We start from the raw sequence: 72,089 nt of genomic DNA on the forward strand, positions 1-72,089 counted from the left end.
TTTTCAGGATTGCTTTGTCTATTTGGGGTCTTCTGTGGTTCCATAGAAGTTTTAGGATTGTTTGCTCTACCTCTGTGAAAATACTGCTGGTATATTGACGAGAATTGCAGTTAATGTATAGATTGCTTTGGGTAGGGTAGACATTTTAATAATGCTTATTCTTCTAGTCCATGAGCATAGAATATTTTCCCATTTCTTTGTTTCCTCTTCAATTTCTTTCAGAAGTGTTCTATAGTTTTAAGAGTACAGATCCCTTACTCCTTTGGCTAGGATTATTCCTAAGTATCTCCTTGTTTTTGGCTCAGTTGTAAATGGGACTGATACCTTGATTTCTTTTTCTGCTGTTTTGTTCTTGGTGTATAGAAGTGCTACATTTCAGGGGGCCTGGGTTGTTCAGTTGGCTAAGCATCTGACTCTTGATTTCAGCTCAGGCCATGATCTCAAGGACATGAGCATGAGACCTGCATCAGGCTCTGTGTGCAATGGGGAGTCTGTATGAAATTTTTCCCTCTGCCCTGCCCATGCTCTCTTAGTCTCTCTCCAAAATAAATAATTAAATAAATATTTTTTAAAAAGATATAAAACAGATTTCTGCACATTGATTTTGAATTCTTCAACTTTGATGAATTCATGTATGAATTCTAGCAATATTTTAGTAAAGTCTTTTGGGGTTTCTACATAGAGTATCATGTCATCTGCAAGTAATGAAAGTTGGATTTCTTTCTTGCCAATTTGGATGCCATTTATTTGTTTTTGTTGTCTGATTGCTGAGGCTAAAACTTGCAGTATTATGTTAAATAGTAATTGTGATGGTAGACTTTCCTGTCTCAGGATTTCCCCATTGAGGACGATATTGGTTTTGGCTCTTTCATATACTGCCTTTAGGATGTTGAGGTATGTTCCACTATCCTTACTTCTTTGAGGGTTTTTATCAAGAAAGGATGCTGTATTTGTCAAATGTTTTTTTTCTGCATCTATTAAGAGTATCATATAGTTCTGATCCTTTCTATTATTAATGTGGTGTATCACATTGACTGATTTGTGGATGTAGAACCATCCATGCAGTCCAGAAATATATCTCATTTTGTTGTGGTGAATAATGGTACTAATGTACTGTTGAATTTGATTTCTTGTTTGAGATATTTTGAATTTATGTCATCAGGGATAGGGGGTTGTAATTCTCCTCTTTGTTAAATTTAAACTTTTATTTGTTCAGTGTTCCAAGATTCATGGTTTATGAAACACACTTAGTGCTCCATGCAATACATGCCCTCCTTAATACCCATCACCAGGCTCACCCAAAGCCTTACCCCACCTCCCCTCCAAAACACTCAGTTTGTTTCTCAGAGTCCACTGTCTCTCATAGTTTGTCTCCACCTTCAATTTTCCCAAACATATTTCTCCTCCACTTCTTTTTTTTTTAAGATTTTATTTATTTATTTCACAGAGAGAGATCAGAGTAGGCAGAGAGGCAGGCAGAGAGAGAGAGAGAGGGAAGCAGGCTCCCTGCCAAGCAGAGAGCCCGATGCGGGACTCGATCCCAGGACCCCGAGATCATGACCTGAGCCAAAGGCAGCGGCTTAAACCACTGAGCCACCCAGGCGCCCCTCTCCTCTACTTCTAACAATGTCTTCCATGTTATTACTTATGCTCCACAAATTAGTGAAACCATATAATAATTGACTCTCTGCTTGACTTATTGCACTCAGCATAATCTCCTCCAGTCCCATCCATGACGACACAAAAGTTGGGTATTCATCCTTTCTGATGGAGGCATAATATTCCATTGTATACATGGACCATATCTTTTTTATCCATGTGTCTGTTGAAGGCCATCTTCGCTCTTCCCACATTTTGGAAATTGTGGCCATTCCTGGTATTAACATTGGAGTACAGATGGCACTTCTTTTCACTACATCTTAATCTTAGGGGTAAATAACCAGTAGTGCCATTGCAGGGTAATAGGGTAGCTCTATTTTGGATTTCATAAGGACTCTCTACACTGTTTTCCAAAGTGGCTGCAATAACCTGTATCCCACCAACAGTGTAAGAGGGTTCCCCTTTTTCCACATCCTCTCCAACACCTGTTGTTTCCTGCCATGTGAATTTAGGCCATTCTAACTGGTGTAATGAAGTATCTCAATGTAGTTTTTTTATTTGTTTATTTTCAGCATAACAGTGTTCATTGTTTTTGCACCAAACCCAGTGCTCCATGCACTATGTGCCCTCCCTATTACCCACCACCTGGTTCCTCAACCTCCCACGCACCCCCGCCCCTTAAAAACCCTCTGGTTGTTTTTCAGAGTCCATAGTCTCTCATGGTTCATCTCCCCTTCCAGTTTCCCTCAACTCCCTCTCTCTCCATCTCCCCATGTTCTCCGTGTTCTTTGTTATGCTCCACAAATAAGTGAGACCATATGATACTTGACTATCTCTGCTTGACTTATTTCGCTCAGCATAATCTCTTCCAGTCCCGTCCATGTTACTACAAAAGTTGGGTATTCATCCTTTCTGATGGAGGCATAATACTCCATTGTGTATATGGACCACATTTTCCTTATCCATTCATATGTTGAAGGGCAACATGGTTCTTTCCACAGATTGGTGAACATGGCCATTGCTGCAATAAACATTGGGGTACAGATGGCTCTTCTTTTCACTACACCTGTATCTTTGGGGTAAATACCCAGCAGTGCAACTGCAGGGTCATAGGGAAGCTCTATTCTTAATTTCTACAGGAGTCTCCACACTGTTCTCCAAAGTGGCTGCACTAACTTGCATTCCCACCAACAGTGTAAGAGGGTTCCTCTTTCTCCACAACCTCTCCAACACAGGTTGTTTCCTGTCTTGCTAATTTTGGCCATTCTAACTGGTTTCAGGTGGTATCTCAATGTAGTTTTAATTTGAATCTCCCTGATGGCTAGTGATGATGAACATTTTTTCATGTGTCTGATAGCCATTTGTATGTCTTCATTGGAGAAGTGTCTGTTCACATCTTCTGCCCATTTTTTGATATGATTATCTCTTTTGTGTGTGTTGAGTTTGAGGAGTTCTTTATAGATCCTGGATATAAACCTTTTGTCTGTACTGTCATTTGCAAATATCGTCTCCCATTCCGTGGGTTGCCTTTTTGTTTTGTTGACTGTTTCCTTTGCTGTACAGAAGCTTTTGATCTTGATGAAGTCCCAAAAGTTCATTTTCACTTTTGTTTCCTTGGCCTTTGGAGACATATTTTGAAAGATGTTGCTGTGGCTGATATCGAAGAGGTTACTGCCTATGTTCTCCTCTAGGCGTCTGATGGATTCCTGTCTCACGTTGAGGTCTTTCATCCATTTCGAGTTTATCTTTGTGTTCGGTGTAGGAGAATGGTTGAGTTTCATTCTTCTACATATCGCTGTCCAGTTTTCCCAGCACTATTTATTGAAGAGACTGTCTTTTCCATTGTATATTTTTTTTCTGTTTTGTCGAAGATTATTTGACCATAGAGTTGAGGGTCCATATCTGCCCTCTCCACTCTGTTTCACTGGTCTATGTGTCTGTTTTTATGCCAGTACCACGCTGTCTTGGTGATCACAGCTTTGTAGTAAAGCTTGAAATCGGGAAACATGATGCTGCCAGTTTTGTTTTTGTTTTTCAACATTTCCTTAGCAATTCGGGGTCTCTTCTGATTCCATACAAATTTCAGGATTATTTGCTCCAGCTCTTTGAAAAATACCAGTGGAATTTTGATCAGAATGGCATTAAAAGTATAGATTGCTCTAGGCAGTATAGACATTTTAACAATGTTTATTCTTCCAATCCAAGAACATAGAACGGTCTTCCATCTTTTTGTGTCTTCTTCAATTTCTTTCATGAGTGTTCTGTAATTCCTCGAGTACAGGTCCTTTACCTCTTTGGTTAGGTTTATTCGAGGTATCTTATGGTTCTTGGTGCTAGAGTAAATGGAATCGATTCTCTAATTTCCCTTTCTGTATTTTCGTTGTTAGTGTATAAGAAAGCCACTGATTTCTGTACATTGACTTTGTATCCTGCCACCTTACTGAATTGCTGTATGAGTTCTAGTAGTTTGGGGGTGGAGTCTTTGGGGTTTTCCATATAAAGAGTCATGTCATCTGCAAAGAGAGAGAGTTTGACTTCTTCCTTGCCAATTTGGATACCTTTTATTTCTCTTTGTTGTCTGATTGCCGTTGCTAGAACTTAATACTATGTTGAACAAGAGTGGTGAGAGTGGGCATCCTTGTCGTGTTCCCGATCTCAACGGGAAGGCTGCAAGCTTTTTCCCATTGAGGATGATATTTGCTGTGGGTTTTTCATAGATAGATTTTATGAAGTTCAGGAATGTTCCTTCTATCCCTATACTTTGAAGCGTTTTCATCAGGAACGGATGCTGGATTTTGTCAAATGCTTTTTCTGCATCCATTGGGAGGACCATGTGGTTCTTCTCTCTTCTCTTATTGATTTATTCTATCACATTGATTGATTTGCAAATGTTGAACCAACCTTGCAACCCAGGGATGAATCCCACCTGGTCATGGTGGATAATCTTTTTAATGTGCTGCTGGATCCTGTTTGATAGGATCTTGTTGAGAATCTTTGCATCCATATTCATCAGTGATATTGGTCTGAAATTCTCCTTTTTGGTAGGGTCTTTGCCTGGTTTGGGGATCAGGGTAATGCTGGCTTCATCAAAAGAGTCTGGAAGTTTTCCTTCTCCTTCAATTTTTTGGAACAGCTTCAGGAGAATTGGTGTTATTTCTTCTTTGAAAGTTTGGTAGAATTCCCCAGGGAATCCGTCAGGTCCTGGGCTCTTGTTTTTGGGGAGGGTTTTGATCACTGCTTCAATCTCATTACTAAATATCGGTCTATTCAGGTTGTCCATTTCTTCCTGGTTCAATTTTGGGAGTTTGTATTTTTCCAGGAATGCATCCATTTCATCTAGGTTGCTTAGCTTATTGGCATATAACTGTTGGTGATAATTTCTGATGATTGTTTCTATTTCCTTGGTGTTAGTTGTGATCTCTCCCTTTTCTTTCATCATTTTATTAATTTGGGCTTCTCTCTTTTCTTTTGGATTAGTGTGACCAATGGCTTAAAGATCTTATTGATTCTTTCAAAAAACCAGCTTCTAGATTCATTGATACGTTCTATTGTGTCTCTGGTTTCTACCTATTTATCTCTGCTCTAATATTGATTATTGTCCTTCTTGTGTGTGGAGTTGGATTGATTTGTTGTTGATTCTCCAGTTCTTTAAGGTGTAGAGACAGCTGGTGTATTCTGGATTTTTCAGTTTTTTGAGGAAGGCTTGGATGGCTATATATTTCCCCCTCAGAACTGCCTTTTTTGTGTCCCATAGGTTTTGGACCATAGTGTCCTCATTCTCATTGGTTTCCATGAATTGTTTAAGTTCATCTTTGATCTCCTGGTTGATCCAAGCATTCTTAAGCAAGGTGGTCTTTAGCATCCAAGTGTTTGAGTTCCTTCCGAACTTTTCAATCTGATTGAGCTCCAGTTTCAAAGCATTGTGATCTGAGAATATGCAGGGAATAATGTCTGTCTTTTGGTATCGGTTGAGTCCTGCTTTGTGACCCAGTATGTGGTCTATTCTGGAGAAGGTTCCATGTGCGCTTGAGAAGAATGAGTATTCTGTTGTTTTAGGGTGGAATGTTCTATATATGTCAATGAGGTCCATCTGGTACAATATTTCATTCAATGCTCTTATTTCTTTATTAATTTTCTGCTTCAATGATCTGTCTATTTCTGAGAGAGGCATATTAAGATCTCCTATTATTATTGTATTCATATCAATATGACTCTTTATTTTGATTAATAGTTTTCTTATGTAATTGGGTGCTCCCATATTGGGGGCATAGATATTCACAATTGTTAGATCATCTTGGTAGATAGTCCCTTTAGGAATTATGTAGTGTCCTTCTGTATCTCTGACTACAGTCTTTAGTTTAAAATCTAATTGTTCTGATATGAGAATCGCTAACCCAGCTTTCTTTTGAGGTCTGTTGGCATGATAGATTCCTCTCCATCTCTTCACTTTCTTTCTGGATGTAACTTTAAGTTCCAAATGTGTCTCTTGTAGACAGTATATGGATGCGTCCTTTCATATTATCCAATCTGCAACCATATGCTATTTTATGGGAGCATGCATGCCATTCACGTTGAGAGTGATTATGAAATGATGCATTTTTATTGACATCATGTTGCCTCTGATGTCCTTGTTTCTATAGATTGTTTCTGTTAATTTCTGTTCTATATCACTCTTGGGTCTTTTTCTTTTATAAAACTCTCATTAATATTTATTGTAATGCTGGGTTGGTGGTCACATACTCTTTTAAGCCTTGTCAGTCTTGGAAGCTCTTTACTCCTCCATCCATTTTGAATGTCAACCTTGCTGGATAAAGTATTCTTGACTGCATGTTCTTCTCATTTAGTGTCCTCAATATGTCTTGCCAGTCCTTTCTAGCTTTCCAGGTTTCTGTGGACAGGTCAGATGTTATCCTGATGGACTTTCCTCTGTACATAAGGAATCTTTTCCCCCTAGCGGCCCTCAGAAGCTCTTGTCTAAATGATTCATGAATTGCACAATTAGGTGTCTGGAGGTCTTTCTAGATTCCTTGATCTTGGTGGGTGTTTTGCCTTGAGGAGACGAACGCTGGTTCCATTCCCCAGACTGGGAAAATTTTCCTCCAGAATTTGTTCAACTATATCTTCTTGTCTTCTATCTTTCTCCACCCCCCCCCCAGAGATCACAATAATTTTGATGTTGGTATGTTTCATGGTGTCATTTCTTTCCCCAATTCTGTTTTCATGGCTTCTTAGTTATTTGTTCTATGCCTTCTCCTGATGCTTTTTCTCTATCAGTTTGCCCTCTATATCACCAATTCTATCTTATGCCTTAGTTAGATTTATAGTTAGATTAGATTAGTATTTAGATTAGATTGGATCTCATTGATACCATTTTTAACTTCTGCCAGGTCAGCTCTCACTTTTGCCCTTAGAAATTCTATGTTGCACTAATGGTTTTCTCCAACCTAGCCATTGCCTGGGTAATTGTTACCCTGAATTCCCTTTCCAACATCCTGTTTATGTCCACATCCATTAGTTCTGATGGAGAAGGCACAGTCTCTGAATTTTTATTCTGTTCGGTTTTCCTCCTTCTGTCCATTTTGGTGAGAGGTGGTTGAGGGGATGTATAGCTGACTATAGCAACCATGATCTAGGCAAGGTGTACCCTGGAACATTTCGGAGCAATTGGCATTTCCACCAAAAAGAAAGAAAAGAGAAAAGAGAGATAGAGAGAGAAAGAAAACCCAGCCAAAATGAGCCCCCAAAATGGGATTTATAAGGTATATTTTTAAAAAGTACAACAAAAAAGTCCAACAAAAGTGACAAGAGAAAAAAAAAAAGAACCCAGCCAAAATTACCTCCAAGAATAATATTTGTATAATATCAGAGCAAAAACATATATACAGAAACACTGACAGAAGAAAAAGGTGAGGAAGGTTATTTTGGTTCTTCCTGAGTATATCTTGATATCTTTGTTACAGGAATCAACTTTCCAGATAGACAGGGAAATTAAAAGTGGTTTATATATAGGGGTAGTACTGAATAGGAAAAAAGGATTACCTTGAAGCTTATGTCTATATGTATATTTAAAAAGGAGAAAAAAGAAAAGAAAAAGAAAAACACAGGTTTATATATGTAAAAAGTTCAAGTTAAAATTTATTATGGAATATGTTGTATTAAACCTATAGTTGTATGGGGTGCCTGGGTAGCTCAGTGGTTAAGCTACTGCCTTCCACTCAGGTCATGATCTCAGGGTCCTGGGATTGAATCCTGCATGGGGCTCTCTGCTCAGCAGGGAGACTGCTTCCCTCCCTCCCTCTCTCTCTCTCTCTGTCTGCCTGCCTCTCTGTTTACTTGTGATCCCTCTCTATCAAATAAATAAATAAAATCTTAAAGAAAAACCTCTAGTTGTAATAGTAAGTAGGTTAAAAATTTTTTAAAAAATTAAAAGAACAAGAATCATGAGAATAAATTTTGTTTAAACTTGTATCTATGAAACATACAGGTTTTAAGGCAATATCGTGAGCTTAATACATTGTTTTCCTCTGATGTTGGGGTTTTACAGTTTTATTGGTACCCTGTGGTGGTTGTCCTCTTGTTCTTTTGGTTTGTCTTCTGGGGGAGGGTCCTGCCCCATTGTTTTTTAGTCAGTCTTCCAGGGTTGAGTTGTCCTGCCACCTATCAAGTTGCTGGGCTCTGTGGAAACCGGTTTTTCAGGCTTTTGTTCTCTGGATGTTTATTGTTCTTTGGCGGATTTTGGTGGCTTTTCAGAGGCAACCAGATCTCCGTCTCAGAGAGAAGCCTCAGTCTGCTCCTCTCTGGGTGGTCCAGAACACACAGACTCCCCCTCTGCAAACTCGGGTGAACAGCACAACCTCCCACTGGTGGTGTGCACCCCCAGCCACTCTCCCAATAGTCACCGGAGGACCCCATTTGTTTCTGCACCCCATACCATTAAAACTATGAATGATATTTGTCCAGGGAGCCCAATTCGGGTGGCTACCTTTTCTGGGATTGCTCTCTGGGGTCTAGGCCTATGCAGGGTGTGCTCAGAGCATGCTGTCGCAAAGGCTGCTTAAGGTTAACTCAACCTGAGATCGTGCAGGGTTCTTCCAGGCATGGGGTAGGAGTGACCAGACCCTCACTGGTGGCAGAAGGCCAGGGCCCTAAAGAGTATCAGCTGGAGCCCACATTAGATTCTCTCATGTACAGGGCCAGAGTGTGCCTAACCAAGTGGTGTTGTAACCAATATAATGCTGTGAGCTCAGGGTCCACAGAGGCTCCACTGCACTCTCTTTGGTTAGGCAGTCACTGGCGGTGGCTGTCCTGGGTCTGTGGGCTTACGCCCATGCCCGTGACCTCCTGATTACACGAGTTGTCCCTTAAGATCTTTTGCTCTTGGGGCACCTGGGTGGCTCAGTGGATTAAAGCCTCTGCCTTCCGCTCTGGTCATGATCCCAGGGTCCTGGGATTGAGCCCCACATCGGGTTCTCTGCTCCTCAGGGAGCCTGCTTCCTCCTCTCTCTCTGCCTGCCTCTCTGCCTAGTTGTGATTTCTCTCTGTCAAATAAATAAAATATTTTTTAAAAAAAAAGATCTTTTGCTCTTTTAGAGTGCTTTTAACCAGACTCTAAGTTAATGCTGGTCCCCAATCACAGGACACTTTCATATTGGTGTATTACTTGCCAATGGGTCACTTCTGGTGGCTCCCTTCCCCTTCTATTTATCCTCCAATACTAGTCCGAGCATTCCCACTCTGCTTTACCTCTCCACTGATGTCTTCTCCCCCCATAGAGATCCAGAAGTATATAATATTACATCTCAGGCTGATTTCCTGGGTGTTCAGAGTGCTCTGGTGGATATTTAGCTCTGTTTAGGTGACTGGTTGAAACAGGGTCTCCTACTTCTCTGCCATCTTGCCCCTCCTCCTGTAATTCCCCTCTTTAGTGGATTATTTGGTTTTGGAATCAAGGTAATTCTGGCTTCATTGAATGAGTTTGGAATATTTCCTTCTATTTCTTTTACTCTTTCTTTCTTTCTTTCTTTCTTTCTTTCTTTTTTGGAACAGTTTGAGAAGAGCAGATATTAATTCTTCTTTAAATATGTGATAGAATTCTCCTGGGAAGCCATCTGGCTCTGGACTCTTGTTTGTTGGGAGATTTTTTTTTATTATTGCTCATTCAATTTCTTTGTTGGTTATGGGTCTGTTCAAATTTCTATTTCCTACTGTTTCAGTTTTGGCATTTATATGTGCCTAGGAAATTATAAGTTTTGTCCAGATTGCCCAATTTGTTGGCATGTAATTTTTCATAATGTTCTAATTGTATTTCTTTGGTGTTGGTTGTGATCTCTGCTCTCTCATTTGTGATTTTATTTATTTGTTCCTTTCTCTTTTCTGTTTCATAAGTCTGGCTAGTGGTTTATCAATTTTAGTATGTCTTTCAAAGAACAAGCACCTAGTTTCATTGATCTGTTCCACTTTTTTTTGTTTCTATAATTTATTTCTGATCTAATATTTATTTTTTTCCCTTCTTCTGCTGAGATTAGGCTTCATTTGCTGTTCCTTTCCTAGCTCTTTTCAGCATAAGATTAGGCTTTGTATTTGAGAATTTTTTTACTGCTTCCTGAAGTAGGTCTGTATTGTTACATACTTCCCTTTTATGACCACTTTTGCTATATCTTAAGTGTTTTGGATGTTGTGTTTTCATTTTCATTTGGTTTCATGTATTTTTTAATTTCTTCTTTAATTTCCTTGTTATCCCTTTCTTTAGTAGGATGTTCCCCAATCTCCATGTATTTTTGGTCTTACCAAAATTTCTCTTCTGCTTGACCACAAGTTTCATAACATTATGATCTCAAAATACATATGGAATGATTTTAGTCTTTGTGTAGCACTTGAGGTCTGATTTGTGACCCAGTATTTAAGCTATTCTGGATAATGCTCCATGTGTACTTGAAAAGAATGTGTATTCTGCTGCTTTAGGATGAAATAATCTGAATATATCTGTCAAGTCCATTTGGCCCAGTTTGTCATTCAAAGCCCTTCTTTCCTTGTTGATTTCCTGCTTAGAGGATCTGTTCATTGTTGTGAGTATGGTGTTAATGTCCCTTACAATTATTGTATTACTATCAGTGAGTTTCGTTGTGTTTATTATTAACTTTATTATTTAATGTTTATTAATTTAGTGTTTATTATTGGTTGTTCTCAAGTTGGGGACATAAAGATTTTAAACTGTTAGATCTTGTTGGATAGACCCCTTTATTATTAGGTAGTGCCTTTCCTCATCCCTAGTTACAGTCTTTGCTTTAAAACCTAGTTTGTCTGTGCCACCAAGATGGTGGAGAAGTGGGGTACTCCTTTTCAATCAGTCCCCTTAATTTAGTTAGAAATCTACCAAGCCATTCTGAATACTCATGAAATCATCCTGAGATATAAGATTATACATGTCTGGATCTCTATGGGGGCAGAGGATCATCAATTTAGAGGTATAAAGGACAGATTTGGGATTTTCCAGACAGATATTGGAGGATAGACAGAAGTGGGAGAGAGCCAACAGAAGTTAGCCACTGGAAAGTAATACCCCAGTGAAAAACACCCTGTGCTTGGGGACCAGAGATAGCTTGGAGACTGGTATCTGTGAGATGGGAAGGGACTGATAAGAGCATACAAACAGAACAAAGGGGTGTAAGGGACAAATGCTGGGACTGGGAGGCCACAGGCATGGACCTAAGGTCACGGTCCCAGGATTGACCACAGCCATCACTTGCCCACACCTGAGAGGACCCAATGGGGACTGGAGTCTATGTTCCTGGGAGCAGCATCTTCCAGGGCCCAGGTTTGTCTGGATCAGGATTGCTTACAGTTTTGGTGGCATGGGGATACAGAGAAAAACGGGCCTGGGTTGAGCATTGAGAGGATTGCTGGGAGCACACACCATCTGTGGGAGGCTGTGGTTTTCAGTGGCCCATATGGAGGGGGCATCTGTGTGCTCTGAGGATTCAGAGAGGAGCAAAGTATGGCTTCTCTCTAAGGCGGTCATGGTGTGGACAGTTTAGTTGGCTCTGCCCCTGCAAAAAGGTGTGAAAAGCAGCCAGAAGACAAAAGCCTTCAGAGAACAAAAGCCAAAAAAAAACAAAAAACAAAACAAAAAAAAAAACAAAGCAGTTCCCATGGAGCCCAGCCCCTGGATAGGGGGTAGGAAAACTGCACTGACACAGGACTGACTGAAAAACAATGCAGCAGGCACCTCCCCCAGAAGACAAACTAAAAGAACAAAAGAACAACAACCAACCATAGGGTCCCCATAAAATTGTGAAACTCCAATACCACGGAAAAACAGTATATTAACCTCCTGGTGTTGCCTCATGGCCTGTATATTTATTAGATACAACTGTTCTCTCACTCTCTTTTTAATTCTTTCTCATGCTTCTTGTCTTTTTTTTTACCTACTTATCACTTCAACTAGATGTTTAGTACAACATATTCCACAATAACTTCTTAACTTGAACTTATTCATACATATACTTTTTTCTTTTTCTTTTTTATATATAGAGATATAAACTTCAATGTAATCCTTTTTTCCCCTATTCAATACTATCTATCTATCTATATATATGTGTGTGTGTTTGTATGTGTAAATTAAAATTTATTAAAATTTAATAAATTATTCATACATATACTTTTTGCACATATACTTTTTTATTCACATACACTTTTTCTTTTTTATATATAAAGATATAAGCTTCAGTGTAGTCCATTTACCCCTATTCAATATTAACTTTATATATATATGTGTGTGTAAATAAAAATTTATTAAAATTTAATAAAGTAAAACTGATATCAGTTTTACTTTATTAAATTAATATATTTAATTTATTTAACTTAATTATTTAATTTAATTTATTATATATATGTATATATATATATATATATATATATATATATATATCAGTTTTAATTTCTCTGTATCTCTGGAAGTAGAGTTCTCTAGGATAGAGAACAAAATACACCCAGGAAGAACTGAAATACATTTCCTCACCAACACAGATATTATAGCCAACTTCCCATCACCCTCCACTTTTATTTTGGGTTTGTTTTTGTTTTTGTTTTTTGTCAGTCTTTGTTTGTTTGCTTGGGCTTCATTTTTGTTGGTTTTTGTGTGTTTTTTTTTTTAATTTTGTTTTTGGTTTTTGGTGGTGACTTTCAATTGTTACAAAACTTCCCAGGGTGCACTTTGGCTGGATTGTGGTAGCTGTCTTTGGCTGTACATCTCCTCAACCACAACTCAATAGAATGACTAGAAGAAGGAACCCCCAACAAACAAAAAACACAGAGACAATGGCATCTCCTGCAGATCTAATGGAAATGGATATAAGCAAGATATCAGAAACAGACTTCAGGGTAACAGCTATGAAGACAATAGTCAGACTGTAGAAAACTTCTAATGGAAACAAATACACATTAACGGCAGAAGTGACAGCTAATCTGGCAGAACTTAAAAAATGCTATCAGTCCTATTCAATCTAATCTACATACTCTACCAGTTAGGGCAAATGAGACGCAGTAACAAATTAGTAATCTTGAAGACAAACTGATAGAAAATAGGTAGCAGGAGGTGACCTGCGACAAAAAGCTTAAAATCCATGAAAACAGAATTAGAGAAATAAATGATGCCATGAAACATTCCAGTGTCAGAATTGTTGGCATCTCTGAGAGGCTGGAGAGAGAGAGAGGACTAGAAGATATATTGGAGCAAATTGTAGCCAAGAATTTCCCTAATCTAGGGAATGAAATAAGCACTCAGGTGCTAGAGGCAGAGAGGACCCCTTCCAAGATCAAGGAGAACTGACCAATGCCTAGGCATGTAATAATAAAAATTGAAAATCTTAGAATCAAGGAAACCATTTTAAAGGCAGTTAGTGGGAAGAGATTCCTTACATAAAGAGGGAGAAACATTAGAATAATGTCACACCAATCCACACACACCTGGGAAGATAGAAACCTCTGGCAAGACATATTCAGGATACTAAATAAGAACACTATGCATCCAAGACTTCTTTATCTGGCAAAACAGACATTAAGAATGAATGGAAAGGGGGGAAGACAGAAGGTGGTGGAGAAATCGGAGACGCTGTTTCAACTGGTCCCATAAAGTGAGCTGACTACCTACCAAAGAACTCTGATTATCCAAGAAATCAGCCTGAGATTAGAATTATACACTTCTGGTTCTCTATGGGGGGAGAGATGCCAGTGGGCAGGTAAAGTGGAGTGGGACATCAGACTGATATCAGAAGATAAACAAAAGGGGGAGGGAGCCACCAGAAGTGAAAGTAATACCCCAATACAAGAGTGCCCTGTGATTGGGGACCAGCATTAACTTGGAGTCTGCTTGAAAAAATTCAAAAAGAGCAAACGATATTAAGGGGAAATTGATGGAATTGGGCTGTTAGGGACAGGGACTTAAGCCCACGGACCCAGGAGGGCCAAGACTGGTGAGGAACCAGAGTGCAGCGAAGAAGCCAGGTCTTGGTCCCTGAGCCACTGGCATGCCTGAGAGCATCTGTGTGATGATTCCCATGAGGGAGTCTGGTGTGGACACCAGCCAGTGCTCTCTAGAACCACAGCCTTTTGTGCTCTGTGTGTGCGTTGCATGACCAGGGTCTGAGTTGCACTACACACCCACCCCTGAGAGAGGTCCATGCAGTTGCCAGCTTGTGCTCTCTAGGACTGGGAGATTCTGAACACTCTCAGCCCGGGCCAGCATGAAAATCCCAGTGTGCAATCTCTGGTTCGAACCTCTCTGGCAGTCTGGGCCTACACAGATAGCCACAGCTACTATTTCTCATGGTTTTGAGTACAAGTGGGAGTTCCTGTGGCCCCAGAGAACGTGACTGGGGACATGTTCTGCCAGTGGCAAAGGGGGAATTTATGTGCTCTGGAGCACCCAAGAGGGGAACGGACTGAGGCTTCTCTCTGAGATGGAGGTCTGGGTGCAGTTTGCTTTCCTCTAAACCTCCAAAGAACCACCAAAAGCCACCAAGGGGAGAAAAAAACAAACAAACAAATAAAAAAAACCTCCAGAGAAAAAAGCCTGAAAAACAAGATTCCTCAGAGCCTAGCCGCTTGATAGGGGTTGGAGGACTCAACTCGAGCAAGACTCCCTGAAAAACCACACGGCAGATCCTTCCCCCAGAAAGCCAGCTAAAAAACAAAACAAAACAAACAAACAAACAAAAAAAGATAAGAGAACAACCACTACTACTTCATAGATACAACTTTTATTTTTAATTTGTTCCCACTCTTCTCGTTCTTTTCTGTTTTTATATGTAACTTTTTAAATATTTATCATAACAATGAGATGTTCAGTACATCAAAATCCATAATAACCTTTTAACCTGAATTTTTTGATACATATATGTGTTTTTCTTTTCCTTTCCTATATTTTTATTTTTTTAATTTAATTTAATTTTTAAAATAATCATATAGAGATAAGCTTCAAGGTAATCCCTTTTCCCCATCAGGGCTACCCCTACAGGTAAACCAGTTTTAATTCCCCTTTATCCCAGGAAAGTTGAGTCCTTTAACAAAGATATCAAGATACATCCAGGAAGAATCAAAATAACCTTCCTCAACCACACTGAGAATGTATGACAACCCTCCCATCTTTTTATTCTGTCAGTGTTTCTGTGTATTTGTTTTTGTTCTGATAGTATATAAATCCTACACTTGGGGTTTATTTTGACTGGGTTCTTTTATTTTTTTATTTTTTATTCTCTTCTACTTTTGTCAGTCTTTTTGTTTGTCTGTTTTTGCTTGTATACTTATAAATCTTACATTTGGAGCCCATTCGGGCTGGGCCTTCTCCTTTATTTTTCTTTCTTTTCTCTCTCTCTCTTTTCTTTTTCCTTCCCTTTTGGTGGGGACACTTGATTGCTCAGAAGCATTATAGAGTGCAACTTGACTGCACAACAGTTGATACATTCAGCTACACATCCATTCAGCCATCTCTCACCAAAATGACTAGGAGGAGGAATGCCCAACAGAAGAAGAATTCAGAGACTGGGCCCTCTCCATCAGAGCTGTTGGATATGGACATAAACAGTATGTTAGAAAGGGAATTCAGGCAAACAGTTATCCAGGCAATAGCTAGCTTGGAGAAAGCCTTTGATGACAAAATGGAATTGATTAGGGCAGGAGTGAAAGCCACCAGGGATGATGTTAGCAATGCTCTCAATGTGTTCCAATTTAATCTAAATTCTCTAAAAGCTAGGGTAACTGAGGCAGAAGATAGAATTAGTGACCTGGAGGACAAACAGCTAGTGAAAAAGGATCAGGATGAGGCCTGGAACAAACAGCTTAGAAGCTATGAAAACAGATTTAGGGAACTAAATGACACCATGAAATATTCCAACGTCAGAATTATGTAATCTCTGAGAGGGAGGAGAAGAAAGAAGACTAGAAGATATAGTTGAACAAATTCTCCATGAAAATTTCCCCATCTGGTGAATTGGACCAGTGTTCATGTACTAGAGGCAGAAATATCTTCCCCTAAGATCATAGAATCTAGTAAGATCTCAAGACACCAAATTGTGAATCTGATGAATCATAATATTAGACAGGAGCTCTTGAAAGCAGCTAGGCAGAAGAGATTCCTTAAGAACAGCAAAGCCCATCAGAATAATGTCAGACCTGTCCACAGAAACCTGGCAAGCCAGAAAGGGCTGGCAAGATGTATTCAGGGCACTATATGAGAAGAATATGCAGCCAAGAATACTTTATCCAGCCAGATTGACATTCAAAATGGATGGAGAGATAAAGATCTTCCATGACTGGTAAGGTTTAAGAGTATGTTACCACCAAGCTGGCACTGCAAGAAATATTAACAGGGGTTGTATAAAAGAGGAAAAAAAAAACAAGAATATCATTGAACAGAAATATATAGAGAAAACCTATAGAAACAAAGATTTCACAGGCAACACGATGTCAAAAAAAAAAAAAAAACGTATCTCTCAATAATCACTCTCAATGTGAATGGCCTAAATGCATCCATAAAATGGAACAGGGTTGCAGATGGGATAAAACGATAAGATCCATCTGCATATTGGCTACATGAGACCCATTTTCAACCTAAGGATACTTCAAGACTGAAAGTGAAGGGGTGGAGAAGCATCTTTCATGCCAATAGGCCTCAAAATAAGGCTGGGGTAGCAATTCTCATATCAGATAAATTAGATTTTAAACTAAAAACTGTAGTCAGAGATACAGGAGGACACTACATAATTCTTTTTTTTTCTAAGATTTTATTTATTTATTTGACAGAGAGATCACAAGTAGGCAGAGAGGCAGGCAGAGAGAGAGAGAGAAGAGAAGAGGAAGAAGACTCCCCACTGAGCAGTGAGCCTTATGTGGAGCTAGATCCCAGGATCCCAGAATCATGACCTGAGCCAAAGACAGAGGCTTTAACCCACTGAGCCACCCAGGCGCCCAACACTACATACTTCTTAAAGGGACTATCCATCAAGAAGATCTAATAATTGTAAATATTTATGCCCCCAATATGGGAGAAGCCAATTATATAAGAAAACTGTTAATCAAGACAAAGCGTCATAGTGATATGAATACACTAATAGTAGGAGATCTTAACACTCAGTAACAGACAGATCATCCAAGCGAAAATCAATAAAGAAACAAGAGCATTGAATGACACATTGGACCAGATAGACGTCATAGATATATACAGAACATAACACCCTAAAAAAACAGAATACTCGTTCTTCTCAAGTGTACACGGAACCTTCTCCCAAATAGAACACATACTCAGTCACCGATCAGGGTTCAACTGATACCAAAAGACTAACATTATTCCCTGAATATTCTAGATCACAAAGCTTTGAAACTGGAGCTCAACAACAAGGAAAACACCTGGAAGCTAAAGACCATATTGCTTTTGAATGCTTGCATCAATCAGGAAACCAAAGAAGAACTTAAATGATTCATGGAAAACAATGAGAATGAAGACAGTTTGGTCCAAAACCTATGTGATACATCAAAGGCGATCCTAAGAGGGAAATACATAGCCGTCCAAGTCTCCCTCAAAAAAATTGAAAAATCCAGAATACACCAGCTGTCTTTACACCTTAAAGAACTGGAGAATCAATGACAATTTAAGCCAACCCCATGCACAAGAAGGGAAATAAGATTAGAGCAGAGATGTATGAGATAGAAACAACACACACAAAACAGATAATCATATCGAAAAATGGGCAGAAGATATGAACAGACACTTCTCCAACGAAGACATACAAATGGCTATCAGACACATGAAAAAAGGTTCATCATCACTAGCCATCAGGGAGATTCAAATTAAAACCACATTGAGATACCACCTGACACCAGTTAGAATGGCCAAAATTAGCAAGACAGGAAACAACGTGTGTTGGAGAGGATGTGGAGAAAGAGGAACCCTCTTACACTGTTGGTGGGAATGCAAGTTAGTGCAGCCACTTTGGAGAACAGTGTGGAAACTCCTGAAGAAATTAAGAATAGAGCTTCCCTATGACCCTGCAATTGCACTGCTCGGTATTTACCCCAAAGATACAGATGTAGTGAAAAAGAAGAGCCATCTGTACCCCAATGTTTATTGCAGCAATGGCTACAGTCGCCAAACTGTGGAAAGAACCAAGATGCCCTTCAACAGATGAATGAATAAGGAAGATGTAGTACATATACACGATGGAGTATTATGCCTCCATCAGAAAGGATGAATACCCAACTTTTGTAGCAACATGGACGGGACTGGAGGAGATTATGCTGAGCGAAGTAAGTCAAGCAGAGAGAGTCAAGTATATGGTTTCACTTATTTGTGGAGCATAACAAATAGCACGGAGGACATGGGGAGATGGAGAGGAGAAGGAGTTGAAGGAAACTGGAAGGGGAGATGAACCATGAGAGACTATGGACTCTGAAAAACAACCAGAGGGTTTTGAAGGGGCGGGGAGGGGGGTGGGAGGTTGAGGAACCAGGTGGTGGGTAATAGTGAGGGCATGTACTGCATGGAGCACTGGGTGTTATGCCAGAACAATGAACACTGTTACGCTGTAAATAAACAAATAAAAAAAAAATTAAAAAAAAAAGAAACTAGAGATACAGAAGATTGTATCATGAAACTAGAAGCTGGATTTTTGAAAAAATTATAAGATTGATAAATCATTGGCCAAACTAATCCAAAAGAAAAGAGAGAAGCCCCAAATTAATAAAATTATGAATGAAAAGGGAGAGATCACAACTAACACCAAAGAAGTAGAAACAATCATCAGAAATTATTACCAACAGTTATATGCCAATCAGTTAAGCAACCGAGATGAAATGAATGCATTCCTGGAAAATTATAAACTTCCAAAATTGAACCAGGAAGAAATTGACAACATGAATAGACTGATATCTAGTAACAAGATTGAAGCAGTGATCAAAAACCTCCCAAAAAACGAGAGCCCAGGACCAGAGAAATTCCCTGGGGAATTCTACCAAACATTTAAAGAAGAAATAACACCTATTGTCCTGAAGCTCTTTCAAAAAATTGAAGGAGAAGGAAAACTTCCAGACTCTTTTTATGAAGCCAGGATTACCTTGATCCCCAAAGCAGGCAAAGACCACAGCAAAAAGGAGAATTTCAGACCAATATCCCTGATGAATAGAGATGCTAAGATTCTCAACAAGATCCTAGTTAATAGATCCAACAACACATGAAAAAAATTATCCACCATGACCAGGTGGGATTCATTCCTGGGTTACAAGAATGATTCAACATTTTCAAATCAATCAATGGGCTAGAACAAATCAATAAGAGAAGGGAGAAGAACCACGTGGTACTCTCAGTTGAGGCAGAAAAAGCATTTGACAAAACTCAGAATCTGTTCCTGATTAAAATGCTTCAAAGTATAGGGATAGAGGGAACATTCCTAAACTTCAGGAAATATATCTATGAAAAACCCACAGCAAATATCATCCTCAAAGGGAAAAATCTGATTGTCTCCTATTGAGATCAGGAACACAAAAAGGATGCTCAGTCTCACCACTCTTGTTTAACATAGTATTAGAAGTCCTAGCAACAGCAATCAGACAACAAAGTGAAATAAAAGTTATTCAGATTGGCAATGAAGAAGTCAAACTTTCTCTCTTCACAGATGACATGATTCTTTATATGGAAAACTCAAGACTCCAACCCCCAAACTACTAGAACTCATACAGCAATTCAGTAATGTGGCAGGATACAAAATCCATGTACAGAAATCCGTTGCTTTCTTATACAGTAACAATGAAAATACAGAAAGAGAAATTAGAGAATCAATTCCATTTACTATAGAACCAAGAATCATAAGATACCTGGGAATAAAGCTAAGCAAAGAGGTAAATGATCTGTACTTGAGGAACTATAGAATATTTATGAAAGAAACTGAAGAAGGCACAAAATGATTGAAGAGCATCCATGATCATGCACCAGAAAAGTAAAGATTGTTAAAATGTCGATACTGCCTAGAGCAATCTATACTTTCAATACCATTCCGATCAAAATTCCACCAGTATTTTTCAAAGAGCTGAATCAAACAATCCTACAATTTGTATGGAATCAGAAGAGACACCAAATTGCTAAGGAAATGTTGAAAAAGAAAAAAACAAAACTGGGGCATCACTTTGCCTGATTTCAATCTTCAGTACAAAATTGTGATCATCAAGACAGCATGGTACTGGCATAAAAACAGACACATAGACCAGTGGATCAGAGTAGAGAGCCCATATATGGATCCTCAACTCTATGGTCAAATAATATTTGACAAAACAGGAAAAAATATACAGTGGAAAAAAGACAGTATCTTCAATAAATGGTGCTGGGAAAATTGGAGAGCTATGTGTGTAAGAATGAAAATGGACCATTCTCTTACACCATACACAAAGATAACCTGAAATGGATAAAAAACCTCAATGTAAGGCAGGTATCCATCAGAATCATAGAGGAGAACATAGGCAGTAACTTCTTCGATATCGGCCACAACTTCTTTCACGATATGTCTCCAAAAGCCAAGGAAACAAAAGCAAAAATGAACTTTTGGGACTTCATCCAGATCAAAGCTTCTGCACAGCAAAGGAAACAGTCAACAAAACAAAAAGGCAACCCACAGAATGGGAAAATATATTTGCAAATTACACTACAGACAAAAGCCTGATATCAAGAACCTCTAAAGAGCTCCTCAAACACAACACACACAAAACAGATAATTATGTCAAAAAATGGGGAGAAGACATGAACAGACACTTTTCCAATGAAGACATGCAATCAGGTAACCAACACATGAAAAAATGTTCATCATCACTAGCCAATAGGGAGATTCAAATCAAAACCACATTGAGATACCACCTTACACAAGTTAGAATGGACAAAATTAACAATACAGTAAACAATATGTGTTGGAGAGGATGTGGAGAAAGGGGAACCCTCTTACACTGTTGGTGGGAATGCAAGTTGGTACAACCACTTTGGAAATCAGTGTGGAGATTCCTCAAGAAATTAAAAATAGAGCTTCCCTATGACCCTGCAATTGCACTACTGGGTATTTACCCCAAAGATACCGATGGAGTGAAAAGAAGGGTCATCTGTACCCCAATGTTCATAGCAACAATGGCCATGGTCGCTAAACTGTGGAAAGAACCAAGATGCCCTTCAACAGATGAATAGATAAGTAAGATGTGGTCCATATACCCGATGGAGTATATGCCTCCATCAGAAAGGATGAATACCCAACTTTTGTATCAACATGGACAGGACTAGAAGAGATTATGCTGAGTGAAATATATCAAGCAGAGAGTTGATTATCATATCATTTCACTTATGTGTGGTGCACACAAAAGAACACGGAGGACATGGGGAGATAGAGAGGAGAATGGAGTTGGGGGAAATTGGAAGGGGAGACAACCATGAGAGATTATGAACTCTGAAAAACAATCTGAGGGTTTTGAAGGGGCAGGGGGGTGTGAGGTTGGGTTAGTCTGGTGGTAGGTATTATGGAGAGTACGTATTGCATGGGACACTGGGCGTGGTACATAAACAATGAATTCTGGTACATTGAAAAGAAATTAAAAAAGAAAAAAAGCATGGATGGAGAGACAAGGACCTTCCCAGACCAGTAGAGACTGAAAGAACATGTGGCTATTAAGCTGGTCCTGCAAGCAATATCAAGGGCAGTTCTATAAAAGGAGAAAGATCCCAAGAGTTATGTAGAACATAAATATACAGAGACAATCTATAGAAAAAAGGACCTCATAGGCAATATGATCAAAATAAAATCATATCTTTCAATAATCACTTTCAATGTAAATGGCCTAAACACACCCATAAAATGATACAGGGTTGCAGATTGGATAAAGAGAGGACCCTATATGCTGTTTACAAAAGACTCAGTTTTAACCTAAACACACTTCTGGATTGAAATTGAAGGGGTAGAGAACCATCTTTCATGTCAATGGACTGCAAAAAAAAGCTGGGGTATCAATTCTCCAAAAGGACAATTTAGATTTTAAGCTAAAGACTGTAGTCAGAATACAGAAGGACACTATATCATTCTTAAAGGGTCTATCCAGCAAGAAGTTCTAACAATTATAAATATCTATGCCCCCAGCATGGGAGCAGCCAATTACATAAGCCAGCTGTTAACCAAAATAAAGAGATATATTGATAATAATAAATGAATGGTAGAAGACCTCAACACTCCATTCTCAGCAATGAAGAGAACATCTAAGCAGAATATCAACAAAGAATCAGAGTTTGAATGACACACTGGACCAGATATACATGTTCTCATAGATATAAAAAGAATACTCCACCTTAAAACAACAGAATACTCATTCTTCTCGAGTGCACATGGAAAGTTCTGGAACATTCCCAGAATAGACCACATACTGGGTCACAACCAAAACAAAAAGACTGAGATTATTCCCTGCATATTCTCAAACCACAATGCTTTGAAATTGGAACTCAATCACAAGAAAATTTTGGAAGAAATTCAAACACTTGGACCATCCTGCTTAAGAATGTTTAGATCAATCAGAAATCAAAGAAGAACTTAAGCAATTCATGGAAACCAGTGAGAATGAAAACACATCAGTCCAAAATCTATGGGCTATGATAATGGCAGTCCTAAGGGAAAATACATAACCATTGAAGCCTCACTCAAAAAAATTAGAAAAATCCTGAATACAAAAACTCTCTTTACACTTTAAGGATCAAAGGAAAGAGCAATAAATTAAACCTAACCTATGCATAAGAAGGAAAATAATTAAGATTAGAACAGAGATCAAGTAATTAGAAACTAGAAATGCAATAGAGCAGATCAATGAGACTAGAAGCTGGTTCTCTGAATGAATTCATAATAGTGATAAACCACTGGGGAAACATTTCCAAAAGAAAAATGAAAGGAACCAGATTAATAAAACTATGAATGAGAAGGTAGAAATCATGCTAATACCAAGGAAATAAATACAATTATCAGAAATTATTATCAACAGCTATATGACAATAAATTAAGCAACCTGGAAGAAATGGATGCATACCTGGAAACATAAACTTCCAAGACTGAAACATGAAGAAATTGACAGCCTGAGTAGAGAAATAACCATTAATGAGATTGAAACAGTGATCAAAAACCTCTTAAAGTCCAGGACCTGATGGATTCCCTGGGGAATTCTACCAAATACTCAAAGAAGAACCAATACTTATTAAACTGAGGCTGTTTCAAAAAATAGAATGAAAACTTCTAGACTCGTGCTATGAGGCCAGCATTACCTTGATCCCGAAACCAGGCAAAGACCCCATCATAAAGGAGAATTTCAGACCAGTATCCCTGATGAATATGGATACCAAGTTTCTCAACAAGCTCCTACCTAATAGGATCCAACAGTGCTTTAAAAAGATTATCCATCCTGACCTGGTGAGATGTATCCCATTCAACATTCCCAAATCAATCAATGTGATAGAACACATAAATAAGAGAAGAGAGAAGAACCACATGATACTGCAAATTGATACAGAAAAAGCATTTACAAAATGCAACACCCTTTCCCGATTAAAACTCCTCAGAATATAGAGAAGAGGGAACATTCTTCAATTTCATAAAGTCCATCTATGAAAGACCAAGAGTGGATATCATTCTCAATGGGGGAAAAATGAGAGTCTTTCTATTCAGATCAGGACCATGACAAGGATGCCCACTCTCACCACTATTGTTCAACATAGTAGTAGTAGTCCTAGCAATGGCAATGAGAATACAAAGAGAAATAAAATGTATTCAAATTGGCAAAGAAGTAGTGAAACTCTCTCTCTTCCCAGATGATATGATACTTTATGTGGGAAACCCAAAAGGCTCCATCCCTAAATTACTAGAACTCATACATCAATTCAGTAATGTGGCAGAATACAAAATCAATGCACAGAAATCAGTTACTTTCTTATACACGAACAATGTAACTATAGAAAGAGAAATTATAGAATCGATTCCATTTACAATAGCACCAAAAAACATAAGATACCTTGGAATAAACCTAACCAAAGAGGTAAAGGATCTATACTCTAGAAACTACAGAACACTTATGAAATAAATTGAAGACACAAAAAGATGGAAAAAAAATTCCATGCTCATAGATCAGAAGAATAAACATTGTTAACAAGTCTATGATTCCCAGAGAAATCTATACTTTCAAGGCCATCCTGATCAAAAGACCATCGGCATTTTTCAAAGTGCTGAAACAAAGAGTCCTAGAATTTGTATGGAACCAGAAAAGATCCTGAATCGCCAAGAAAATGTTGAAAAGAAAAAGAAAGCTGGGGGCATCACATTGCCTAATTTCAAGCTATATTATAAAGCTGTGATCACCAAGACAGCATGGTAATGGCACAAAAACAGACACATAAATCAATGGAACAAAATAAAGAGCCCAGATATGGACTCTGAATTCTATGGCTGACTAATCCTCACCAAAGCAGGAAAAAATATCCAAGGAAAAAAGTCAGTCCCTTCAATGAATGGTGGTGGAAAAATTGGACAGCTATATACAGACGAATGAAAATTGACTATTCTATTACACTATGCACAAAGATAAACTCGAAAGGGATGAAAGACTTCAATGTAAGACAGGAATCCATCAAAATCCTAGAGAAGAAGATAGGCAGTAACCTCTTTGACATTGGCCACAGCAACGTTTTTCAAGACAAGTCTCCAAAGGCAAGGAAAACAAAAAATAAAAATAAACTTTTGGGGCTTCATCAAGATAAAAAACTTCTTCACAGGAAAGGAACCAGTCAACAGAGCCAACCCAGAGAATGGGAGGAGACATTTTCAAATGAAACACAACAAAGGGCTGATAGTCAAGATCTATAGAGAACTTCTCAAACTCAACACCCAAAAACCAAATAATGAAGTCAGAAAATGGGCAGAAGACATGAACAGACACTTCTTCAAAGAAGACCTATGAATGGAGGAAGGAGTCGAGATGGCAGAGAAGTAGCAAGCTGAGACAACATCAGGTAGAAGGAGATCAGCTAGATATCTTATCAAACCATTCCAAACACCTACAAATCCAACAAGAGATTGAAGAGAAGAAGCGCACCAATACTAGAAACAGAAAATAGACCACTTTCTAAAAGGTAGGACCAGCACAGAAGTGAATCCAAAGTTACGGGAAGATAGATAATAGGGGGAGGGGCCAGCTCCTGGCAAGTGGCAGAGCAACGGAGCACAAAATCAGGACTTTAAAAAGTCTGTCCCACTGAGGGACATCGCAACAGAGGCTAAACTGGGGTGAAGTCACACAGGGACAGCATGGCCTCAGGTCCTGTGGGGTCACAGAAGGATCGGGGGTGGCTGAGTGTCACAGAGCTCGCAGGTATTAGAGTGGGGAAGCCATCTACAGAGACAGAGCCAAGGAGTGAGTTCTTAACTCGGGGTTACCTTGAACCATAATCCGTGGCACAGGCCACTGCTCTGTGAGTGGGGTCCCCACAAGATCCAGGGACCCCCCCCCCAGAAGAGCTCAGGTATCTGCAGGGTTCGGAGACTCCAGGTGGAGCTGTGTGCCAGAGACAGAGACACTTGGTCACAGGCTGGGTGAGCTTGGAGCGCAGCCGGAGGCCAGAGAGACAGGAGTGATTGACTGCTTTTATCTGAGGCGCACTGAGGAGTGGGAACCAGAGGTCTTGGATCCTCCAAGCGGGAAATTGGGAGGCCGCCATTTCATTCCTGTCCTCCAGAACTCTATGGAAAGCGGTCAGGAAACAGAAGCTCCCGAAAGAGAACCTGAGTGGATTATTTAGCCTGGCCCCTGGTAAGGGAGATGCAATTCTGCCTCGGACAAAGACACTTGAGAATCACTATAACAGGCCCCTCCCCCAGAGGATCAACAGGAAATCCAGCCAAGACCAAGTTCACTTACCAAGGAGAACAACAGAATTCTAGAGGAGGAGAAAATAAAGCATCAAATTCATGACTTTCTCCCCAGGATACTTTAGTCTTGCAAAGTTAATCAATTTTTTAAAATTTTATTATTTTTTTCTTCTGCTAATTTTTTAAACTTTTACCCTTTCCTCTTTTAACGTTTTTAAACTAGTTTATCTTAGCAATACCTTTCATTAAAAAAATAATCTTTTTTGAATCTTCATTATTATAGTCATATTTTATCCTTCATTGTATCTAACTTTATTTTTTGTATACACATAGGGTTCTTTCTTCTAATAAATTTGGGGTACAAATTCTTCTAATAGATCAAAATACACCCTAAATCTAGCACCAGGCTTGTTCTAGTCTCCATCCCAAGCAAATTCTCTCCACTTTCCTTTTCTTTTTTCTCCCAACCAACATACCTTATATACTCCTACTTCAGAAATTAAAAAAAAAATTTGTTCATCTTTACAGTCATATTCCATCCCTTCATTGTGTTTACCCTTATATATGTTTTTCATTCTTTATAATTTTGGGAGGTAGTTTCTTCTAAGATACCAAAATACTCCCAAAATTAAGTGGGTGACCCTGTTCTAGTCACCAGTCTAATATATAAATATTTTTTTCTTTTTTACATTTTTTCTTTATTGGTTTTCTTTTTTTAACTTTTTTCCTGAACTTCTTTTTACCACTCCCCCCCCACTCATGATTTGGGGTCTCTTCTGCTTTGGTTAAAGCACATTTTCCTGGGGTCTTTGACACCCTTTTAGTATTTTATTTTCTCCTTCATATATTCTTATCTGGACAAAATGACAAGGTGGAAAAACTAACCACAAAAAAAGAACAAGAGGCAGTACTGAAGGCTAGGGACCTAATCAATACGGACATTGGTAATATGTCAGATCTAGAGTTCAGAATGATGATTCTCAAGGTTCTAGCAGAGCTCGAGAAAGGCATGGAAGATATTAGAGAAACTCTCTCTGGAAAACTAAAAGCCCTTTCTGTAGAAATAAAACAACTAAAATCTTACCAAGTTGAAATCAAAAAAGCTACTAATGAGGTGCAATAAAAAATGGATGCTCTTACTACTAGGATAAATGAGGCAGAAGAAAGAATTAGTGATATAGAAGACCAAATGACAGAGAATAAAGAAGCTGAACAAAAGAAAGACAAACATCTACTGGACCATGAGGGGGAGAATTCGAGAGATAAGTGATACAATAAGATGAAACAACATTAGAAAAATTGGGATTCCAGAAGAAGAGAGAGAGGGGGGAGCAGAAGTTATATTGGAGAGAATTTCCCTAATATGGCAAAGGGAACAAGCATCAAAATCCAGGAGGCACAGAGAAACCCCCTCAAAATCAATAATAGGTGCACACCCCATCATCTAAAAATAAAATTTACAAGTTTAGCAACAAAGAGAAAATCCTGAAAGCAGCCCGGGACAAGAAGTCTGTAACATACAATGGTAAAAATATAAGATTGGAAGGGGACTTATCCACAGAGACCTGGCAGGCCAAAAAGAGCTGGATGATATATTCAGACTACTAAATGAGAAAAACATGCAGCCAAGAATACTATATCCAGCTAGGTTATCATTCAAAATAGAATGAGAGGTAAAAAGCTTACAGGACAAATAAAAACTAAAAGAATTTGTAAAAAACAACAGACTCCACAGGAAATGTTGAAAGGGGTTCTCTAAGTAAATAGACACCCTAAAAGTAGTAGATCAGAAAGGAACAGAGACAATATACAGTAATAGTCACCTTACAGGCAAAACAATAGCACTAAATTCATATCTTGCAATAGTTATCCTGAATGTAAATGGACTAAATGCCCCCAATCAAAAGATCTAACAATTTTAAATATCTATGTCCCTAACATTGGAGCAGCCAACTATATAAACCAATTAATAACAAAATCAAAGAAACACATTGACAATAATATAATAATAGTAGGGGACTTTAACACTTCCCTCACTGAAATGGACAGGTCATACAAGCAAAAGAACCAGAAGGAAATAAAGGCCTTAAGTGACACACTGGACCTGATGGCCATCACAGATATATACCGAATATTCCATCCCAAAGCAACAGAATACACATTCTTCTCTAAGACACATGGAACATTCTCCAGAATAGACCACATCCTGGGTCATAAATCAGGTCTCAGCTGGTATCAAAAGATTGGGATCATTCCCTGCATATTTTCAGACCACAGTACTCTGAAGCTAGAATTCATCACAAGAAGAAATTTGGAAAGAACCCAAATACATGGAGAATAAACAGCATCCTTCTAAAGAATGAATGGGTCAACTAGTAAATTAAAAAATAATTTAAAAAAATTCATGGAAACAAATGATAATGAAAACACAATGGTTCAAAATCTGTGGGACACAGCAAAGGCAGTCCTGAGAGGAAAATATATAGCGGTACAAGCCTTTGTCAAGAAACAAGAAAGGTCTCAAATACACAACCTAACCCTACACCTAAAGAAGCTGGAGAAAGAACAGCAAAGAAAGCCTAAACCCAGCAGGAGAACAGAAATAATCAATATCAGCACAGAAATCAATGAAATAGAAACCAAAATAAAAACAAAAACAAAAACAAACAAAAAAAAAACCCCAGCAAATCAATGAAACTAGGTGCTGGTTCTTTGAAAGAATTAATAAGATGGATAACCCCTGGCCAGACTTATCAAAAAGAAGAGAAGGAACCCAAATAAATAAAATAGTGAATGAAAGATGAGAGATTACAACCAACACCAAAGAAATACAAACAGTTATAAGAACATATTATGACCAACTCTACACCAACAAATTTGACAATCTGGAAGAAATGGATGCATTCCTAGAGACGTATAAACTACCACAACTGAATCAGGAGGAAATAGAAAACCTGAACAGATCCATAACCAGTAAGGAGATTGAAAAAGTCATCAAAAATCTCCAAACAAAAGCCTAGGGCCAGATGGCTTGCCAGGGGGATTCTACCAAACATTTAAAGAAGAACTAATTCCTATTCTCCTGAAACTGTTCCAAAAAATAGAAATGGAAGGAAAACTTCCAATCTCATCTTATGAGACCAGCATCACCTTGATCCCAAAATCAGACAAGGATCCCATCAAAAAAGAGAATTACAGACCAATATCCTTGATGAACACAATGTGAAAATTCTTACCAAAATAATAGCAAATAGGCTCCAACAGTACATTAAAAGGATTATTCACCATGACTAAGTGGGATTTATTCCAGGGCTGCAAGGTTGGTTCTACATCTGCAAATCAATGTGATACAATACATTAATAAAAGAAAGAACAAGAACCATATGATACTTTCAATAGATGCTGAAAAAGCACTTGACAAAGTACAGCATCTCTTCTTTATCAAAACTCTTCAAAGTGTAGGGATGGAGGGCACATACCTCAATATTACAAAGCCATCTATGAAAAAACCCACTGCAAACATCATTCTCAATGAAGAAAAACTGAGAGCTTTTCTGCTAAGGTCAGGAACACGGCAGGGATGTCCATTATCACCACTGCTATTCAACATAGTACTAGAACTCTTAGCCTCAGAAATCAGACAACAAAAAGAAATTCAAGGCATCAAATTGGCTAAGAAGAAGTCAAACTATCACTCTTTGCAGATGATATGATACAGTATGTGGAAAACCCCAAAGATTCCACTCCAAATCTGCTAAAACTTGTACAGGAATTCAGTAAAGTGTCAGGATATAAAATCAATGCACAGAAATCAGTTGCATTTCTTTACACCAGGAATAAGACAGAAGAAAGAGAAATTAAGGAGTCAATCCCACTTACAATTGCACCCAAAATCATAAGATACAAAGGAATAAACCTAACCAAAGATGCAAAGAATCTATACTCAGAAAACTATAAAGTACTCATGAAAGAAATTGAGGAAGACACAAATGGAAAATGTTCCATGCTCCTGTATTGGAAGAATAAATTTGTGAAAATGTCTATGCTACCTAAAGCAATCAACACATTTAATGCAATCCCTATCAAAATCCCATCCATTTTTTCAAAGAAATGGAACAAATAATCCTAAAATTTATATGGAACCAGAAAAGACCTCGAATAGCCAAAGGAATATTGAAAAAGAAAGCCAAAGTTGGTGGCATCACAATTCCAGACTTCAAGCTCTGTTACAAATTTGTCATCATCAAGACAGCATGGTACTGGCACAAAAACAGACACATAGATCAATGGAATAGAATAGAGAGCCCAGAAATAGACCCTCAACTCTATGGTCAACTAGTCTTCCACAAAGCAGGAAAGAATGCTCAATGGAAAAAAGACAGCCTCTTCAACAAATGGTGTTGGGAAAATTGGACAGCCACATGCAGAAAAAATGAAACCAGACCATTTCATTACACCACACATGGAAATATACTCCAAATGGATGAAGGACCTCAATGTGAGAAAAGAATCCATCAAAATCCTTGAGAACACAGGCAGCAACCTCTTTGACCTCAGGTGCAGCAACTTCTTCCTAGGAACATTGCCAAAGGCAAGGGAAGCAAGGGCAAAAATGAACTATTGGGACTTCATCAAGATCAAAAGCTTTTGCACAGCAAAGGAAACGGTTAGCAAAACTAAAAGACAACTGACAGAATGGGAGAAGATATTTGCAAACAACATATCAGATAAAGGGCTAGTATCCAAAATTTATAAAAAGCTTAGCAAACTCAACACCCAAAGAATAAATAATCCAATTAAGAAATGGACAGAGGACATGAACAGACATTTCTGCAAAGAAGACATCCAGATGGTGAACAAGACACATGAAAATGTGCTTCACAGCACTCAGCATCAGGGAAATACAAATCAAAACCACAATGAGATACCACCCCACACCAGTCAGAATGACTAAAATTAACAAGTCAGGAAATGACAGATGCTGGTGAGGATGCAGAGAAAGGGGAACCCTCCTACACTATTGGTGGGAATGCAAACTGGTGCACCCACTCTGGAAAATAGCATGGAGGTTCCTCAGAAAGTTGAAAATAGAGCTACCTTTGACCCAGAAATTGCACTACTGGGTATTTACCCTAAAGATACAAACGTAGTGATCCGAAGGGGCACGTGCACCCAAATATTTATAGCAGCAATGTCCACAATAGGCAAACTATGAAAAGAACCTGAATGTCTATAAACTGATGAATGGATAAAAAAGAAGTGGTATATATACACAATGGAATACTATGCAGCCATCAAAAGAAATGAAATCTTGCTATTTGTGATGACATGGATGGAACTAGAGGGTATTATGCTTAGCAAAATACGTCAATCAGAGAAAGAAAACTATCATATGATCTCCCTGATATGAGTAAATGGAGATGCAACGTGGGGAGTTTGGGGGTAAGAAAAGAAAAAATGAAAGAAGATGGGATCAGGAGGGAAACAAACCATAAGAGACTCTTAATGTCACAAAACAAACTGAGGGTGGCCGGGGGGAGGGGGTTAGTGAGAAGGTGTTGGGGTTATGGACATTGGGGAGGGTATGTGCTATGGTGAGTGCTGTGAAGTGTGTAAACCTGGCGTTTCACAGACCTGTACTCCTGGGGCTAATAATACATTATATGTTTATAAAAAACTTTTTAAATAATAAAAAAAAGACATATGAATGGTTAAAAGACAAATGAAAAAATGTTCAACATCATTAGCTATCAGGGAAATTCAAATCAAAACCATGTTGAGATATCACTTTTCACTAGTTGGAATGGCAAAAATTAACAAGGAAGGAAACAACAAATGTTGGAGAGGTTGTGGTGAAAGGGGAACCCATTTACAGTGTTCATGGAAATGAAAGTTGGTACAGCCACTTTGGAAATTAGTGTGGAGATTTCTCAATAAGTTAAAATAGAGCTACCCTATGACCTAGGAATTGCACTACTGGGTACTTACCCCAAAGACATATATGTCGTGAAAGGAAGGTCCATATGCAGCCCAATGTTCACAGCAACAATGTCCACAGTAGCTCAACTGTGCATAGAGCTGAGATACCCTTCAACAGATAAATGGATGAAGAAGATGTGGTCCGTATATGCAATGGAACATTACACAGCCATCAGAAAGGTTGAATACCCAACTTTTGCATTGACATGGATGGGACTGGAGGAGATCATGCTATGTGAAGTAAGTCAAGCATAGAAAGTCAATTATCTCATGGTTTCACTCATTGCAGAACTAAGGAATAGCATTGAAGATATTGGGAAAATGAAGGGGAAAATGAAGGGGAGGGTAAATTGCACTGGAAGGCAATCCATGAGGGACTATGGACCCCAGGATACAAACTGAGGGTTTAGGAAGGGAGTGGGTTAGGGGATGGGTGAACTCAGTGATGGGTATTAAGGAGGGCACAGACTGCATGGAGCACTGGGTGTTATACACAAAGAATGAGTCATGGAACCCTACATCAAAACTAATGATGGTGTATGGTGTATGGTGACAAACATAACATAATAAAATTTTAAAAATCGAGTTTGTGTGATATAAGGTGCTTGTCTGGCTTTCTTTCGATGTTCATTAGCATGATAAGTAGTTCTCCATCACCTCACTTTTTCTCTGCAGGTGTCCTCAGTATGGGATGTGTCCCTTGTAAGAAGTATATAGATCTTGTTTTTTTTTTAATCCATTATGATACCCAATGTCTTTTGTTTACATTCAGAGTGATTATTGATAGATATGAATTTAGTTCCATTGTATTACCTGTAAAGTCAGTGTTTCTGGAGATTTTCTCTGTTCCTTTATCGTCTTTATTGCTTTTGGTCTTTCTTTCCTACTCAAAGAGTCCCCTTAATATTTCTTGCAGAACCGGTTCAGTGGTTTAAACAAACTCCTCTAGTTTTTGTTTGCTTGGGAAACTCTATCTCTCCTTCCATTCTGGGCAGCCTTGCCGGATAATGTATTGGCTACATATTTTTCTGATTCACCATACTGAATACACCATGACACTCTCTTCTGGCCTGCCAAATTTTTGTGGAGAGATCTGCTGCCAACCCTTTTTGTCTTCCCTTGTAAATTAGGAGTTTCTTTTCCTTGAATGCTTTCTGGATTCTTTATTTATCTCTGTATTTTGCAAATTTTACTGTAATGTGTTGTGGGCCACAAAGCTGTGGGCCAGCTTTTGTTGAATTTGATGGGAGTTCTCTGTGCCTCTTGGATTTTGATGTCTGTTTCCTTCCCCAGATTACATAAGTTTTCAGCTATAATTTGCTCAAATATACCTTCTGCCCTCTTCCCCTTCTTTTCTTCTGGGACTCTATGTCATGAATATTATCAGTATTTAAAGAATCTCTAAGTTCCCTAAGTCTAGATTCATGATCCAATATCTTTTTTTCCCTCTTATTTTGAGCTTCATTTTTGTCATAATTTTATATTATATATCACTTATTTGTTCCTTTGCTTCCTTGCTCCTTCTGGTCACTACATTCAGTCAGTTTTACATCTGAGCTATTGCATTTTCTTTTTAATTTTTGTCTGATTCGTTTTTAGGTCTTTTATTTCTAAGGTATGGAACTCCCAGGTATCTTCCGTGCTTTTCTCAAGCCCAGCTAGTAAGTATCCTTATGAATATTGTTACAGATTCTGGATCAGGCACATTATTTATATCTGTTTCCATTAGATCGCTGGCCATGACCTCTTCTTGTTCTTTATTTTGGGATGAATTCTTCCATTTTGGCATTTGTCCAAGGTCTCTGTCTTCTTTTTTGTGTTAAGAAAGTCTGTTATGTTTCCTGCTCCTGAGAGTAATGGCTTTATGAAAAAGTGATCACATACTACTCAGGGTCTGGATTTTCAAGAAGTGTTTCTGGTGTATGCTCTGTGTACTCTGCTGTTGTGTTGTGGCTGCTCTTTCCCTCAGCCTGCAGTGGGGAGTGTTGGAACCTTATCCAGTCTGTGGGAAGTTTCAACTAAGTCTACTTTGCTTTATTTCTTAATGGAGGTCCGATCCTATTTCCACTAGAGCTGAAGATTTACAGCTCTCTGTGGTAAGTGGGCTTGGTATACAGGAGTTTGTCATGGTCTTCTGGGAGGGGTGCTGTTACTCTGACTCTCAGGCACACTCGCACTATTAAAAAAACACCTGCAGATTGCAGGGTACTATAGGTTGGTATAAGCAGCTCTAGCCTCCACTGGGGGTGCTGTGATGTTCATTGAAGTCCATGTTCAGTCTGATGTCAGGTGATTGGCAGGGGATAAAAAAAATGGGGTCAGCCCACTCTCTCTTCTCTGGAGAGGACAGTTCATGTCCACTGCTCTCCTGATGCCCTCACAGAGGAGTGAACAATTTTCCCTCATGTGTCCCTGTCATCCCTCAGTTCACAGTCTTCACTCTGTGTCTGGGCCATCTGCACACCCAGTGGTGTAGTGCTCCCAGCTTTTATCTCAAGCATGCTGGCTTAGTTTCAAAACTACAAATTTCAGGGCCTGGTACAGCATGAATCCACACTGATCCCCAGGGGGAGGGTCTTGCCATGCTGTAGGTGGTGCTGTTTTGTCCCAGAAGAGCAGTTCTATGAACCTGCAGGGTCTTGGAATTTATGTTAAAGCATAGCAAAAATGTGGCATCCAGGTTAATTGCCCTCAGCAGGTGCCTCTCTCTTTATGTTAATGAAAGTGCAGTGCAATGACACCTGCTGGATCTTTTGTCCTCTCAGAGGTGGTGCCACCTCTCCCAAATGCACTCCAAGAAGGGGAACTATCTCTCCCAGTGTGACCCAAGGGATCCTCAGACCATGCTGTCTGCTCCTGGGCCACTGCCCTATTTCTTCACAGGAGTATCACTAGACCCTCCAGGCTCCACTGTGGCAATTGCACTACCTTCTAAAACTTCAGACTTTGAGCTTTGCAATAATCAGCCCCTCTTGTTTTCCCAGTCAGTTGTTTTGGGCAAGCGTTTATCTTGTGTAATCCCCTGCAGATTGTGTGCTCTCTTTCTCTTTTCATGAACAGGGCTCCCTCCCCTCCCCAGCACTTGTGGTTCTTTTCTCTCCCAAATCGTGTCTCCACAACTTCTACCTTCCATGATATGGCCTCTTTTCTCCCTCTAATTGTGCAGTTTGTTCTCTCAGTCCTCAGATTGATTTCTTTGGTGTTCAGAATGATTTGATAATTTATCTAGCTGCATTCAAGGGAGGGGCAAGGATAAGGTCACCCTACCACTCTACCATCTTAATCTCAACATTCCAGGAGTTGGAGTTTAGAGCAAAGCACAGCAAAAACCTTGGGTCCAGATTAGCTGTCCTCAGCAGGTGTCTCTCTCCCTATGCTTAAGGGTCAGGGGATTGTAATGGTGCCAGCAGGCTCTTTTGTCCCCATAGAGGCAATGCCACCTCTGCCAGATGCACTTCAAGGAGAAATCATCTCTCCCAGTGCATCTCAGGGGATCTTCAGATTGTGTCTTCTGCTCCAGGGCCTCTGTCTTCCTCCATAGAAGAACTGCAGTGCTCATCAGGCTCAATACCAGCCACAGCATGGACTTCTAGCAATTTTTTTTTATTTGTTTATTTGACAGACAGAGATCACAGATAGGCAGAGAGGCAGCCAGAGAGAGAGGAAGGGAAGCAGGCTCCCTGCTGAGCAGAAAGCGTGATGCGGGGCTCGATCCCAGGACCTTGGGATCATGACCTGAGCCGAAGGCAGAGGCTTTAACCCACTGAGCCACCCAGGCGCCCCCAGCATGGACTTCTAAAATTCATCTTTGAGACACAATTTGGGGGAGAAAAGAGCCACAATTTCTGGTTGTCACAACTCATGATAATTAGCCCATCTCTTTTTTACCAGTCAGTGATATGGGGGAAGTGTTTTCTTTGTGCGATAACCTGTACACTACTGTCTGCCTATCTCATGTCTCTCTGTGATCAGGGCTCCATCCCCTCTGTAGCCCCCACCCCTACAATCCTCTTCTCCCCCAAGTCATGTCTCCACACCTTATACCTTCCACGATGTGGCCTCTTTTCTCCCTCTAGTTGTGCAGTTTTTCTCTCAGTCCTCAGACTGATTTATTGAGTGTTCACATGATTTGATATTGATCTGTGTTTGAGGGACAAGAAAAGCATAGGGTTGCTCTACTATGGCACCATTTTAATTCCCACCTGAAATTTTAGCACTATTATTTAGCACTACCAATTTACTAAATTTTAGCACTACTGTTGAGAATTATTTGACCATATATATGAAGGTATATTTCTAGACACTTTATTTTTTTTTCCATTTTATTTATTTTTTCAGCGTAACAGTATTCATTCTTTTTGCACAACACCCAGTGCTCCATGCAAAACGTGCCCTCCCCATTACCCACCACCTGTTCCCCCAACCTCCCACCCCTGACCCTTCAAAACCGTCATCAATCGGAGAAAGACAACTATCATATGATCTCCCTGATATGAGGACATGGAGAAGCAACATGGGGGGGGGTAGGGGGATAGGAGAAGAATAAATGAAACAAGATGGGATTGGGAGGGAGATAAACCATAAATGACTCTTAATCTCACAAAACAAACTGGGGGTTGCTGGGGGGAGGTGGGATTGGGAGAGGGGGAGCGGGCTATGGACATTGGGGAGGGGAGGCGAACCATAAGAGACTATGGACTCTGAAAGACACTTTATTTTATTACACTGGTGTATATGCCTATTTTTATGCCAGATTTTTTATTATTACCATAGCTTTCTATAAGTTTTGAAATCAGGAAGTGTGAAATATCTGGTTTGTTTTCTTTGTTTTTTCAAGATGGTTTTGTCTATTGGAGGATTCTTGAAATTACATATGGATTTTTGGATGGATTTTTTTCTCTTTCTGAAAAAAAAATCCTCTGGAATTTTGATGAGAATTGCCTTGAACCTGTGGAGTACTTTGGACGATACAAACATTTAATAAAATTAATTCTTCCAATCCTTTAATATAAATGGCTTTTCATTTGTGTCTAATTTCTTTCATAAACCTTTTGTAGCTTTCAGTGTACTTTTCTTTGGCCACCTTTATTAAATTTTTTTAGTTCATTTATTTTCAGTGTAACAATGTTCATTGTTTTTGCACCACACCCAGTGCTCCATGCACTACGTGCCCTCCCTATTACCCACCACCTGGTTCCTCAACCTCCCATCACCCCTGCCCCTTCAAAACCCTCTGGTTGTTTTTCAGAGTCCATAGTCTCTCAAGGTTCATCTCCCCTTCCAGTTTCCCTCAACTCCCTCTCCTCTCCATCTCCCCATGTCCACTGTGTTCTTTGTTATGCTCCACAAATAAGTGAGACCATATGATACTTGGCTTTCTCTGCTTGACTTATTTCGCTCAGCATAATCTCTTCCAGTCCCATCCATGTTACTACAAAAGTTGGGTATTCATCCTTTCTGATGGAGGCATAATACTCCTCTGTGTATATGGACCACATCTTCCTTATCCATTCATCCATTGAAGGGCATCTTGGTTCTTTCCACAGTTTGGCAACCGTGGCCATTGCTGCAATAAACATTGGGGTACAGATGGCTCTTCTTTTCACTACATCTGTATCTTTGGGGTAAATACCCAACAGTGCAATGGCAGGGTCATAGGGAAGCTCTATTCTTAATTTCTTGAGGAATCTCCACACTGTTCACCAAAGTGGCTGCACCAACTTGCATTCCCACCAACAGTGTAAGAGGGTTGCCCTTTCTCCACATCCTCTCCAACACACGTTGTTCCAGATATAGACCCTCAACTCTGTGGTCAAATAATCTTTGACAAAACAGGAAAAAATATACAATGGAAAAAAGACAGTCTCTTCAATAAATGGTGCTGGGAAAACTGGACAACGATATGTAGAAGAATGAAACTCGACCATTCTCTTACACCAAACACAAAGATAAACTCGAAATGGATAAAAGACCTCAACGTGAGACAGGAATCCATCAGAATCCCAGAGGAGAACATAGGCAGTCACCTCTTCGATATCAGCCACAGCAACTTCTTTCAAGATATATCTCCAAAGGCCAAGGAAACAAAAGTGAAAATGAACTTTTGGGACTTCATCAAGATCAAAAGCTTCTGTATAGCAAAGGAAACAGTCAACAAAACAAAAAGGCAACCCACGGAATGGGAGAAGATATTTGCAAATGACAGTACAGACAAAAGGTTGATATCCAGGATCTATAAAGAACTCCTCAAACTGAACACACACAAAACAGATAATCATATCAAAAAATGGGCAGAAGATATGAACAGACTCTTCTCCAATGAGGACATACAAATGGCTATCAGACACATGAAAAAATGTTCATCATCACTAGCCATCAGGGAGATTCAAATTAAAACTACATTGAGATACCTCCTTTATTAAATTTATCCCTAGTTATCTTATTATTATATATGCTCTTGTAAATGGAATTATTTTCTGATTTTCTCTTTTTGTTGTTTATTATTAGCAGATAGAAATGCAACTGATTTTTGCATGTTGATTTTGTATTCTGCAATTTCACTGAGTTCACTTATTAGTTTTAACAGTTTTATATTTTATCTATTTTCTATCTATATATGGAACACATTTATTTAAATTGAACTAAGGTTGGCATAGCATAAAATTAACCATTTTAAAATGAACAGTTGTGTGGCATTTACTACATTCACAGTGTTGTGCAACCATCACCTCAGTCTAGTTTCAAAACATTTTCATACCCCAAAAGGAAGCCCTGGGTCTAATAAGCAGTTGTTGTGGGTGGGGATGGGTTAGCCTGATGGTGGTTATTAAGGAGGGCACATATTGCATGGAGCACTGGGTGTGGTGCATAAACAATGAATCTTGGAACACTGAAAAAAATAAAAATATTTTATCTATTTTTTAAGAATATATATATATATATATATATATATATATATGAGAAAGACAGAGAAAAAGAGAGAAAGAATGAGTAAGGGGGAGTAGCAGAGGGAGAGGAAGAAGTAGACTTTATGCTAAGAAGGGAGTCTGATGTAGGAATAGATCCCAGAACCCTGAAATCATTACCATGCCAAAGGCAGATACTTAAACTACTGAACCACACAGATGCCCCTCTATTTTATCTATTTTATAACTTTATGTCTTTAAACATAGATAACTGATATTTTCTATCTCTTCCTTTCCAGTTTGGATCCCTTTTGTTTCTTTTTTCTTGTGTAAGCACTTCCAGTATTATGTTCAGTAGAAATGGCATAAGCAAACACTATTGCCTTGTTCTGCTTTGGGGAAAATGTTTTCACTATTCATATGGTGTTAGATGTGGATTTTTCCCAAATGCTTTTTCTTCATACATTGAAATGTTAATTTTTTTCTTTCATGCTGTTAATGTGCTATATTATATTGATCGGTTTTAGTATCCTGGACCATTCTTGCACTCCAGGACTCAATTGCACTTGACTGTGGTTTATAATCCTTTGAAGATGTTGAATTCTTTTTGCTTATATTTTGTTGAGGTCATTTGCTTCAATATTCAAAAGAGATATTGGCCTGTACTTTTCTTGGAGTATCTTGGGCTTTAATATCAAGGTAACTCTGTCACCAAGGAAATGTTGAAAAATAAATACAGAGCTGGGGGCATCACATTGCCTGACTTCAAGCTATATTACAAAGCTGTGATCACTAAGACAACATGGTACTGGCACAAAAACAGACACATAGACCAGTGGAACAGAGTAGAGAGCCCAGACATGGACTATCAACTCTATGGTCAACTAATAAAGAAAAAATCTCCAATAGAGAAAAGACAGTCTCTTCAATAAATGGTGCTGTGAAAAATGGACAGTTATGTATAGAAGAATGAAATTCACCCATTTTTTTACACCATACACTAAGAGAAACTCAAAATGGAAAAAAATACCTCAATGTGAGATAGGAATCCATCAAAATCCTAGAGGAGAACACAGACAATGACCTTTTTGACATGGGCCACACCAGCTTCTTTCAAAATACATCTCCAAAGGCAAGAAAAACAAAAACAAAAATGAACTTTTGGGATTTCATCAATATCAAAAGCTTATGCACAGCAAAGGAAACAGTCAACAAAACTAAGAGACAACCTGTGGAATGGGAGAAGATATTTGCAAATGACATTACAGATAAAAGGCTGATATCCAAGATCTATAAAGAACTTTTTCTCAAACTCAGCACTCAAAAAAGAGATAACCAAGTCAAAAAGTGGTCAGAAAGTGGATAGTCCCTTTAAGAATTATGTAGTGTCCTTCTCTATCTCTGACTACAGTCTTTAGTTTAAAATCTAATTTATCTGATATGAGAATAGCTACCCCGGCCTTCTTTTGAGGCCCATTGGCATGAAAGATGCTTGTCCATCCCTTCACTTTCAGTCTGGGTGTATCCTTAGGTTCAAAATGGGTCTCTTGTAGACAACATATGGATGGGTCCTGTCGTTTTATCCAATCTTCAACCCTGTGTCGTTTTATGGGTGCATTTAGGCCATTCACATTGAGAGTGATTATTGAGAGATAGGTTTTTATTGACATCGTGTTGCCTTTGAAGTCTTTCTGTCTGTAGATTGTTTCTATATTTCTGTTCAATGATATTCTTAAGATTTTTTTCTCTTTTATAGGACCCCCCTTAATATTTCCTGCAGTGTCAGCTTGGTGGTTCCATAGTCTTTTAAGCCTTGCCTGTCTCGGAAACTTTTTATCTCTCCATCCATTTTAAATGTCAGTCTTGCTGGATAGAGTATTCTTGGTTGCATGTTATTCTCATTTAGTACTCTGAATATATTTAGCCAGCCCTTCCTGGCTTGCCAGGTCTCTGTGGAAAGGTCTGACGTTATTCTAATGGGCTTTCCTCTGTATGTAAGGAGCTTCTTTGTCCTAGCTCTTTTTAAGAGGGTCTGTCGTGAAACATAATTCCTCATTCTAACTATAAGGTGTCGTGAGGACTTTTGAGAATCTAAAATCTTGGGAGGAAATCTCTCTGCCTCTAGTACATGAACGTTGTTTCCATTCGTGAGACTGGGAAAATTTTCATAGTCAACTTGTTTCACTATAACTTCTAGACTTCTTTCTTTTTCCTCCCTTTCAGGGATTCCAATAATTCTGACGTTGGAATGTTTCATGGAATCATTTATTTCCCTGATTCTGTTTTCGTGGCTTCTGAGCTGTTTGTTCCAGGCTTCCTCCTGATCCTTTCTCTCTATCTGTTTGTCCTCCAGATCACTAATTCTATCTTCTGTCTCAGTTACCCTAGCTTTTAGAGAATTTAGATTAGATTGGAACTCATTGGGAGCATTATGAACATCATCCCTGGTGGCTTTCAGTTCTGCCCTAACATTGTGAACATCATACCTGGTGGCTTTCAGTTCTGCCCTAATCAATTCTGTTTGGTCATCCATGGCTTTCCCCAACCTAGTTGAGATCAGGAACATGAAATGGATGCACACTTTCACCACTCTTGTTCAACATAGTATTAGAAGTTCTAGCAATGGCAATCAGACAACAAAGAGAAATAAAAGGTATCCAAATTGGCAAGGAAGAAGTCAAACTCTCTCTCTTCGCAGATGACATGATTCTTTATATGGAAAACCCCAAAGACTCCACCCCCAAACTACTAGAACTCATACAGAAATTCAGCAACGTGGCAGGATACAAAGTCAATGTACAGAAATCAGTGGCATTCTCATACACTAACAATGAAAATACAGAAAGGGAAATTAGAGAATCGATTCCATTTACTATAGCACCAAGAACAATAAGATACCTGGGAATTAACCTAACCAAAGAGGTAAAGGACCTATACTCGAGGAACTACAGAACACTCATGAAAGAAATTGAAGAAGACACAAAAAGATGGAAGACTGTTCCATGCTCTTGGATTGGAAGAATAAACATTGTTAAAATGTCTATACTGCCTAGAGCACTCTGTGCTTTTAATGCCATTCCGATCAAAATTCCACCGGTATTTTTCAAAGAGCTGGAGCAAATAATCCTAAAATTTGTATGGAATCAGAAGAGACCCCGAATTGCTAAGGAAATGTTGAAAAACAAAAACAAAACTGGCGTCATCACGTTACCCGATTTCAAGCTTTCTACACAGCTGGGATCACCAAGACAGCATGGTACTGGCATAAAAACAGACACATAGACCAGTGGAACAGAGTGGAGAGCCCAGATATGAACCCTCAACTCTATGGTCAAATAATCTTCGACAAAACAGGAAAAAATATTCAATGGAAAAAAGACAGTCTTTTCAATAAATGGTGCTGGGAAAACTGGACAGCGATATGTAGAAGAATGAAACTCGACCATTCTCTTACACCGTACACAAAGATAAACTTGAAATGGATAAAAGACCTCAACATGAGACAGGAATCTATCAGAATCCTAGAGGAGAGCATAGGCAGTCACCTGTTCGATATCAGCCACAGCAACTTCTTTCAAGATATGTCTCCAAAGGCCAAGGAAACAAAAGCAAAAATAAACTTTTGGGACTTCATCAAGATCAAAAGCTTCTGTATAGCAAAGAAAACAGTCAACAAAACAAAAAGGCAACCCACGGAATGGGAGAAGATATTTGCAAATGACAGTACAGACAAAAGGTTGATATCTGGGATCTATAAAGAACTTCTCAAACTCAACACACACAAAACAGATAATCATATCAAAAAATGGGCAGAAGATATGAACAGACACTTCTCCAACGAAGACATACAAATGGCTATCAGACACATGAAAAAATGTTCATCATCACTAGCCATCAGGGAGATTCAAATTAAAACCACATTGAGATACCACCTGACACTAGTTAGAATGGCCAAAATTAGCAATACAGGAAAGAACGTGTGTTGGAGAGGATGTGGAGAAAGGGGAACCCTCTTACACTGTTGGTGGGAATGCAAGTTAGTGCAGCCACTTTGGAGAACAGTGTGGAGATTCCTGAAGAAATTAAGAATAGAGCTTCCCTATGACCCTGCAATTGCACTGCTGGGTATTTACCCCAAAGATACAGATGTAGTGAAAAGAAGGGCCATCTGTACCCCAATGTTTATTGCAGCAATGTCTACGGTCGCCAAACTGTGGAAAGAACCAAGATGCCCTTCAACGGATGAATGGATAAGGAAGATGTGGTCCATATTCACAATGGAGTATTATGCCTCCATCAGAAAGGATGAATACCCAACTTTTGTAGCAACATGGACGGGACTGGTAGAAATTATGCTGAGTGAAATAAGTCAAGCAGAGAGAGTCAAGTGTCATATCGTCTCACTTATTTGTGGAACATAACAAATAACATGGAGGACATGGGGAGATGGAGAGGAGAGGGAGTTGAGGGAAACTGGAAGGGGAGATGAACCATGAGAGACTATGGACTCTGAAAAACAACCAGAGGGTTTTGAAGGGGCGGGGAGGGGGGTGGGAGGTTGAGCAACCAGGTGGTGGGTAATAGGGAGGGCTCTTACTGCATGGAGCACTGGGTGTGATGCCAAAACAATGAACGCTGTTATGCTGTGTATAAACAAATAAAAAAATGCTAAAAAAAATTTAAAATAAATAAATAAATAAATAAATAAATAAATAAATAAATAAGTGGTCAGAAGACACGAACAGACACTTCTCCAAAGAAGACGTACAAATGACTAACAGAGACATGAAAAAATGAAAAAATGTTCAACATTATTAGCCACCAGGGACATACAAATCAAAATCACATTGAGGGGCACCTGGTTGTCTCAGTAGTTAAGCATCTGCTTTTGGCTCAGGTCATGATCCCAGGGTCCTGAGATCAAGACCCACATCTGGCTCCCTACTCAGTGGGAAGCCTACTTCTCCCTCTCCCACCTCCCTTGCTTGTGTTCTCTCTCTCTCTCTCTGTCAAATAAATAAATTATATCTTAAAAAAAACACTGAAATACCACCTTACACCATTTAGAATGAAAAAGTTAACAAGGGAGGAAACAACAAATGTTGGTGAGGATGTGGAGAAAGGGGAACCCTCTTACACTGTTGGCGGGAGTGCAAGCTGGTAGAGCCACTTTGGAAAAGAGTATGGGGGTTCATCAAAAAAGTTAAAATTAGAGCTACCCTATGACTTAGCAATTGCACTACTGGGTATTTATCCCAATGATACAGACGTAGTGAAAAGAAAGGACACATGCGTCCCAATGTTCATAGCAGCAATGCTCACAGTAATCCAACTGTGGAAGGAGCTAAGATGCCCTTCAGGAGATGAATGGATAAAGAAGATGTGGTCCATATATACAATGGAATAATAACCAGCTATCAGAAAGGATGAATACCCAACTTTCGCATCAAGATGGATGGAACTGGAGGACACTATTCTAAGTGAAATAAGTCAAGAAGAGAGTCAATTATTATAAGGTTCCACTCATTTGTGCAACATAAAGAATAACATGGGGGATATTAGGAGAAGGAAGGGGAAAATGAAGGGGGAAAATTGGAGGGGGAGATGAACCATGAGAGACTATGGACACTGGAAAACAAACTGAAGGTATTGGTGGGGGGGGGGGGTGAGCCCAATGATGGGCATTAAGGATGGCAAGTATTGCATGGAGTACTGGGTGTTATACACAACCAATGAATCGTGGAATACCACATCAGAAACTAATGATGACTAACATAACACAATAAAACAAAATCAAGTAAATGTTACAATCCACCAATGATGCCATCTGGTAGTGGATTTTCTTTGTTGCAAGGTTTTTGATTACTGGTTAAATATCCTTATGAGGTATAAATCTATTCAAACTTTTATTCATGATTCATTCTTGGTAGGTTGTGTGTTTTTATGAATTTGTTAATTTCATCTAAGTCATCCAAGTTTTTGATATACAGTTGTTCATAGTATTCTCTTTTTTTGTTCATAGTATTCTCTTATAAGCCTTAATTCTGTAAAATTAGTAACGTCTACTCTCATTTCTAATGTATGCTATTTGAGTCTTCTCTTTTTTTCTTAGTAAATCTAACCAAGGATATGTGAGTTTTGTTGATCATTTCATAGAACAAGTTCTTGGTTTTGTTCATTTCCTTTATTATTTTCTATTTTATTTATTAAAGCTCCAATTTTTATTATTTCCTTACTTCTGATAGCTTTGGATTATTTTTTCCTGGTAAGTTGATCATTTTTAAATTATATAACGTCCTTTTTTGCCTCTCATAACAGTTTTTGATTTTGTCTACTTTGATACTAGTTTGTTACTTTGTCTCTTTTGGTTACTATTTGCCTCTTATTCCATCCTTTTTCAACCTAACCATGTCCTTAGATCTAAGTCTTTGGTTGACAGCATACACTTAGATTATGGTGTTTTTGTTTTTTTTTTATAAATAGATTCGGCCTACATACGTCTTTATTGGGGAGTTCAATTTATTTACAATTAAGGTAATTATTGTTGCTGAAAAGCTTATTTCAATTTTGTTGTTGCCTGTGTTTATAGTTTTATTGTTCCTCACTTTCTCCATTACTACCTTCCTTTGTGTTTAGTTGTTTTTTTGTAGTTACACATTTCATTTCCCTTCTCACTGAATTTGGTATATCTTCCATGTATATTTTCTTTGTGGTTGATTACCATAATGATTACATAAAACATCTTAATGTTATAATAATTTCAAATTGATACCAATTTAACTTCAATTGTATATAGAAACTACACTTACAGTTCTGTCTCCCTTACTATGTTAGTGATGCCACAAAGTACATCTTTATACAATGTGTACTCATTGACATAGATGTATAATTATTTTTAGGTTTTTGTCTTTTAAATTGGTGGAAAACAAAAAGGAGTGAGTCACAAACCAAAATTAGAATAGTACTGGTTTTTATATTTGTCAATGTATTTACCTTATATGGAGAACTTTATTTTTTTGTATGACTTTGAGATTCTCTCTAGCACTTTTTCATATCAACTTGAAGAACTCTGTTTCTTGTATGGCAGGTCTTGTAGTAAAATGTGGTTGCTTGTAAATGCCATAATTCCGTTAAGAGTCACTCTTCCCAGCTTCTTTGGGCCTTAGCTTTTATATTCTATTCCTCTACCAGCATTTTCTTATCCCCATTGTCTGTGGCTCTGTAAAAGCCACAAAGCAATGTTTGTTGCTTCCCATGGCCTTTCATAGCCTGATATCTGAGTTCCATGTTAAACAACACAGAGACCAATCCTCCAGACAACTCTCAGATAGGTTACAACATTGAAAAATAGGTCCACTCTGCTCTCTGGCTTTAGCGAATAACTGCTGCCTTCAATCCAACTTAGACTGGGAGCGAGTGGCACAAGGGTGAGTAAAATTGCCACAAAATAGCTCTTTCCTTGTGGCTTTTCCTTGATTGGGCATATGGCTGAGTGCTGTAGATATTCGTCTGACTTTTAGAACTCATAAAGTCATTTATTCAGTCTCTAGTTGTTTTTTTAATTTTTTTTCCTATGGGAACGTGTGGGTTTGGATCATCCTAGACCACAGCCTTGTTTGAATTTTATCTCTCTCACTTAAAAAAACGATTCTATTTATTTATTTGACACACAGAGAAAGATCACAAGTAGGCAGAGAGGCAGGTAGAGACAGAGGGGGAAGCAGGCTCCCTGCTGAGCAGAGAGCCTGATGTGGGACTCAATCCCAGGACCCTGAGATCATGACCTAAGCTGAAGGCAGAGGCTTAACCCACTGAGCCACCCAGGCACCCTCTCTTTCACTTTTTAATAATTTAACTGATACAGAACTTTAGATTGATAGTTTCTTCTTTCAATACTTTATAAATTTACTGTCTTTGTGCTTGCATTATTTTAAAGAGAACTTTGATGTAATTATTATCCATAATTTGTTATAGGTATGGCCTTTTTTTCCTTTCAGGAATTTATCTTTGATTCTATGCATTTTAAATATGATGTACATAGGTATAGATTTTTCTAACACTTAATTGTAGCATTCTCTGAGATTTCTAAATCTGTGGTTTGGTGTCTATCATTAATTGTGGGAAATTCTCATTCATTATTGCTTCAAATATTGCTTATTTCTTTCTCTCTTTCTTCTCTTTCTGGTATTCTGCTTATACCCTTTTTATGGATTTTGTCCCAATGTTCTTGGTTATTTTATTATGTACTTTTTTGTCTCTTTGCATTTCAATTTTGAAGAATTCTACTGATATTTCTTCCACTCATTTATTCTTTTCTTGGCTGTGTCCAGTCTAGTAATGTGTACACCAAAGGTATTCTTCATTTCTATCATTTTTTTTTAATATTTTATTTATTTGACAGAGAGAAATCACAACTAGGCAGAGAGGCAGGCAGAGAGAGAGGAGGAAGCAGGCTCCCTGCGGAGCAGAGAGCCCGATGCGGGGCTCGATCCCAGGACCCCGGGATCATGACCCGAGCCGAAGGCAGAGGCTTTAACCCACTGAGCCACCCAGGCGCCCCCATTTCTATCATTTCTTTTACACCCTTCCTTAGAGTTTACATTTCCTATCTGTTCTTGCATGTTGTCCATTTTTTTTCATTAGCACCCTTAGTATATTAATCACAGTTCTTTTAAATTCCAAGTCTGACAATTCCTTCTCTGCCATATCCAGGTCTAGTTCTGATGCTTGTTTGTCTCTTCAAACTGTTTTTATTTTAGTATGAATGTAATTTTTTGTTGAAAGACAGACATGTTATGCAGGGTAAAGGTAAAAGGCAAATATTTCTTTAGTGTGAGGTTTTATATTTATGTTGCTAAGGGTTAGGCTATGTTGCTATTTCCCATAAGTGTCAGTGAGTAAAATTTCCTCTGATGTTATTGTTCTTGTCTTTTCTGTTGTTATTTGGGTCTTTCTAGAAACTGTTTAAGTAAAGTTTCAATTGTATTCCCATTATTACACAGAAGTATGACTAATGTGGTAATACAGTATGGGGGAGGGATTCTGAGAGTGTTCTATTATCCTATGATTAGGTATCAGTATGTTAAGGTGTTTCTGCTCAATGGCTGTAACTTTTAGAAGTACCTTTTAGTTCCCTCCCTACCCCCACTTGTTGACACAGGAAGGTTAGTACTGTATGGTAACTAATATAACATAATCAAAAATAAAAAAATAAACAAAAATTTTTAAAAAGGAAGGCTAGAAGAGACTGGAGTTGGGCGTTTCCCTTCTCCCAGCTTAGTTATGTTCTGGTAAAATCTCAGTCAGTTAGATCCTGGGGAACATTTCTTCTGAGGGCAGGCCTTCTTAAAAAGAACAAAATTCTCTCGTTGTATTTCAAAACAAACACAGTCCCCTTACTGCCGCAGGAAGCATGAGGGGATTTTCCTCCATTATCTAATTTGAGAAACTGGTAGGGCTCCTGGGGGTAAAACAAAAAATTGCGGAGTTATTCCTAAGATTGGGAACAGTTGGAGGGTTCGTTTTTTTCCCCTTCACTCTTAAACTTGTGCACACAGAGTCTCCAGTAATTCTTCAATTAAATTTTAAGTTTTCCTACCTGGTACTGGTTCCCATGAAAGTTTTCCTCATGGGTTTCTGCTCTAATAAACTGAGATTCCTCTGTATCTGTCTGTCTCTCCAATTTGGGGGAAAGTAGTTTGCCCTGTGATCTCAATTCTCTGATGGATCTTTTAAAAAAGCTGTGGATTTTCAGTTTTTTTTTTCAGATCTTTTCTTGTTAATTGGATGGCAGTAATGTGTTTCAAACTCCTTACATGCTGGGACAGGAACACAAATTCCTTCAATATGTTGTTTTTTTTTGTTTTTTGTTTTTTTTTTTTTACTTTTTAAAAAAATTTTATTTATTTATTTTCAGCGAACAGCATTCATTGTTTTTACACCACACCCAGTGCTCCATGCAATACATGCCCTCTCTAATACCCTCCACCTGGTTCCCCAACTTCCCATCCCCTGCCCGTTCAAAACCATCAGGTTGTTTTTCAGAGTCCATAGTCTCTCATGGTTCATCTCCCCTTCCAATTTCCCTCAACTCCCTTCTCCTCTCCATCTCCCCATGTCCTCCATATTCTTTGATATGGTCCACAAATAAGTGAAAACATATGATACTTGACTCTCTCTGCTTGACTTATTTTACTCAGCATAATCTCTTCCAGTTCCGTCCATGTTGCTACAAAAGTTGGGTATTCATCCTTTCTGATGGAGGCATAATACTCCATCGTGTATATGGACCACATCTTCCTTATCCATTCGTCCGTTGAAGGGCATCTTGGTTCTTTCCACAGTTTGGCGACTGTGGCCATTGCTGCTATAAACATTGGGGTAGAGATGGCTCTTCTTTTCACTGCATCTGTATCTTTACAGTAAATACCCAGCAGTGCAATTGCAGGGTCATAGGGAAGCTCTATTCTTAATTTCTTGAGGAACATCCACACTGTTCTCCAGAGTGGCTGCACCAACTTGCATTCCCACCAAGAGTGTAAAAGGGTTCTCTTTCTCCACATCCTCTCCAACACACGTTGTTTCCTGTATTGCTAATTTTGGCCATTCTAACTGGTGTAAGGTGATATCTCAATGATGTTTTAATTTGAATCTCCCTGATGGCTAGTGATGATGAACATTTTTTTCATGTGTCTGATAGCCATTTGTATGTCCTCATTGGAGAAGTGTCTGTTCATATCTTCTGCCCATTTTTTATATGATTATCTGTTTTGTGTGTGTTCAGTTTGAGGAGTTCTTTATAGATCCTGGATATCAACCTTTTGTCTGTACTGTCATTTGCAAATATCTTCTCCCATTCCGTGGGTTGACTTTTTGTTTTGTTGACTGTTTCCTTTGCTGTGCAGAAGCTTTTAATCTTGATGAATTCCCAAAAGTTCATTTTTGCTTTTGTTACCTTGGCCTTTGGAGACATATCTTGAAAGAGGTTGCTGTGGCTGATATCGAAGAGGTTACTGCCTATCTTCTCCTCTAGGATTCTGATGAATTCCCTGGGGAATTCTACCAAACTTTCAAAGAAGAAATAACACCAATTCTCCTGAAGCTGTTTCAAAAAAAGTTATCAGAAGGAAACCTTCCAGACTCTTTTTATGAAGCCAGCATTACGCTGATCCCCAAACCAGGCAAAGACACTACCAAAAAGGAGAATTTCAGACCAATATCACTGATGAATATGGATGCTAAGATTCTCAACAAGATCCTAGCAACCAGGATCCAGCAGCACATGAAAAAGATTATCCACATGACCAGGTGGAATTCATCCCCTGGTTACAAGGATGGTTCAACATTCGCAAATCAATCAATGTGATAGAACAAATCAATAAGAGAAGAGAGAAGAACCACATGGTCCTCTCAATTGATGCAGAAAAAGCATTTGGCAAAATCCAGCATCTGTTCCTGATTAAAACGCTTCAAATTATAGGGATAGAGGGAACATTCCTGAAATTCATAAAATCTATCCATGAAAGACCCACAGCAAATATCATCCTCAATGGGAAAAAGCTTGCAGCCTTCCCGTTGAGATCGGGAACACGACAAGGATGCCCACTCTCACCACTCTTGTTCAACATAGAATTAGAAGTTCTAGCAACGGCAATCAGACAACAAAGAGAAATAAAAGGTATCCAAATTGGCAAGGAAGAAGTCAAACTCTCTCTCTTCACCGATGACATGATTCTTTGTATGGAAAACCCCAAAGATTCCACCCCCAAACTACTAGAACTCATACAGCAAATCAGTAACGTGGCAGGATTCAAAGTCAATATACAGAAATCAGTGGCATTCTCATACACTAACAATGAAAATACAGAAAGGGAAATTAGAGAATCGATTCCATTTACTATAGCACCAAGAACCATAAGATACCTGGGAATAAACCTAACCAAAGAGGTAAAGGATCTGTACTCTAGGAACTACAGAACACTCATGAAAGAAATTGAAGAAGACACAAAAAGATGGAAGACTGTTCCATGCTCTTGGATTGGAAGAATAAACATTGTTAAAATGTCTATACTGCCTGGAGCAATCTGTAGTTTTAATGCCATTCCGATCAAAATTCCACCGGTATTTTTCTAAGAGCTGGAGCAAATAATCCTGAAATTTGTATGGAATCAGAAATGACCTCGAATTGCTAAGGAAATGTTGAAAAACAAAAACAAAACTGGCGGCATCACGTTACCTGATTTCAGGTTTTACTCCAAAGCTGTGATCACCAAGACAGCGTGGTACTGGCATAAAAACAGACACATAGACCAGTGGAACAGAGTGGAGAGCCCAGATATGGACCCTCAACTCTATGGCCAAATAATCTTCGACAAAACAGGAAAAAATATACAGTGGAAAAAAGACAGTCTCTTCAATAAATGGTGCTGGGAAAACTGCACAGCTATATGTAGGAGAATGAAACTCAACCATTCTCTTACACCGTACACAAAGATAAACTCAAAATGGATAAAAGACCTCAACGTGAGACAGGAATCCTTGAATATGTTTTAAAAGGTCCTTTGAGACATTCTGTTTGTTCCATGGATTATGTAAAAGTGCATTTATTAATACCAGTGTTCAGAAATTTTTACTGTTATTGTTCAAGTATTGATTTCTAGTTTCATTACACTATGATCAAAACACATACTCTGTATGATTACAATTCTTTTAAATTTGTTGAAATTGTTTTGTGGTCCAGGATTTTTTTTTTTCTTTTTGGATATGTGTTCTCTGAGAACTTGAAAAGAATATATATTCTACTGTTGTAGGATGGGCTGCTCTGTATATGTGAATTAGATCCTGTTGGTTGATTGTATTTTTATTACTGTATTCTTGGTGATTTTCTGCCTAGCAGTTTTATTAGGTGCTGAAAGCTGGACCTGCAGTCCCCAACTATTATTTTGGATTTATTACTCCTTTCATGTCTATCAGTTTTTATTTTATGTAGTTTGAATTTCTTTTGTTTGGTTTGTACACATTTAGGGTCATTATGTCTTCCTGATGAATGAATCCTATAGTCATTATAATATTATATCTCTTTTTATAGTAATTTTCTTTGCTATAAAGTATACTTCACTGGATGTTAATATAGCTAATCCTTTTTTCCCATCCTTTTTTTTCAATCTATCTATGTTGAATTTGAAGTGTTTTTTTATATGCAAGTTTGCATTTTTAATTCTATTCTTCTAATCTCTGTCTTTTGATTGGTATGTTCAGAGCATTTACATTTAAGGTAATTGATGAAATGTTAGGGCTTAAGCAGGCCACTGTATTATTTCTCTGTGTTTCCCTTGGTTCTTATTCATGGCTTCCCATATGTTACTTGCACATTTTTTAGATTTCATCTTGATTTAAATATAGTGCATCAAAAGAAATGAAATCTTGCCATTTGCGACGACGTGGATGGAACTAGAGCGTATCATGCTTAGTGAAATAAGTCAATCAGAGAAAGACAACTATCATATGATCTCCCTGATATGAGGACATGGAGAAGCAACATGGGGGGGTAGGGGGATAGGAGAAGAATAAATGAAACAAGATGGGATTGGGAGGGAGACAAACCATAAATGACTCTTAATCTCACAAAACAAACTGGGGGTTGCTGGGGGGAGGTGGGATTGGGAGAGGGGGAGCGGGCTATGGACATTGGGGAGGGGAGGCGAACCATAAGAGACTATGGACTCTGAAAAACAACCTGAGGGTTTTGAAGGGTCAGGGGTGGGAGGTTGGGGGAACAGGTGGTGGGTGATGGGGAGGGCACGTTTTGCATGGAGCACTGGGTGTTGTGCAAAAAGAATGAATACTGTTACGCTGAAAAAATTAATAAAAGGGGGAAAAAAAATAAAAAAAAATAAATATAGTGCTTGCAAGTATACCTTGTTATATAGTTTTGTAATGGTTTTCTGGGTACTAAAATATACTTATGTGACTATGAAAGCCTACCAGTATTAACATTTTATCACTTCTGTAAAGTGTGTAAACTTTACTTCCATTTAGGTTCTTTATCCTCCTGGTTTTTTTGAATAGTATTGCCATGTATCAGATGGTGTTATAATTTTTGTTTCACTTGTCAAATATAATTTATAAACTCCTAAGGAGAATAGTTTAAATATAGAACCCATATTTCTGCTTTCTATTGCTCTTTCTTTCTTCCTGATGCCCCAGTATTTCTTTATTTTCTTCCTTTTGTTGAATAAATTTATTTGGCCAGTCTTTAAGAATAGATCTGCAAGTAACAAATACTTTGTTTTCCTTTATCTAGGGATATTTTATTATGCATTCCTGAAAGAAAGTTTCACTGGCTTTGGAATTTGCAGTTTAGAGTATTTTTTCTGAGCAGTTGGTAAATGCTGTGTTTTCTAGTATCTACATATTTATATCAAATAATCACATTCACTTGAATTAGTAGTCTACTATAAAAGCCTATAGATAATGTGCCACTTCTCTCTGCCTGCTTTCAATATTTTTTTGTCTTCAGTTTTCAGAAGTTTAATTATGTGTCCTGGAACGAATTTATTTCGGTTTATATTCTTTGGGTTCTGCTCAGCTTCTTGAATCTATAGATTTGCAGAGATTGTCTTTTTTCCATTGAATATTTTTTCCTGTTTTGTCGAAGATTATTTCACCATAGAGTTGAGGGTCCATATCTGGGCTCTCCACTCTGTTCCACTGGTCTATGTGTCTGTTTTTATGCCAGTACCATGCTGTCTTGGTGATCACAGCTTTGGAGTAAAGCTTGAAATCGGGTAACGTGATGCCGCCAGTTTTGTTTTTCTTTTTCAACATTTCCTTAGCAATTCGGGGTCTCTTCTGATTCCACACAAATTTTAGGATTATTTGCTCCAGCTCTTAGAAAAATACTGGTGGAATTTTGATCAGAATGGCATTAAAAGTATAGATTGCTCTAGGCAGTATAGACATTTTAACAATGTTTATTCTTCCAATCCAAGAGCATGGAACGGTCTTCCATCTTTTTGTGTCTTCTTCAATTTCTTTCATGAGTGTTCTGAATTTCCTCCACCTGACACCAGTTAGAATGGCCAAAATTAGCAAGACAGGAAACAACGTGTGTTGGAGAGGATGTGGAGAAAGGGGAACCCTCTTACACTGTTGGTGGGAATGCATGTTGGTGCAGCCACTTTGGAGAACAGTGTGGAGATTCCTGAAGAAATTAAGAATAGAGCTTCCCTATGACCCTGCAATTGCACTACTGGGTATTTACCCCAAAGATACAGATGTAGTGAAAAGAAGGGCCATCTCTATCCCAATGTTTATTGCAACAATGGCCAAGGTCGCCAAACTGTGGAAAGAACCAAGATGCCCTTCAACGGATGAATGGATAAGGAAGATGTGGTCCATATACACAATGGAGTATTATGCCTCCATCAGAAAGGATGAATACCCAGCTTTTGTAGCAACATGGACGGGACTGGAAGAGATTATGCTGAGCGAAATAAGTCAAGCAGAGAGAGTCAAGTATCATATGGTCTCACTTATTTTTGGAGCATAACAAATAACATGGAGGACATGGGGAGATGGAGAGGAGAGGGAGTTGAGGGAAACTGGAAGGGGAGATGAACCATGAGAGACTATGGACTCTGAAAAACAACCAGAGGGTTATGAAGGGGCGGCAGGGTGGTGGGGGGGTGGGAGGTTGAGGAACCAGGTGGTGGGTAATAGGGAGGGCACGTACTGCATGGCACACTGGGTGTGATGCCAAAACAATGAACACTGTTATGCTGTAAATAAACAAATAAAAATAAACAAATAAAAAAAGAAGTATAGATTGCTCGAGGCAATATAGACATTTTAACAATGTTTATTCTTCCAATCCAAGAGCATGGAACAGTCTTCCATCTTTTTGTCTTCTTCAATTTCTTTCATGAGTGTTCTGTAGTTCCTGGAGGACAGGTCCTTTACCTCTTTGGTTAGGTTTATTCCCAGGTATCTTATGGTTCTTGGTGCTATAGTAAATGGAATTGATTCTCTAATTTCCCTTTCTGTATTTTCATTGTTAGTGTGTAAGAAAGCCACTGATTGAGGGGGAGTCAAGATGGCGGGGAAGTAGGAGGAGGCACCATTTCAACCTGTACCCTAAAGTGAGCTGATTACCTACCAAAGAACTCCGACCACCCATTAAATCAGCCTGAGATCAGAATTATACACGTCTGGATCTCTACAGGAGCAGAACACACCAGTGGCAGGTAAAGCAGACTGGGAGCATCAGACTGATATTGGAAGATAAACAAAAGGGGGAGGGTGCCACCAGAGGTAACCAATTGGAAAGTAATACCCCAACACGAGAGTGCTCTGTGTCTGGGGACCAGCATTAACTTGGAGTCTGGTTGAAAGAACTCAAAAAACAAAAAGCAAAGGATCGCGGGGAGTAATAGTGGGAACCTGGGCGGATAGGGTCAGGGACCTAAGTCCCCCGACCCAGGACAACCTCCCCTGGCACTGAGCCAGAGAGTGCGGCAGAGAAATCAGGTTTCCGTCCCTGAGCCACCAGTGCGCCTGAACGCCAGCGCGCCCGAGAACGAGTGGGGTCTGGCTCCCCTGTGGGGCTGGGAGCCTGGCCAGACGGCAATCCTGAAACGTGCGCGTCCCACACCCTCCCTTGGGATACGTGCTCATAGGCGCTAGCCTGGAGCTCTGGCATCCAGAAAAACCAGATATTCCCAGCCCAGGACAGCGGGAAAAATCTCAGTGTGCGATCTCTGCTCTGAACCTCTCTGGAGGTCTGGAGCTGCCTAGACAGCCACTGCTGCCCTGGTTTTGGGTACAATGAGGAGCTCCTGCATCCCCAGGAACAGTGACTGAGAACCGACTCAGCCAGCAGCTTTTCCAAAACATTCTGGGGCTTCTCTCTGAGGGGGAGCTCGGGGTGCAGTTTGCTCTCCTCTAAACCTCCAAAAACCATCAAAAGCTGTCAAGGCGAGAGAAAGCAGATGAAGAACATAAAAACCCCCAGAGAACAAAAGACTGAAAAAAACACTTTCCTCAGAGCTCACCCCCTTGAGGGGAGCGGGAGGACCTAACTCAGGGAACATCATTGTCTGAAAACTCACGTGGCAGGCCCCTCCCCCAGAAAACCAACCAGGAAGGAAGAAAAAAAAAAAGACTACAAGAGAACAACCACCACTACTTCATAAATACAACTTTTATTTTTAACTCTTTACCAATATTCGGGTTCTTTTTTTTTTTTACATACAGATAATTTTTAACCTATTTACCACCACACTGAGATGTCCAGTATATCAAATTCTTTAATAACCTTCTAACCTGAACTCTTTGATACATACAGCCGTGTTTTTCTTTTGCTTTTCTATTTTTTTAATTCTTTTTTAATTTTAACTTAGTTTAGTCTAGTTTATTCTTTTTTTTAAAGATTTTATTTATTTATTTGACAGAGAGAGAAGTCACAAGTAGGCAGGGAGGCAGACAGAGGGGAGGGGGAAGTAGGCTCCCCGATGAGCAGAGAGCCAGATGCGGGGCTCGATTCCAGGACCCTGAGATCATGACCTGAGCCAAAGGCAGAGGCTTAACCCACTGAGCCAGCCAGGTGCCCCTAGTTTATTCTTTTTTAATTTTTATTTTCTACTATACATATAGAGTTAAACATCAAGGTAATCCCCTTTCCCCAATCAATGCTACCCCTATAGGAAAACCAGTTTCTGACCCCCCTGTAACTTAGGAAAGTTGAGTCCCTTAACAAAAACATCAAGATACCTTCAGGAAGAATCAAAATAAACTTCCTCACCCACACTGAGAATTTATAACCACTCTCCCAATTTTTCCTTCTGTCAGTGTTTCTGTGAATTTGTGTTTGTCATGATAATATATAAATCTTACCCTTGAGATTCTTTCTGATGAGGTTCTTTCCTTTTTTTTGCTTATATATATATATATATTTTTCTCTTGTCATATACTTTTATCAGTCTTTTTGTTTGTCTGTTTTTGTTTGTATACTTCATAAATCTTACCTTGTGGCCCATTTGGGCTGAGCCTTCTCTTTTTTTTTTTAAGATTTTTTATGTATTTATTTGACAGAGAGAGATCACAAGTAGGCAGAGAGGCAGGCAGAGAGAGAGAGAGGGAAGCAGGTTCGCTGCTGAGCAGAGAGCCTGACGTGGGACTCGATCCCAGGACCCTGAGATCATGACCTGACCCGAAGGCAGCGGCTTAAACCACTGAGCCACCCAGGCGCCCGCCTTCTCTTTTATCTTCCCTTTTTTTCCTATCTCTCTCTCTTTTTTTTCCTTTTTTCTTTCCCCTTTTTTTTTCTTTCTTCTTCTTTATTTCTTTTTCTTTTCTTTTTTCTCTCATTTGGGTGGGGAATCCTGATTGCACAAAAGCGTTCCAGGGTGCACATTGACTGCACCACAATCGATAAGTCCAGCGGCATCTGTTCAGTCATCTCTTACCAAAATTACTAGGAGGAGGAATACCCAACAGAAGAAAAATACAGAGGATGGGCCTTCTGCAACAGAGCTAATGGCTATCGACATAGACAATATGTCAGAAAAGGAATTCAGACTAACAATTATCCAGGCAATAGCTAGGTTGGAGAAAGCCATGGACGACCAAATGGAATTGATTAGGGCAGAACTGAAAGCCACCAGGGATGATGTTCACAATGTAAGGGCAGAACTGAAAGCCACCAGGGACGATGTTCAAAATGCTCTCAATGAGTTCCAATCTAATCTAAATTCTCTAAAAGCTAGGGTAACTGAGACAGAAGATAGAATTAGTGATCTGGAGGACAAACAGATAGAGAGAAAGGATCAGGAGGAAGCCTGGAACAAACAGCTCAGAAGCCACGAAAACAGAATCAGGGAAATAAACGATGCGATGAAACGTTCCAGCGTTAGAATTATTGGAATCCCTGAAGGGGAGGAAAAAGAAAGAAGTCTAGAAGATAAAGTGGAAGAAGTTGTCTATGAAAATTTTCCCAATCTCACGAATGGAAACAATGTTCATGTACTAGCGGCAGAGAGATTTCCTCCCAAGATTTTAGATTCTCAAAAGTCCTCACGACACCTTATAGTTAGAATGAGGAATTATGTTTCACGACAGACATTCTTTTTTTTTTTTAAAGATTTTTTATTTACTTATTTGACAGAGAGAGATCACAAGTAGGCAGAGAGGCAGGCAGAGAGAGAGGGAAGCAGGCTTGCTGCTGAGCAGAGAGCCTGATGCGGCACTCGATCCCAGGACCCTGAGATCATGACCTGAGCCGAAGGCAGCGGCTTTAACCACTGAGCCACCCAGGCGCCCCCACGACAGACATTCTTAAAAGCAGCTAGGACAAAGAAGCTCCTTACATACAGAGGAAAGCCCATTAGAATAACGTCAGACCTTTCCACAGAGACCTGGCAAGCCAGGAAGGGCTGGCAAAACATATTCAGAATACTAAATGAGAAGAACATGCAACCAAGAATACTCTATCCAGCAAGACTGACATTTAAAATGGATGGAGAGATAAAGAGTTTCCAAGACAGGCAAGGCTTAAAAGACTATGCAACCACCAAGCCGACACTGCAGGAAATATTAAGGGGGGTCGTATAAAAGAGAAAAAAATCTTAAGAATATCATTGAACAGAAATATAGAAACAATCTACAGGCAGAAAGACTACAAAGGCAGCACGATGTCAATAAAAACCTATCTCTCAATAATCACTCTCAATGTGAATGGCCTAAATGCACCGATAAAATGACACAGGGTTGCAGATTGGATAAAACGACAGGACCAATCCATATGTTGTCTACAAGAGACCCATTTTGAACCTAAGGATACACCCAGAGTGAATGTGAACGGATGGAGAAGCATCGTTCATGCCAATGGGCCTCAAAAGAAGGCCGGGGTAGCGATTCTCATATCAGATAAATTCGATTTTAAACTAAAGACTGTAGTCAGAGATACAGAAGGACACTACATAATTCTTAAAGGGACTATCCGCCAAGATGATCTAACAATTGTGAATATCTATGCCCCCAATATGGGAGCACCCAATTACATGAGAAGACTATTAATCAAGATAAAGAGTCATATTGATATGAATACAATAATAGTAGGAGATCTTAATACGCCTCTCTCAGAAATAGACAGATCAGCGAAGCAGAAAATTAATAAAGAAATAAGAACATTGAATGAAACATTGGACCAGATGGACTTCATCAACGTATTCAGAACATTCCACCCTAAAACAACAGAATACTCATTCTTCTCAAGTGCACATGGAACCTTCTCCAGAACAGACCACATACTGGGTCACAAATCAGGACTCAACTGATACCAAAACAATGACATTATTCCCTGCATATTCTCAGATCACAATGCTTTGAAACTGGAGCTCAATCACCAGGAAAAGTTCAGAAGGAACTCAAACACCTGGAAGCTAAAGACCACCTTGCTTAAGAATGCTTGGATCAACCAGGAGATCAAAGATGAACTTAAACAATTCATGGAAACCGATGAGAATGAAGACACTTCGGTCCAAAACCTATGGGATACAGCAAAGGCGGTTCTAAGGGGGAAATACATAGCCATCCAAGCCTCCCTCAAAAACATTGAAAAATCCAGAATACACCAGCTGTCTCTACACCTTAAAGAACTGGAGAATCAACAACAAATCAAACCAACTCCACATGCAAGAAGGGAAATAATCAAGATTAAAGCAGAGATCAATGAGGTAGAAACAAGAGATACAATAGAACGTATCAATGAAACTAGAAGCTGTTTTTTTGAAAGAATCAATAAGATCGATAACCACTTACCACACTAATCCAAAAGAAAAGGGAGAAAGCCCAAATTAATAAAATTATGAATGAAAAGGGAGAGATCACAACTAACACCAAGGAAATAGATACAATCATCATAAATTATTACCAACAGTTATATGCCAATAAGCTAAGCAACCTAGATGAAATGGATGCATTCCTGGAAAACTACAAACTCCCAAAATTGAACCAGGAAGAAATTGACAACCTGAATAGACCGATATCTAGTAACGAGATTGAAGCAGTGATCAAAAACCTCCCAAAAAAAAAAAGGGCCCAGGACCTGAGGGATTCCCTGGGGAATTTTACCAAACTTTCAAAGAAGAAATAACACCAATTCTCCTGAAGCTGTTCCAAAGAATTGAAGCAGAAGGACAACTTCCAGACTCTTTTTATGAAGCCAGCATTACCCTGATCCCCAAACCAGGCAAAGACCCTACCAAAAAGGAGAATTTCAGACCAATATCACTGATGAATATGGATGCAAAGATTCTCAACAAGATCCTAGCAAACAGGATCCAGCAGCACATGAAAAAGATTATCCACCATGACCAGGTGGGATTCATCCCTGGGTTGCAAGGTTGGTTCAACATTCACAAATCAATCAATGTGATAGAACAAATCAATAAGAGAAGAGAGAAGAACCACATGGTCCTCTCAATGGATGCAGAAAAGGCATTTGACAAAATCCAGCATCCGTTTCTGATGAAAACGCTTCAAAGTAAATTTGGAAGGGGAGGAGAACCATAAGAGACTATGGACTCCGAAAAACAACCTGAGGGTATTGAAGGGTCAGGGGTGGGAGGTTGGGGGAACAGGTGGTGGGTAATGTGGAGGGAACGTTTTGCATGGAGCACTGCGTGTTGTGCAAAAAGAATGAATACTGTTACGCTGAAAAAATAAATAAAATGGAAGAAAAAAATAAGTAAAGGGATAGAGGGAACATTTCTGAACTTCATAAAATCTATCTATGAAAGACCCACTGCAAATATCATCCTCAAAGGGAAAAAGCTTGCAGCCTTCCCGTTGAGATCGGAAACACGACAAGGATGCCCACTCTCACCACTCTTGTTCAACATAGTATTAGAAGTTCTAGCAACGGCAATCAGACAACAAAGAGAAATAAAAGGTATCCAAATTGGCAAGGAAGAAGTCAAACTCTCTCTCTTCGCAGATGACATGATTCTTTATATGGAAAACCCCAAAGACTCCACCCCCAAACTACTAGAACTCATACAGCAATTCAGTAACGTGGCAGGATACAAAGTCAATGTACAGAAATCAGTGGCATTCTCATACACTAACAATGAAAATACAGAAAGGGAAATTAGAGAATCGATTCCATTTACTATAGCACCAAGAACCATAAGATATCTGGGAATAAACCTAACCAAAGAGGTAAAGGACCTGTACTTGAGGAACTACAGAACACTCATGAAAGAAATTGAAGAAGACACAAAAAGATGGAAGACTGTTCCATGCTCTTGGATCGGAAGAATAAACATTGTTAAAATGTCTACACTGCCTTGAGCAATCTATACTTTTAATGCCATTCCGATCAAAATTCCACCAGTATTTTTCAAAGAGCTGGAGCGAATAATCCTAAAATTTGTATGGAATCAGAAGAGACCCCGAATTGCTAAGGAAATGTTGAAAAAGAAAAACAAAACTGGCGGCATCACGTTACCCGATTTCAAGCTTTCCTACAAAGCTGTGATCACCAAGACAGTGTGGTACTGGCATAAAAACAAACACATAGACCAGTGGAACAGAGTGGAGAGCCCAGATATGGACCCTCAACTCTATGGTCAAATAATCTTCGACAAAACAGGAAAAAATATTCAATGGAGAAAAGACAGTCTCTTCAATAAATGGTGCTGGAAAAACTGGACAGCGATATGTAGAAGAATGAAACTTGACCATTCTCTTACACCGTACACAAAGATAAACTCGAAATAGATAAAAGACCTCAACGTGAGACAGGAATCTATCAGAATCCTACAAGAGGGCGCCTGGGTGGCTCAGTGGTTTAAGCCGCTGCCTTCGGCTCAGGTCATGATCTCAGGGTCCTGGGATTGAGCCCCGCATCGGGCTCTCTGCTCCGCGGGGAGCCTGCTTCTTCCTCTCTCTCTGCCTGCCTCTCTGCCGACTTGTGGTCTCTCTCTCTGTCAAATAAATAAATAAATAAAATCTAAAAAAAAAAGGAATCCTACAGGAGAACATAGGCAGTAACCTCTTCGATATCAGCCACAGCATCTTCTTTCAAGATATGTCTCCAAAGGCCAAGGAAACAAAAGCAAAATTGAACTTTTGGGACTTCATCAAGATCAAAAGCTTCTGTACAGCAAAGGAAACAGTCAACAAAACAAAAAGGCAACCCACGGAATGGGAGAAGATATTTGCAAATGACAGTACAGACAAAAGGTTGATATCCAGGATCTATAAAGAACTTCTCAAACTCAACACACACAAAACAGATAATCATAACAAAAAATGGGCAGAAGATATGAACAGACACTTCTCCAATGAAGACATACAAATGGCTATCAGACACATGAAAAAATGTTCATCATCACTAGTCATCAGGGAGATTCAAATTAAAACCACATTGAGATACCACCTGACACCAGATAGAATGGCCAAAATTTGCAAGACAGGTACGTGTGTTGGAGAGAATGTGGAGAAAGGGGAACCCTCTTACACTGTTGGTGGGAATGCAAGTTAGTGCAGCCACTTTGAAGAACAGTGTGGAGACTCCTGAAGAAATTAAGAATGGAGCTTCCCTATGACCCTTCATTGCACTGCTGGGTATTTACCTCAAAGATACAGATGTAGTGAAAAGAAGGGCCATCTGTACCCCAATGTTTATTGCAGCAATGGCTACGGTCGCCAAACTGTGGAAAGAACCAAGATGCCCTTCAACGGATGAATGGATAAGGAAGATGTGGTACATATACACAATGGAATATTATGCCTCCATCAGAAAGGATGAATACCCAACTTTTGTAGTAACATGGACGGGACTGGTAGAAATTATGCTGAGCGAAATAAGTCAAGCAGAGAGAGTCAAGTGTCATATGGTCTCACTTATTTGTGGAGCATAACAAAGAACATGGAGGACATGGGGAGATGGAGAGGAGAGGGAGTTGAGGGAAACTGGAAGGGGAGACGAACCATGAGAGACTATGGACTCTGAAAAACAACCAGAGGGTTTTGAAGGGGCGGGGAGGGAGGTGGGAGGTTGAGGAACCAGGTGGTGGGTAATAGGGAGGGCAGGTACTGCATGGAGCACTGGGTGTGATGCCAAAACAATGAACACTGTTATGCTGCAAATAAACAAATAAATGAAAAAAAAAAAAAGAAAGCCACTGATTTGTGTAAATTGACTTTGTATCCTGTCACGTTACTGAATTGCTGTATGAGTTCTAGTAGTTTGGGGGTGGAGTCTTTGGGGTTTTCCATATAAAGAATCATGTCATCTGCGAAGAGAGAGAGTTTGACTTCTTCCTTGCCAATTTGGATACATTTTATTTCTTTTTGTTGTCTGATTGCCATTGCTAGAACTTCTAATACTATGTTGAACAAGAGTGGTGAGAGTGGGCATCCTTGTCGTGTTCCCGATCTCAACGGGAAGGCTGCAAGCTTTTTCCCGTTGAGGATGATATTTGCTGTGTGTCTTTCATAGATAGATTTTATGAAGTTCAGGAATATTCCCTCTATCCCTATACTTTGAAGCTTTTTCATCAGGAACGGATGCTGGATTTTGTCAAATGCTTTTTCTGCATCCATTGAGAGGACCATGTGGTTCTTCTCTCTTCTCTTATTGATTTGTTTTATCACATTAATTGATTTGCGAATGTTGAACCAACCTTGCAACCCAGGGATGAATCCCACCTGGTCATGGTGGATAATCTTTTTCATGTGCTGCTGGATCCTGTTTGCTAGGATCTTGTTGAGAATCTTTGCATCCATATTCATCAGTGATATTGGTCTGAAATTCTCCTTTTTGGTAGGGTCTTTGCCTGGTTTGGGGATCAGGGTAATGCTGACTTCATAAAAGGAGTCTGGAAGTTGTCCTTCTGCTTCAATTTTTTGGAACAACTTCAGGAGAATAGATTTTATTTCTTCTTTGAAAGTTTGGTAGAATTCCCCAGGGAATCCGTCAGGTCCTGGGCTCTTGTTTTTTGGGAGGTTTTTGATCACTGCTTCAATCTCGTTACTAGATATCGGTCTATTCAGGTTGTCAATTTCTTCAGGGAAAAAATATTCAATGGAAAAAAGACAGTCTCTTCAGTAAATGGTGCTGGGAAAACTGGACAGCGATATGTAGAAGAATGAAACTCGACCATTCTCTTACACCGCACACAAAGATAAACTCGAAATGGATAAAGACCTCAATGTGAGACAGGAATCTATCAGAATCCTACAGGAGAACATAGGCAATAAGCTCTTTGATATCAGCCACAGCAACTTCTTTCAAGATATGTCTCCAAAGGCCAAGGAAACAAAAGCAAAAATGAACTTTTGGGACTTCATCAAGATCAAAAGCTTCTGTACAACAAAGGAAACAGTCAACAAAACAAAAAGGCAACCCACGGAATGAGAGAAGATATTTGCAAATGACAGTACAGACAAAAGGTTGATATCCAGGATCTATAAAGAACTTCTCAAACTCAACACACACAAAACAGATAATCATAACAAAAAATGGGCAGAAGATATGAACAGACACTTCTCCAATGAAGACATACAAATGGCTCTCAGACACATGAAAAAATGTTCATCATCACTAGCCATCAGGGAGATTCAAATTAAAACCACATTGAGATACCACCTGACACCAGTCAGAATGGCCAAAATTAGCAAGACAGGCACGTGTGTTGAAGAGAATGTGGAGAAAGGGGAACCCTCTTACACTGTTGGTGGGAATGCCAGTTAGTGCAGCCACTTTGGAGAACATTGTGGAGATTCCTGAAGAAATTAAGAATAGAGCTTCCCTATGACCCTGCAATTGCACTGCTGGGTATTTACTGCAAAGATGTAGTGAAAAGAGGGGCCATCTGTATCCCAATGTTTATTGCAGCAATGGCTATGGTCGCCAAACTGTGGAAAGAACCAAGATGCCCTTCAACGGACGAATGGATAAGGAAGATGTGGTCCATATACACAATGGAGTATTATGCCTCCATCAGAAAGGACGAATACTCAACTTTTGTAGCAACATGGATGGGACTGGAAGAGATTATGCTGAGCGAAATAAGTCAAGCAGAGAGAGTCAAGTATCATATGGTCTCACTTATTTGTGGAGCATAACAAATAACATGGAGGACATGGGGAGATGGAGAGGAGAGGGAGTTGAGGGAAACTGGAAGGGGAGATGAAGCATGAGAGACTATGGACTCTGAAAAACAACCAGAGGGTTTTGAAGAGGCTGGGGATGGGGGTGGTTGGGAGGTTGAGGAACCAGGTGGTGGGTAATAGGGAGGGCACGTACTGCATGGAGCACTGGGTGTGATGCCAAAACAATGAACACTGTTATGCTGTAAATAAACAAACAAAAAAATTAAAAAAAATTTAAAAAAATCTATAGATTTGCATCTTTTACTAAATTTGGGACATTATTTATTCAAATATTCTTACATTTTCCACTCTATCTTTTCCTTCTCTGATTTAAGAGATTTAAAGTTTTTCTTTTCTTTAATTTTAATTTATTTTCAGTGTTCCAAAATTAATTGTTTATGCACCACACCCAGTGCTCCATGCAATACATGCCCTCCATAATACCCACCACCAGGCCCACGCAACCCTCTACGCCCTCCCCTCCAGAACCCTCAGTTTGTTTCACAGAGTCCACAGTCTTTCATGCTTTCTGTCCCCCTCCAATTTCCCCCAACTCACTTCTCTCCATCTCCCAAGGTGCTTCATGTTATTTCTATGCTCCACAAGTACGTGAAACCATATGATCATTGACACTTTTACGTGACTTATTTCACTCAGCATAATCTCTTCCAGTCCCATACATGTTGATATAAATGTTGGGTATTCATCCTTTCTGATAGAAGCATAATATTCCATTGTATATATGGACCATATCTTCTTTATCCATTTGTCCTTTCAAAGGCATCTTGGTTCTTGCCACAATTTGTAGACTGTGGACATTGCTGCTACAAACATTGTGGTACAGATGGCCTTTCTTTTTACTACATCTGTATCTTTGGGGTAAATATGCAGTAGTGCATTTCCAGGGTCATCGGGAAACTCTATTTTTAATTTCTTAAGGAATCTCCACACTGTTTTCCAAAGTGGCTGCACCAAGTTTCATTCACACCAACATTGTAAGAGGGTTCCCCTTTCTCCACAGCCTCTCCAACACTTTTTGTTAAAGTCTTGTTAATTTTGGCCATTATAATTGGTGTAAGGTGGGATCTCAATGTGATTTTCATTTGAATCTCCCTGATAGCTACTGATGAAGAACATTTCTTTATGTGTCTGTTAACCATTTGTATCTCTTCTTTGGAGAAGTGTCTGTTCATGTCTTCTGCCCCGTTTTTGACATGATTATCTGTTTTGTGTATGTTGAGTTTGAGGAGTTCTTTATAGATCTAGGATATCGGCCCTTTGTCTAGTGTCATTTGTGAATATCTTCTCCCATTCCGTGGGTTGCCTCTTTGATTTGTAGACCGTTTCCTGTGCTGTGCAGAAGCTTTTGATTTTGATGAAGTCCCAAAAGTTCATTTTCCTTTTTGTTTCCTTTGCGTTTGGAGACATATCTTGAAAGAAGTTGCTATGGCCAATGTTGAAGAGGTTACTGCCTATGTACTCCTCTAGGATTCTGATACATTCCTGCCTAATGTTGAGGTCTTTTATTCATTTCGAGCTCATCTTTGTGTATGATGTAAGACAATAGATGAGTTTCACTCTTCTACATATAGCTGTCCAATTTTACCAGAACCATTTATTGAAGAGACTATCTTCTCTCGCCCCCCCCCACCAGTGGATATCTTTTCCTGGTTTGTTGAAGATTATTTGGCCATAGAGTTGAGGGTCCATATGTGGGCTCTCTATTCTGTTCAACAGGTCTATGTGTCTGTTTTTATTAACAAAAAGATTTTATTTATTTATTTGACAGAGATCACAAGTAGGCAGAGAGGCAGGAAGAAAAGGGGGAGGGAAAAGGCTCCCCACAGAGCAGAGAGCCAGATGCAGGACTTGATCCCAGGACCCTGAGATCCTGACCTCAGCCAAAGGCAGAGACTTAACCCACTGAGCCACCAAGGCACACTTATGTGTCTGTTTTGTGTCAGTACCATGCTGTCGTGGGGATCACAGCTTTGTAGTAAAGCTTGAAATCAGGACACATTATACCCACAGATTTGTTTTTCTCTTTAAATATTTCCTTAGCAATTTAGAGTCTCTCCTGATTCCATACATATTATAGGATTGTTAGTTCCAGCTCTTTGAAAAATGCCAGTGGAATTTTGATTGAGATGGCATTGAAAGTATAGATTGCTCTAGGCAGTATAGATATTTTAACAATGTTTATTCTTCCAATCTATGAGCAAGGAATGCTTTTCCACATTTTTGTCTTCTTCCAGTTCTTTCATGTATGTTCTGTAGCTTCTCGAGTACAGATACTTTACGTCTTTGGATAGGTATATTCCAAGGTAGCTTATGGTCCTTGGTGCTATAGTAAATGAAATGGATTCTCTAATTTTCCTTTCTGTATTTTCATTTTTAGTATATAAGACAGCAACTGATTTCTGTACATTGACTTTGTATCCTGCCACATTACTGAATTGCTGTATGAGTTCTAGTTGTTTGGGGGTGGAGTCTTTTGGGTTTTACATATAAAGTATCATGTCATCAGCGAAGAAAGAGAGTTTGACTTCTTCATTGCCAGTCTGAATACATTTATTTCTCTTTGTTGTCTGATTGTTGCTGCTAGGACTTCTAATTATGATGAAAAAGAGTGGTGAGAGTGGGCATCCTTGTCATGTTCCTGATCTCAATGGGAAGACTGTGAGCTTTTTCCCATTGTAGATGGTGTTTGCTGTGTGTCTTTCATAGATTGATTTTATGAAGTTGAGGAATTTTCCCTCTATCCCTATACTTTGAAGAGATTTAATCAGGAACAGATGCTGTAACTTGTCAAATGCTTTTTCTGCACCAATTGAGAGGACCATGTAGTTCTTCTCTCTTCCCTTATTGATTTGTTCTATCACATTGATTGATTTGCGAATGTTGAACCATCCTTGCAACCGAGGGATGAATCCTACCTGGTCATGGTGGATAATCTTTTTAATGTGTTGGATTCTATTTGCTAGGATCTTGTTGAGAATCTTAGCATCCATATTCATCAGGGATATTGGTCTAAAATTCTCCTTTCTGGTGGGGTCTTTGTCTGGTTTGGTGATCAAGGTAATGCTGGCATCATAAAAAGAGTCTGGAAGTTTTCCTTCTGCTTCAATTTCTTGAAACAGCTTCAGGAGAATAGGTGTTCTTTCTTCTTTGAAAGTTTGGTAGAATTTCCCAGGGAATCCATCAGGTCTTGGGCTCTTGTTTTTGAGAGGTTTTTGATCACTGCTTCAGTCTCATTACTAGATATCGGTCTATTCAGGTAGTCCATTTCTTCCTGCTTCAATTTTGGAAGGTTATAATTTTCCATGAATATATCCATTTCATCTAGGTTGCTTAACGTATTGGCATATAACTGTTGATAATAATTTCTGATGATTATTTCTATTTCCTTGGTGGTAGTTGTGATCTTTCCTTTTTCATTCAAAATTTTATTAGTTTGGGCCTTCTCTCTTTTCTTTTGGATTACTGTGGCCAATGGTTTATTGATCTTATTAAAACCAGCTTCTAGTTTCAGTGATGCATTCTACTGTATCTCTTATTTCTATCTCATTGATTTCTGCTCTAATCTTATTTATTTCCCTTTTTGTGTGTGGAGTTGTCTTAATTTGTTCTTGATTTTCCAGTTCTTTAAGGTGTAGAGACAGGTGGTGTATTCTGGATTTTTACATTGTATTTGAGGGAGGCTTTGATGACTAAATATTTCCCCCTTAGGACTCCCTTTGCTGTATCTCATAGGTTTGGGACTGAACTGTTTTCATTCTCATTGGTTTCCATGAATCGTTTAAGTTCTTCTTTGAACTCCTGTTTGTACCAAACATTCTTAAGCAAGGTGGTCTTTAGCTTCCAGGTGTTTGAATTCCTTCCAAACTCTTCCTTGAGGTTGAGTTCCAGTTTCAATGCATTGTGATCTGAGAATATGCAGGGAATAACCTCAATCTTTTGGTATCAGTTGAGCCCTGATTTGTCACCCAGTATGTGGTCTATTGGGGAGAAGTTTCGATGTACACTTGAGAAGTATGAGTATTCTGTTTTTTTAGGGTGTTATGTTCTGTATATATCTATGAGGTCCATCTGGTAGGATGTGTCACTCAATGCTCTTGTTTCTTTATTGATTTTCTGCTTCTATGATCTGTCCATTACTAAGAGTGGCGTGTTAGGATCTCCTACTATTAATGTATCTATATCAATATGACACTTTATCTTGATTAACAGTTGTCTATGTAATTGGCTTCTCCCATATTGGGGGCATAAATATTTACAATTGTTAGATCTTCTTGGTGGATAGTTCATTTAAGAATTATGTAGTGTCCTTCTGTATTTCTGACTACAGCCTTTAGTTTAAAATCTAATTTATCTGATATGAGAATCCCTACCCTAGCCTTCTTTTGAGACCCATTGGCATGGAAGATGCTTCTCCATCCCTTCACTTGTGTTTGAAATGGGTTTCTTGTAGACAACATATGGATGGGTCCTGTCGTTTTATCCATTCTACAACCTTGTGTCATTTTATGGGCGCATTTAGGCCATTCACTTCGAGAGTGATTATTGAGAGATTCGTTTTTATTGACATCATGTTACCTGTGAAGTCTTTGTTTCTATAGATGATCTCCATATATTTCTGTTCAATGATATTTTTAGGATTTTTTCTCTTTTATAAACCCCCCCTTAATATTTCCTGCAGTGTTGGCTTGGAGGTCGCATAATCTTTTAAACCTTTCTGCTCTTGGAAGCTCTTTATCTCTCCATCCATTTTGAATATCGGTCTTCTTGGATAACGTATTGGCTTCATGTTCTTCTCATTTAGTGCCTTGAATGTGTCTTGCCAGCCCTTTCTGGCTTGCCAGGTTTCTGTGGACAGGTCTGATGTTATGCTTTTGGGCTTTCCTCCGTATGTAAGGAATTTTTTTATACTAGCTGCTTTCAAGATCTCCTGTCCACAATTATGACTCATCATTTTAATATCAGGTGTCTTGTGGTCTTTCTAGATTCAATGATCTTGGGGGGGAGACCTTTCTGCCTCTAGTACATGAACTCTGGTTCCATTCGCGAGATTAGGAAAATTTTCATGGAGAATTTGTTCAACTGTTTCTTCTTTTTTTCTTTTCTGCTTAAAGTTCTAAATTTCTTTTTTTATTATTTCTTTATTTGCAGCATAACAGTGTTCATTGTTTTTGCACCACACCTAGTGCTCCATGCAGTACGTGCCCTCCCTATTACCCACCACCTGGATCCTCAACCTCCCACCACACCCGCCCCTTCAAAACCCTCTGGTTGTTTTTCAGAGTTCATAGTCTCTCATGGTTCATCTCCCCTTCCAGTTTCCCTCAACTCCCTCTCCTCTCCACCTCCCCATGTCCACCGTGTTCGTTGTTGTGATCCACAAATAAATGAGACCATATGATACTTGACTCTCTCTGCTTGACTTATTTCGCTCAGCATAATCTCTTCCTGTCTCGTCTATTTTGCTACAAAAGTTGGGTATTCATCCTTTCTGATGGAGGCATAATACTCCATTGTGTATATGTACCACATCTTCCTTATCCATTCATTCGTGGAAGGGCATCTTGGTTCTTTCCACAGTTTGGCGACCGTAGCCATTGCTGCAATAAACATTGGGGTACAGATGGCTCTTCTTTTCACTACATCTGTATCTTTGGAGTAAATACCCAGCAGTGCAGTGAAGGGTCATAGGGAAGCTCTATTCTTAATTTCTTGAGGAATTTCCACTCTATTCTCCAAAGTGGCTGCACCAACTTGCATTCCCACCAACAGTGTAAGAGGGTTCCCCTTTCTCCACATTCTCTCCAACACACGTACCTGTCTTGCTAATTTTGGCCATTCTAACTGGTGTCAGGTGGTATCTCAATGTGGTTTTAATTGGAATCTCCCTGATGGCTAGTGATGATGAACATTTTTTCATGTGTCTGATAGCCATTTGTATGTCTTCATTGGAGAAGTGTCTGTTCATATCTTCTGCCCATTTTTTGATATGATTATCTGTTTTCTGTGTGTTGAGTTTGAGAAGTTCTTTATAGATCCTGGATATCAACCTTTTGTCTGTACCGTCATTTGCAAATATCTTCTCCCATTCCGTGGGTTGCCTCTCTGTTTTATTGACTGTTTCCTTTGCTGTGCAGAAGCTTTTGATCTTGATGAAGTCCCAAAAGTTCATTTTCGCTTTTGTTTCCTTTGCCTTAGGAGATATATCTTGAAACAAGTTGCTGTGGCTGAAATCGAAGAGCTTATTGCCTATGTTCTCCTCTAGGATTCTGATGGATTCCTGTCTCACGTTGTTGTCTTTTATTCACTTCGAGTTTAACGTTGTGTACGGTGTAAGAGAATGGTCGAGATTCATCTTCTGCATATCGCTGTCCAGTTTTCCAACCACCATTTACTGAAGAGACTGTCTTTTTTCCATTGTATATTTTTTCCTGTTTTGTCGAAGATTATTTGACCATAGAGTTGAGGGTTCATATCTGGGCTCTCCACTCTGTTCCACTGGTCTATGTGTCTGTTTTTATGCCAGTACCACGCTGTCTTGGTGATCACAGCTTTGTAGGAAAGCTTGAAATCAGGTAACGTGATGCCACCAGTTTTGGTTTTGTTTTTCAACATTTCCTTAGCAATTCGGGGTCTCTTCTGATTCCATACAAATTTTAGGATTATTTGCTCCAACTCTTTGAAAAATACTGCTGGCATTAAATATATAGATTGTTCTATGCAGTATAGACTTTTTAACAATGTTTACTCTTCCATTCCAAGAGCATGGAACGGTCTTCCATCTTTTTGTGTCTTCAATTTCTTTCTTGAGCGTTCTGTAGTTCCTCGAGTACAGGTCCTTTACCTCTTTGGCTGGGTTTATTCCCAGGTATCTTATGGTTCTTGGTGGTATAGTAAATGGAATCGATTCTCTAATTTCCCTTTCTGTATTTTCATCCTTAGTGTATAAGAAAGCCACTGATTTCTGTACATTGACTTTGTGTCCTGCCACGTTATTGAATTGCTGTATGAGTTCTAGTAGTTT

Source organism: Meles meles, chromosome X (genome assembly GCF_922984935.1).
Source record: "Meles meles chromosome X, mMelMel3.1 paternal haplotype, whole genome shotgun sequence".
Taxonomy (NCBI): Eukaryota; Metazoa; Chordata; class Mammalia; order Carnivora; family Mustelidae; genus Meles; species Meles meles.